The 66,782-nt window shown below is 33.7% G+C and overlaps 1 protein-coding gene across 1 annotated transcript; it reads left to right on the forward strand.

Moving 5' to 3' along the window:
• The first annotated feature begins 23,433 nt into the window (after positions 1 to 23,433).
• LOC105991424 lies at positions 23,434 to 60,318 on the forward strand. Its single transcript, XM_013024076.1, has 4 exons — positions 23,434 to 23,871; positions 23,914 to 24,024; positions 58,423 to 58,497; positions 60,205 to 60,318. The coding sequence occupies exons 1-4, from the start codon at positions 23,434 to 23,436 to the stop codon at positions 60,316 to 60,318; spliced, it is 738 nt and encodes a 245-aa protein (XP_012879530.1).
• Positions 60,319 to 66,782: the final 6,464 nt, after the last annotated feature.

Genomic DNA, 66,782 nt, shown 5'->3' on the forward strand with positions numbered 1-66,782 from the left:
CATCTCTCATTTGTTGTACAAGGAAGTTCAATTTGTCTTTCTTTACTTCCAAACCTACATTCAGTTTGAACTTTTTTGATGTAATACTCTTCATGTTTGGGTGAATGGATACCTCTGTGCTAGTCTCTCTTACTACATTGATAATGCTAGCAAAAGGGCTTTGCTCTGAAGTGATATTTACTTTTGTTTTTCATTGAATTGACATGCATTACTCAGCCTAAGTGTTTCATGACTGTCAAGTTGTTACAAGAAATATTGCTATGTACGTCAATATGTTAAAAAGGCACATTTTTCCTACTGCTACCACTTCCAGTGCTTGTATCAATACTACTGCTCTATCGTGTAGCGCCTAAGGAAGCTAATTATGCATAATGTTTGGGAGATCCCCAAAGAGCTTTCAGCCAAAGTGACTGTATTACTCAGTACACCTTCTAAATATTGTTTATTATTCTTGTAAGACTGGTTTATATATAAATATAAACAGCTGTGTGTATAATTTGATTAGAACCCTGTTCTGCTCATCTTGTTATATGAAAAAATGTTTATGAACAGCTTGGTCATCTCTATTCTGGATATCTGAAAACTAAAATGATCTAAACTCCAAAATATTTTGAAGACTGTAACACTTCACGTGGATAAATCCACATCTGATGTCATGTGAGGCATTACAGTCTAAATGCAGATACACTAAAAATGTTGCATAAAATTATGTGTACATTTTGTGTATAGGTATACAATTTTTTATTGTATTTTTATACTCATGCTCAAGTCTATCCAATAATATAGGAATAATTTCAAAAGGGGAAAATGAAGACAACAGAGGAGAGTATATATAAGAAAAAAATTTAAGGTTTTTAGACAAGTAAATCTAAGACAGATAAATGACTCAAGAACCAAATTAGTATATTGATAATAAGTAAAAGAGAAGAAAATATCCTTATATGTGAACATAACATCAGCCCTCATAACAGCACGGCCACTTTATAGAACTTCAAAAACATTCAAATTTTCTAAGAAAAAAATTGAAATGAGCTTCTTTCTAAATAGTGACTTTATTAATTTATATCAAAACTATTGATTAGAAGAAAGAATATAACAAAGATACAATTTTTTTGAAAAGCTATTTGGAGATATATTGTTATAAGTACAAAATATCCAAGGGGGGAAAACTATTGAGCTATGCACGTATGATTATTTTAGATGATGTTAAGTGAAATGAACCCCAAGATAGAGAAACAAATATCTTTTTTCCTTCTTGCTATTGTTTCTACATATTTGTAATGTACCATGTGATTTTGTTGTTGCTTTCTATGTTTCTTCTCCATGTTATAAGCCCTGTTTTTACTGTATTTGAAGTTGGTGCCCTGCATCTTGTATATACACTTCTCTAATTTGGGGAAGGAAAGGGAAAAAACAACATGCTTAAATAAGGATACAGGTTGACCCAGTGTAACAATGAGATATATAAAACACTATTTTGAAAACGAACTTTACAACTGTGGCAGGGGTCAGGGAGGGTAGTTGTGGTGGTGGGAGGGAAGGGATGGTAGGGGGAAAACAAAACAAGAGGCAACAATGTTCAATAGGAAATGTACTCATCATTACTTTGCTCACGTAACTGTAAACCCTCTGTACAACATTTTTACAATAAAAAACATAAAAAAAGTTAGTATCTAAGTTGAACTCAGTATTTAAATTAAGCCCCGGTATCAGCATGCACACACACACACACACACACACACACACACTGCAACAAAGTATGTCAGACAATAAGTATGTTAATTGTTTAATTGTAATAATCACTCTATCTATCCATCCATCCAGCCATCTCCATCTATCATCTTGTAGATCTTAAGTACTTATAATAAGAGAGTTATACAGGATGAATTGAATAGAAATTTCCCAAATTAAAAAAAAAACTACTTCAGTGTTAAATAAAATGGTCAAGCAAAAAAAAATCTTACCCCAAATACATAATTATGATTTAGGTTTTCATAGGTTTTTTGTAGTATTAATTTAATCAAGTATAATTTTTGATCCTTATATATCACTTAATATTTACTAATAATTAGTGTTCCATCTCAATAATAATTATTATGACTACACAGATAAATGTCTCTACACAGTTGTATATTATCTAGGTACATATATATAGTGACATATATTCAAAATGTTGTGCAAGTGCAAAGACTCACTCTTTCTAGACAAATCCTATACCACAGAGCTGTACCTCTAGCTGTATCTAAAGTTTCATTATTATAACAAAAGCATCTTTTATCACTGTACATATGTACTTAGCCTCATATCTTGGATTAAGGTAAAGTCTTAGAGGCAGAATAATCCTCAGAACAAGTTTTAGACTCAATATATTTACTGGACAGCATTCCAGTTTATATTTAATTATATCACTGTCCGAAATAAAATTTAAGTACTCACAGGTCATTAGGGTAACTATTATTTAAAAAAATGTTAAACTTAAATGACTTTCTTCTATTGTTTAAAATTATGGCCATAATTTAATGTTATTCATTCATCACTCTGGATAGAGCACTATTCTTCTAAAACTATTTCTTTTTGACTACCATTAAGGTCTTTATTCATTTTTATGTTGTTATATATTATGTATTGACTAATTATATGTAATATATATGGTTTTCATTTTGATTTATAAATTTTTGTGTAGATAAAATTATAGACGTTAAATTGCTAGTTTTTATTGTTTTTTTGATTGTCACAAAAATTGTGTTTATACTGTGCTATGTGATTTTTTTATTCTACCATGTATTGTGTTAGGTTTAAATCAGAAAGCCCTCATCTATAGCTTCAAACATTTATCGGTTCTTTATGTTGACCAGATTCAAAATCACAATGAATGGGAATGAAATAGAAAAGGTGAATTTGTTTCAAGTTTACCATGGTCATGTATGAAAATATTACTATGGAACCACTTTAATATTACAAATGAATGCTAATGGGCTGGGTAGGTGGCTCAGTGGTAGAGCGCTTGCCTTTCATGCCTGAGGCCCTGGGTTCGATTCCTCAGCACCATATAAGAAAAAAGAAAAAAGCCGGAAGTGCACTGTGGCTCAAGTGGTAGAGCGCTAGCCTTGAGCTGAAGAACTGAGGGGCAGCGCTCAGGCCCAGAGTTCAGGCCCCAAGACGGGACCCCCAAAAAATATATATATAAGTAAATAAAATTTTAAAAACACACTAAAAATCACTTCTGGTAGATTTCTTTTAATATAGAATACAATGCCTCTTTAGTGTTCAATAGAATACTAGAACTTTCTAGGTTGATCTATTATTTAAAATGTCATTAACCTGTGTTAGTTTTGGTTTTTAGACAGCCACTTTTATTGCTTCCTTATTGTTGCCTTATTTTGCATTATGCACAAGTCCATCTGCCCATATCTGACTGATTCTTTCACATTTTCCAAGTTTAACTTCTAATTTTTCTAATTTTACTCTAGTATTTGGGCTCTTGTGTGCAAACAAGCAGAACACACTGATTTGAACAGGAAAAGAATTTATTGATTGCTGGGAAAACAGCAATTTAAAAACAGTCAGAATTACTAGTAGTCAACATCATAATGAAAATATCGTATAACGGGTCTCTTCAGAACTCTGTGCTTTGCTGTGCTAAAAAAAAGAGTAGCACGGTTTGTACTATTGCTGCTAGTCCTGGACGTGGACAGCTGTCGCCCCCACCCTTGCATCTTATTGCTTTTGTTGTTTTCATCGTCATGGCTTGTTGCTTCTTTCTTGTATAACTGTAATGCCAAATCTTAGCATGTGTTCATGAATGGTCATTTGTTCATGACTAGAACTTAAACCTCCTGCCATGTGAGATAGATAATATATTCTTATTTTTAGCAATTTTGAGCCAAGATTTTCTGTTATTTCAAGCTAAAATGTCTCAGCCAGTACAAAATTTGGATCCCAAATGATATGTTCCTAGTAACAAATCTAAAATGTAAGGCTAATTGTGTGGAGGAGATCGGATGGAGGATAGTATGAAAGTTGATGACTCCTATTTTTGTAGAGTGAAAGTTGATGGCCATTTTCAAGCAACAGGAAAAAATATTAATTGATTGCTTATAGTTGCAAATGCTTACAACTGACTACTTGTTCAATAATATTCTTTTTTTTTTTTTGGTGGTGGTGGTGGGGCTTGAAATCTGGGCACTGTCTCAGCTCTTCAGCTTAAGTCTAGAGCTTTACCATTTGAGCCACAGCACCACTTCAGGTTTTCTGGTGTTTTATTGGAAATAAAAGTCTCAAGGTCTTTCCTGCCCCGCCTGGCTTTGGATCTTGATCCTCAGATGTCAACCTCCTGAGTAGTTAGGATTATAGGTGTAAGCCTGGCAGTAACATTCTTTTAATCATTCTTTTCCTGAAAATACAATAAGATTTCTTTGAAAAGACCAGCCATAAGGAAAAGCAGAATGCAAGGTGGTATCTTCCCCCTAATGGCTACTCTTAAAGAACCTTTAAGAAAGTCATTGAAAGTTTCCATTTGCAAAAGCTTCTGTTTAACAGGGTACAAATTTTTAAAGATTCAGAAGTATCAAATATCAGCTCATGGATTTAGGGAGACCAAAGTTATGCTAATGTGTCTATGGATTTCACTGTTATAATGATCAAATTTAAGTGAACAAGCTACCAAAGCTCAATTCCATAAAAGTTCTATAGCCATCAAAATTCAATTCCTAAGACAGACTTTATGTCACCAAAAAAGAAAAAGACTGTTAATACCCCTTAGTTTTACCTCAGCAGTGGACTTACAAAGTGGATGAAAGCTTTGGGTGAAAACTGGAAAGAGTTTATGTGAGAAAGAATGAGAAATAGGGTCTGCTATGTGCCTGTGGTCTTCCTTTCATCCCACTTCCTAAAGTGCTTTTGAGTATTCCCAAGAATGTTGAAGTATCCATCCCTTTATCTAACATGATACTCATTTTTTTTAATCTCCTCTGAGGAGTAGATGTTGAATATAAAAACTTATTTCAGCAATTTTAGACCTCTTAACAGAAATTGAGTAAGTGACAGAATGGGTAAGTTAACAGAATAGTCAAATGACTGAATTCTAGACAATTAGTTGTAAGAGGAAGTTCAACACTAGGCTTCTGATGATAGTTTCATCATTCTTAAGAGACTCAAGAGGAAACCAGCTATTTCAGTTCCTTTGAATATTTCCTTGGGTTTCCATATGTAATTCTAGACATTGCTACAGTTATCTGCCTACTTAAAATGAAGATAATCCAAATCAGAGAAGAAGAGAGAACCTGTAATACAGAGGATTATAGAAAAGTGGATTCAGAAGTTAATCTTCTCTAAAAAAAAAAAGTCCATGATCCCTCTGGGTGTGGGGTATAGTGCTAAATGAATGATCTCCTCATTTGTTCATCAGACAAGTTGGATTTTTACATTACTTGAAGCTTTAAAAAACTGAATATTCCCATGGCACATTTAGCATGAAAATGAACAGAGCTCAAGTTTAAACTTTAACAGAACAATTTTTATGTGATGAGGATTTGTAGTAATTTAATGTGAGTGTTCTCTTAACCAAATGGCAAAGTCAGATCTGGTTCTTATAAAATACAGTTTCAGTCACTAGAACACTTTAAAACTTATAATTAATGTAAGATTGGCTGAGATAAATTTTAGTGTGTGTGATATATAGAAAAGGAGAGAGAAAACATCAAAGAAACAAGGACAACAAAAAGTAGAAGAAAGGAAAAGATTGGAAGAGGAAGAAGAAATAATCAGATTTAGTGCAAAAGGCTCTCTAAAACCTGAATGATTTATGCAAATTAGAAGGAGGAACATATATTTAAACTTCATAAACAATTTGTACAATATGCATTATAAATGCCAAAAATTATGAATTATAATGATAACATATTAAAAAGAATACAAGGTTAATATGTTATTCTGCACTATCTGAAATTCTGGGAATAAATGAACTTTTAAAATTAAGATCATTAAGGGGACTTTCAAAACAAGTCAAGTGATTTGCTATCCAGATACTTTCAGAAGTCAGAAAGAGTTGGTATGAATTGAAAAGAGATATGTGATTTGTTTTTCTTTAAAGAGATCTTTTCTCTCTAAAATGCACTTTTGGCCACATTTCACAGCCGAACTGATGGTTGACTTATATCATGCTAACAAGATGGCTTTTCTATTACATATAATCTTTTCATGAAATTTAAACAAAATCTAAATCTAATTATAAAATGCAAAAATGTATAAACTTTTAAAAGAAAAGAAATATGACATAAGTTCATAATTAAAATAATTAAAACAATGTTGGCCTGTCTGAGGGACTTAGGCTCTCTCTGTAGTGAAGGAAATGTGAATATTTCGGAAGAAGGGAGAGCCTCATCTGGTCCTGATAAGACATGGAATTTTGCTGGGGCAATCAGTTTGCTGGATTAGGTACCTGTTGCATTGCAACTACAAGAAAGAACCCAAACAAAACTTGAATTATTGTACTCATACCATTGTTTTTAGTGAAAATTGCAAAACTTCATAAAATGGTCAGTATTTAAAAACAGTTGTGCACATATGAACTTCCAGAATTGTCAACAGGAAAGTATGGGGGGGTCCGATTGTGGGGCCTGAACCCTGGGCCTGGGGCACTGTCCCTCAGCTCTTCAGCTCAAGGCTAGCGTTCTACCCCTTGAGCCACAGTGCCACTTCCGGCTTTTTTCTTATGTGGTGATGAGGAATTGAACCCAGGGCCTCATGCATGCAAGGCAAGCGCTCTACCCCTGAGCCACCTTCCCAGCCCCCAATTTTATCATGTTTTAATCAGATTCTTAGTGTTCACAATTACAAAGAAGTTACTCTAGGTCAGAATAAAATCCAATATGCTTGAAATGTATGACTATTTATTTGAAATTTGGTTAATTCAACAACTTTTTTGTTTTACTGAGGTTTAAAGTTAGAATTGCTAGGCAGGCACTTTACCCCCGACCTACTTCCTTATCATTTTATGTTTTATTTTCTATTAAAAATTATGTCTCATATTTATGCTCAGGCAGGCTTGGACCATGATTTTCCTATTTATGCTTTCCTAGTAGCTGGGTTGACAAGTTTGCACTACCAAACTCAGCTTTAATTTGTTGCAATTGGATCTGGCATACATTTTGCCCTGATTGGCCTCTAATTTTGATAACTTCAGAACTCTGCCTACTGTTTACCTAGGATTACATTGAATGAACTATTATAAGTAACAATAAGTGAATTATAATTAGAGCAACAATTAATATCTTTATCGGGTCAGAAAATTTCTGAAAAATTTCAAGTCATAGTTCATTTTCCATTTTTGTCCTGGTGTCCAACTAAACTAACAATAGTGATGTCAGTTGCTGCTATTTGTATGTCTTCTAAAACTTCAAACTACTTCAAAGTACCTAAGAGTTTATTTCATTAGAATCCCATTAGTCCTACCAATTATTGACAGATGTTTCAGAATTCATGACATATTCCCTTGTGTTAAAAATGGAACTTTCCATATTTTCAGTTTGATTTTATTTGAACAGGAACTAGAATATTGGGAAATACGTTCAGGATCCAAACTAGAAGGAACTCATAGTGTTATTATAAAACCATCCTTAAATACCCTTGATCTCATCTTATTTCTTAGGAAAAAAAGTCAATTTAAAAAATCTTTTCCAAGTCAAAATCATTTCCAAATGTCAGAAATACTGGTTCAAAAGGAATTTTGGCATTAAAAAAAGTGAAGTTCGATTGCCATTATAAAAAAAAACCAACTCTGATTATTTGTTGAGCTTAGTCCAGTATTAAAAATAGTATTTCTTTTCGCAATCACAGTTGATATTCTACTTCTCCATGTCTGTCTCACTTTTAGTATCTCTTTTTTAATTCTTACTACCATGCTCATTTTTTATTTCTGTAATTGTATTAACTTTAATAGCATTTAAATTTTAATATTTTTGTTGCTTTGATTTTTATTGTTAATTAATTGAAGGAAGGAGTTGCCATTCAACAGAGCAGTTTATGATGCAGTGACTTGACCAATACCCCTCCTTTTCACCATTCTCCCCCACCTGACACTGTACCCTTTCCCTGACTCTTCTTAATTTTAGGTTATATATTGGCTTTTTGGGGTAATTTAACAAAGCAACTTATGTATATAATGCATCCCTTCAACATCTTCATCCTCCTTTGACCCCTTCCCTTATTTTTCTCAATTCTGTGGAATATACCATACATTCTGGCCTGCATTCTACTCCTTTCTCCATTCTTCTACTCCTCCCCTCTTGGCCCCTTCTCTTGCAAGTATCTATTTCCTGGCATTTACATGTTTACTGAGATAAATGTGTTAAAATTCATCTATCCTTCTAAAAGTACTGAGTTTCCTACTAATTATTCTTAGGTTAAAAAGGAAGAACTTGATAAAGTGAATCTACAAAGACAGAAAAAAAAATGTTCTCTAACAAATGTGAGAGTTTGTGTTTCAACACCAACCCTTACTAATTTCCAAATCTATGCATTTTTAATGATTTTTATGCTTTTTTGTTTGTTTCTGTTTTATTATGCTTTTTTATGACATGTGTTCCAATTGACTTTTTATTTTGTACTCCTCCTGGTGCTTGAACTCAGGGCCTGGACCCTGTCCCGGAGCCTCTTTGTGCTCAAGGCTAGTGCTCTACCACTTGAGCTACATGACCACTTGTCACAAACTTTCTTGCCCAGGCTGGCTTTGAACTGTGATGCTCAGATCTCAGCCCAATAAGAAGCTAGGATTATAGGCATGAGCCACCTGTTGCCCGTCTTCCTGTTGACTTTAAAGCTAGAGGTGTGCATTAAATTCTACTGTAAGTTTATAAATTGCTATTGCATCATTGGAAAAATATTTTGCCAACTTTTCAGATACCTCTGTATGACTTTCCATGGGCCATTGGATTACATGAAATGATCAACTATACATTCCATTTCATGTTATCCTCAAAAGCCTTGATCACTTCCCATGGGCTTTCTAAACTCTTTAACCTCCCTTAAGTGCTTCACAGTTCCTCTCATGGTTATATTTATCTTATGCCCTGGTTCTCTCCTTAGCATTCTGCTTTGGAAACCTGGCTGTCCTTAAATCATCCTGCCAAATATGGCATCTTGCTCATGAAATCTTTATAATCTTAATCTGCCATCCTTCTTTCAAGTCTCCCCCAAGTCTATGACCTTGCAAGCCCTGCTTCTTTTATTTCCCAGCCCTGCATTGTTGACACCAACTCTTGCTTGAATAATGTGGCTGATAACTTGTCAATAAGTTAAATATAGATGTGTCAAAATGATGTCTTATGTGTGTATGTGTCCTGTGATAATTTCATTCTAGTAGAATTTCCTTTGAGATCCCTATTGTGCTGATATTTAAATATTAACATTTTTATGGGTTCTAGTTTAGTTCATTTGCTTGAAAAATTCAAAGAAGTGAAGCCCCAGCTCTGATTGTATAGTGGCTAGGATTCTGCATCCCTTTCTTCTTTCTTTCTTTTAAAATTAAATTGGATTTTTTGAGGAAATGAAAGAAAATGTTCTAAAGTGGCATTTTGATTAGACTGGACAATCACATTAGCTAGTGTAACCTGACTTTATTCTCCAAACTGAATGGATTTGTAAAGAGAACAGAGTTACTATAATTACACAGGTCAGTCTCAGGTAAACCTGATCCCATTAACGGTATGATTTTAGGAAAGTCACTTAATCTTTTTGAAGTTGCAGTTTATTCATCCATTGATGGCAGTTGGAACTAAATATTTGAGACTACTCGCCACTCAAATTTTCATATCTCAAGCTGGGTGCCAGTGGTTCACACCTGTAATCCTAGCTACTCAGAAGGCTAAGATCTAAAGATCTCAGTTCAAAGCCAGCCTGGCAGGAAAGACTACGAGACTCTTATCTCCAATAAACCACTAGAAAACTGAAGTGGCACTGTGGCTCAAGTAGTAGAGTGATAGCCTTGGGCTGAAGAGCCTGAGGGACAGCACCCAGGCCCAGAGTTCAAGTCCCACGACTGACAAAAAAAATCCATATCTTTAAAATATTAAATGTGCCATAAAAGAAGATGGTTTTGTTAATTTCTTCTACTATTTCTTTTACTACATATATCATTTACTTTTACATTTTACATTTTGAGTTTATAAGCAATATGAATATAGAAAATGGTAGGTAAGAAAAACTCCTTCTAGAAAATGATCAAATTTAGAAAAGTAACATCAGCCATTAAAGAGAAACTCTTTTTCAGACTAACTACAAAGTTGCTAAAGAAATAATAAAAATTGAGGGGCTGGGGGCTTAGCCCAGTGGAAGGGCGCCTGCCCGGCGCGCGCAAGGCCCTGGGTTTGGTCCTCAGCCTTGGACAAAATAAAATAAAATAATAAAAATTGAGTAGATAGCAACACAAACAGCCTATGATAGATTAATATAAATACTGAAAGTATCCTTGAGGTTTCAAAGAGGCAGTGTATGTGGGAAAGGATTTAGAGTTGTCTGGAATGACTTCTCCAAAGAATGTGTGTAGAAATTCATGTGAAGATAGAATGTAGGACTGTTTGGATAAAGGTAAACAGCTTAGAAAATTTTTTAAACTTCCTGGGGGAAAAAAATCAACTTTTGATTGTTATTTTCCTTAATGTATTCACCAAACCACATATTAGTGTTGATTGTTATTTTGATTTTTATCAGATACAAACTAGGTTTTGGATATGTGTGTGTGTGTGTGTGTGTGTGTGTGTGTGTGTGTGTGTGTGAGTTTGTCAGTCGTAGGGCTTGAACTCAGAGGCCTGGGCTCTGGTCCCTGAGCTTACTCAAGGCTTGAGCCACAGCTCCACGTTTGGCTTTTTGTGGTTAATTGGAATTGAGAGTCTCATGGACTTTCTTGCCAGGGCTGGCTTTAAACCATGATCCTTTGATCTCAGCCTCCTGAGTAGCTAGGATTATAGGTGTGAGCCACCAATGTCCAGCTGTTTAGTTTTTGTTTTTGTTTGTTTCTGTTGTTTTTTCTGCCTTAAAATAATATTAGAAATGTGTGTTCTGCTTATAAGTTCCAAAGTCTAGAAGTAGCCTGTATTTCTGATGTAATCTAGAAATTGTCTTAGCATCTTTCTGTAATATGTAACACATTTATCCTGTTGCTGTACCCCAAATGCCAGGAAATAGCCTGACCAGCTATAGATTAATATATATATATGTATATATTATGTTTTAATGCCACTATTTGAATTTCAAAAAAGAGTAAATAATCCTTAATTATGCATTCAAGTTTTTAAAACTTTTCTGCAGGTGTACAAGGGGATCTAGGCTACTTAATTTAATAACCCATTCTAAGAGTTCAAAGGCAAATTAAAAGGATAGTACAATTTAATAAATGGCTATTTTATCTATGTGTTGTTGCCTGCAGAAGTTTATGTATCAAGGGAGAAACCATACATTAAGTCAACAAGAGGAGCTTCTATTAGCTGACATCAGGAAGGTGTAACCTTGTTTTTCTTTGTAAAGATGTATAACTGCTTAATTTTTCAGCTCTTGCCAAGAAAATGATTGAAGTTTATTATTCTTCAAGTCCAGGAAAGACAAATGTGTCTGAATCTTGCCTACTAAGCATTTCTATTCAAACCATACAGCTTCTGCAGAACAGTGTATTTTATTACTGTGGGAAGAAAAAGAGAAACACAAGGATTAAAATGTAATATGTATTTTAGTTTCCTATATTAACTGATTTTGAGATCATTTATTCTTTCAGCTGATGTACCAGGCCCCAAAAAATCTTATTTATTTTCATGATTGATTATAATCAGGTTTAAATCCTGAAATGTGGAGTTGTTTTCTTATCAAATTCTTTGGTTTCAATCATCTCATATATTGAACAATATATACATTTTGCAATAAATATGAAGAATCTTTTAGTCAGAAAATACATCTTCTTTAGCTAAATAGACTTGCCATAGAATTACTGTAAAAGTATCATGCCATATCTAGATGAAAGTTTTGATTTCAATGCAATTTTCATTCATGGTTAATTCTCAATGATCAGTACGTAGACTTTTTGTTACAGTCCAATCTGTACATGGATTTTATAGTTTTATCTAATGCATGCTTCAAGAACAGAAATCATAATATGATACTAGTATATGTTCATGTTTATAGAAGTTTCTCCAACTAATTATCCCATCTTTATGAAACATGATAGATATTTTAGTAAGTAAAAAGCAAATGAAGCAAAGTTTAAAGGTTTTTTTAATAATTGAATCTCATGTAGAGCCCAGGTTGGATTTGAACTTATTATGTAGCCCAGGCTGGCCCTGCACCCAGAACAGGAAAGCTGCTTCAGTTTTTTGAGAGCTGGTATTACAGGTATATGTGAACATGCTTGACTAGGAAAATTTCTTTTGGATAAGGAGAGAAGTTAAAATGATGCAGTTCTTGAAAATAAAATTTGAATAGCTTCACATGAAGGTAAAAGCCTGATATGTAAAACTAGCTGCTATTTTCATGTACTATAAAGCAACTTCAACATACAGTCATGCATGTATGCAAATACACATATACATACACCTGATCCAACACAACTATTTGATATAACACAAACATATAAACACAAACACAAATACATATCTCAAATCTTTCTAACTTTTGTTTCTGAAATTCTTAATGAGTATTCATATTTGTTAATATTTAATTTGCCTATGGTTGTACAACTAAATACCAGAACAATACCCAAACAAAATACAAAATATAAAAAGCATAATAAACTTAAAATGTATAGAGGCATACTCATAATTTGAATTTTTTGTAATGATATAATAAGCATAACAATTATTGGTTATATATGTATTAGTAAACACTATACCATGGACTTCAGTTTTTCATATTTCTCACACCAAAGTATAAGATATGTACTACTATTTTTTATTTAACAGATGAGGAAACAAATTGCAGAATTTAAATAATCTGTTCACTGTCAAAAGTTAGAAAATATTGAGCTGGGATATAGTTTTAATCCTCTTGACCTGAATTTTTAAACTACTATCTCTGAAGTATGATTATCATTTAAGCACTGTGCATTGTTTCATCCCTGTATGGATTTTTATAAAGTCTTGTTATGTTAGTACAATCAAACTGTATACAATCAATAATCACAGAGTGTAATTAAATAGCTTTTGTAATGTTAATTCTTGATAGACTTCACATTTTACTCTAACTGCTTTAATAACAGTCCAGTTCAGTGGTTTCAAAATAGAATTAAAAGTGGATTTACTTTTAAGAAAATACTAAAATACAAATCCCAGATTTGATGTACTTTCAGCTAAAAAAGTTGAAAAAACTATAGAACTATGGTTTTAACATGAAATAATTTAGTGCCTTTTCTTATTCACACTCAATGTGCTGGTTAGTTATATGAGTTAAAAACTCTTCTAGGCAGTTGCAGAGGGTTTGTAAACATACTGTTTGTATTAAGTGTCTGGTGTTTGGCACTGCTCTTCAATGTAAACATCTGGATTTTACCTCAACTGCTTAAAATTGTTGATACAGCAATTTTGATAGTACTAGAAGCAAAGAAGTATATGAAAACACAGAGCTGGGCTCCAAATAGAAAGGTTTAGGAGATAGAGTTAAGAAAATGGAGCGCAAATTGAGAAAAGAGGTGCAGAGATCTGGGTCAAAGAGAAAAGTTCAAGAAGATGAAGGGAAAAGTCTTGGAAGGTATGCCTAGATTACTGGAAACAGATGCTGGCAGCAGTCAGGGGAGAGCAGATGATTTTGCTGAAGGTGATTTATTCTTTAAAGACAGAAACAGAAATGGAATGGCCTTTTTATACAGAGGGAAGACTCAAAAATATAGAGAATTCAAACTGTGAATTCCTTTTTTTAAAAAAACAACCAACAATGAAAAAAAAAACACCTAATACACAGTGCAACAAAACAGGCACTTAAAAGGTGGGGGAGGTCACAGGCAGAAGGGAAAAGGAAAGAAGAAAGGAAGGGAGGGCAATGCAGTCATAATATTCAATACTTAACCTCTGAAATTAAGAAGACTGAGGAAGGAGGGACTGGATGAAGAATGATAGAGGGAGAGACATAGATCTAGATGCGTGGCACTAGTTATTGCAAATAAAGGAAACCATGGGACCTATCTAGTCTATGTCTGAGACAAGCAGAAATGGTCAGATAAGTTGATGTTAGGCGAAATGAACCCAAGATAAGGACTCAAATGGTTTCTTTCTTGCTATTGTTTCTAACATGTTTATAAGATGATTTCTTTGTTGCTTTCCCCCATGGTATGACCCCTGTTTTTACTGTATTTGATGTTGATATAATTTGGGGAGGGGAAGGGAAAAAACAAATTGTTTAAATAGGGATACAGGTGGACCCATTGCAACAATGAGATGTACAAGATGCTATGTTGAAAAATGAACTTTACAACTTTGGCAGGGGAGTGGGGGCAGAGGGGAGGGCAGGGGATGGTAAGTGGAAACAAAGGAGGAGGCAACAATGTTCAATAGGAAATGTACTCCTTACCTTGCCCATGTAATTGTAATCCCTCTGTACGGTATTTTCACAATAAAAACACTAATTAATAAAAATAAATAAATGAATTACTACATAAAGCAAAAAAAAGATGTGTGGCTCTTATGAACTGATTTGTCAAAGGGTAATTCTTGTGTACATCTATTTAAAGATAATAAAATTATAACTAAAAATTCTTCCTATCCAATTTTGAGTAGAAAAGTCACAATGTCCAACAGTGGTTAGGAATTGCAGGGCTAGACTTCCAGTCCTCACAAAAGTAGAATTAATGTCAGTCTTTACTGGCATGGGCTGTTGTAGAGAAGCAAAATCAATACAGAAACAGAAGATTGTTGAGGGGTGTTTGTCAGCATTATTTTGATAATGTTTCAATTCTTATTGCCCAGTTTTCTGTGAATAGAAATATCTGGGAAATAGAGTAATGGAAAGAATGAACAGGGTGACTAAATCACCCTGACTTAGAGCATATATACATATATATATAATATATATATATGTAATTTATTTATTTACTTATTTTTGTTGGTCATGAGGCTTGAACTCTGGCCCTGCGTTCTCCAGCTCAAGGCGAGCACTCTACCGCTTGAGGCACAGCGCCACTTACGGTTTTCTAGTGTTTTATTGGAGATAAGAGTCTCAAGGACTTTCTTTGCCTAGGCTGGCTTTGAACTGAGATCCTCAGACCTCAGCCTCCTGAGTAGCTAGGATTACAGGCGTGAGCCACTGGCACCCGTTTATTTATTTTTTGTTTCTTTTGTTTTCCCCCCTTTCTTTTTTTCTTTTTCTTTTGCGAGTTGTGGGGCCTGAACTCTGGGTTTGGGTGCTGTCCCTCAGCTCTTCAGCTCAAGGTTAGTGCTCTACCACTTGAACCACAGCACCACTTCTAGCTTTTTTCTTTTTGCTTATGTGGTGCTGAGGAATCGAACCCAGAGTGTCATGCATGCAAGGCAAGTACTCTACCACTGAGCTACCTTCCCAGCCCTTCTGACTTGGCATATTGATATTAAATTTTCAAACTGAGTTTCCTTTTTAAAAAATTTTATTTGGTCATTCTTGAGGCTTAGACTCAAGGCCTTTTACTCAAGGATAGTGTTCTACCACTTTGGGCCACAGCACCACTTTTCACTTTTTGGTGGTTAAATGGAGATAAGAATCTCCTGGACTTTCCTCCCTGGGCTGGTTTTGAACCAGGATCCTCATATCTCCTCCCCCTGAGTAGCTAGGATTACAGGTGTTAGCCACCAGCCCCAAGCCCTTTTGTGTTTTTGTTTTCATTGTTTTAATAAGACATTGTGAACAATTAAACACATTTTTTGTAGTATCAGAGACAATATTTTAAAAAGAAAATATAACAGGATTATGACATAGTGTTTTCAATGTTTACACCTAGATGTTATCTAGGCATGGTAGCTTCCAGGGATAGACCTAGATGTTATCTAGGCATGGTATCTAGACATGGTATCTAGGCATGGTATCTAGGCATGGTAACTTCCAGGGATAGACCTAGATGTTATCCAGGCATGGTAACTTCCAGGGAAGCTTAGAGAGAAGAAACCAGAGAATTCAAGAATTTGAGCAAGCTTGGGCAATATAGGGAGAGCACATCCCTAATGACGATGTTATTTAGTAAAGAAGACTAAAAGTTGATTAATTCACAGTAATTTGATCTTTCATAATTAATTTGATTTTTTCTGAGATTACTTGAAGAAATATTGGATAAGGAATAATGTGAAAATCTAAAAATGATTTACAATAGACACAGAAGGATTACATTCATCATTAAATGGTACATGTGTGTGTGTGCACGTGTGGTGTGTGTGTGTGTGTGAGTATGCACGCCAGTACTGAAGCTTGAACTCACAGCCTGAGTGTTGTCTCTGAGCTTTTATTGCTCCAGGCTAGTGTTCTACCACTTGAGCCACAGCTTAACTTCTGGGTTTTTTTTTTTGGTGTTTAATTAGGAGTATGAGTCTTATGGACTTTCCTGTCCTGGCTATATTGAACTGCAGTCCTCAGATCTCAGCCTCCTGAGTAGCTAGGATTACAGGCATGTGCTACCTGTGCCTGACAGAATAAATACACACTATAAAAATTAACTTAAATTAGTATACATTTAGGCAAAGACATTAATATCAGTTAATTTCCAAAAGTATTACATATTTTTCCAATAATTTAAAAAGTCTATATTGCTTTTGCTTAGTAATTTCAGAGAACTAAAATGTGTTACTTGTCATTATGACAATATTTTGATTTGCGATGATAACTGGAAAACTAATTTCCTATGTTTGGAAAAGGAAACTTAGATGGCTAGCTGTTTTTCCCAAGTATATTTTAGAATATACTATTTCATTCTTATCTTAAAATGACTAACATTTGGCCATTACCAAATATACTGATACGGAAATGTTTTGTATAAGCATTAAATAGTTTAATAAATTTGTAAGGAAATCTGCATTGCTAAAATCAAATCATTTTCAGTTCACACAGCTGTTAAGTGGAAAACATGAATTAAATAAAATGAAAGCAGTATGCAACTCAGCAAATTTCAGTTTAGAGGCTATGCTCTTGGTTTTGTATAAGCAAAATATCTTGAATTAGACATGCAATGTAATCAACAGGTCTCTTATTGTGTCATGGTTTTCCATGAGGTGTTTTCACAGCTGCTTTCTCAAGATCTCTGTATCCTATGTCACGTAAATTATTGTCACTGCTGTTTTAAACCTAGTGGCCATTTCCAGGTAGGCACTTGCTTTGAAGAATGTTCTGTCTTGTGAAAACTCGATACAGTGTTATCCTTAATAATTTCACTTTTTGGTAAGATGTGAGGATTGTTTGATGTCCTGCTAAACTGTGACTTTGTTAATAAGAAAAGCTCATGAAAATTCTAGCCCAGTGTGCCATATTCTAAAACAAAGTTTGCTTCAGTCACTTATTAGAAGCATACAATTAGGAAACTGATTCACTGATTGGTTTATTGTCTTTAGAGAGATATCTCAAATCTTAATCCCAATGGCTTTATTGATCTTATATGTCTATATATATCTTCCTGTTTCTCAGCTTTCTGTATTATCCCACTGAACATTTTTGCCTAACTTTCTACCAATACCATCCTCTTTTGACTACTACTCCATTTTCTATCAATTATGATTATGTTTATAATAAATGAAACAAAAGTATAAAAACGTATCAAGTTATATGCAAAAGAACACAAAAGTACAAAGTGAAGTATGGGATTTTTAGAGGAGAATCTAAAGTCTAATTTCTTAGAAAAAAATTCACAGCCCAACAGAATGAGTATCAGGAATCTGGTGCGTGAAAGGTGTGCGCAGGAAGTAAATGGGAGTTAGTAAAGGAATGAGGAAAGGTAAGGAGGGGAGAACACAGTCATAATAATCAACACATATGCCCTATGAAACTAACAAAATTGAGGGGAGGAGGATGGGTTAGGAAGGATGGGAGAGAATTATGACAGGGGTGACATTGATCAAGGTGCATTTTACTTATAAAATGATCTGTTGCATGGTAATGCCTTTGTACAACTGCTTAAAAATAAAAAAAAACCTATAATTTAAGTAAAGGAAATAGAATGAAGTAGCAAGTATTTTGTGCTTGTGTGTGTGTGTACGTGTGTGTATGTATTAGGAGGAAAACAAAGTCATAAATGAAATAGAGATGACAAATTTTTAGATTCTTTTCTTGATTACTAAAAATGTTTATATTTTCCCATACATTTCAAGTACATATATATTTGTAATTAAATGCATATACTTGTATTGAAGTACTAATTATATGTACTGTATCTAAAATATCTCGTTACCACAAATCCTATTAAATATTGTTATCGAGGAAAATGGCTGTCCCATATATACTGACTTCATAACCAGTTAAATCACTTAAATTTCTGAATTTAAATATGCACTTATTTCTATTGGATTTTCATGTTCATAAATAATACATATCCTTTAGTTTCTCTCTTTTCAAAAGTTGTAGTTCTTTTTTTCTTATTTCCTTCTGTAGTTTGTTCTGAAACAATGGTAAATTATAGAAACAATGGTGGTTATGCTATTTATTGTCAAGTTATGATAAGGCTGCCTTATATTTTAATGCTATCTGAATAGTTGGTTTTTGCTTATTGATTAGTATTCATTCCTCACTAATAACTAGGCTTTTCTGATTTTATTGAGGTTTATGAGGAATGGAAGATGCACTTTATTTTAAACCATTTATTAAGATCTCTCTATGAACTTATCAGCATAGCAAATTATATATCTTAATAATATATCACTGCTTTGATTGAAAAGGTCAACTTGATTATTCAATTTTCTTTTATTATACTCTTAAATTAAGAGCTTCATTTTAGGGATTCCTGCTCATTTGAAATAAGTAATCTTAATCCATTATTTACCCATTAATTTGGAATTGCCTTTGTCATAATTCAATATCTGAGTTACACACAAAAGTTTCAGAGAACTAGTTGAAAGTTTTCTATATTTATCCTTCTCTGTAAAACCAAATCAACCATAAAACCTGGAGCACAAAGAATGGTTGAGCTAATTATTTTAGAATAATATTCATGTTCTTTTTGTACATTTTTATTGTAAAAATGCTGTACAGAGGGGTTACAGTTACATAAGCAAGGTACTGAGTACATTTACTATTGAGAAAGCTGTAGTGTCATTCAAATTTCTACCATGTTTTGATTATTATCTGTGACACTTTGGTGGTTATAACCAAATGTTTTCTTTTAAGGAGAGTTCATTTGTTGACTAAGTCTGAAAATGGAAAATATTCAGAAAAGTTACTTTTCAGGTTTTGTTTTGTTTTAGATTGGACTCTTTTCCTTCTTTCCTTCCTTCCTTCCTTTGTTTTGCCTTTCTTTTTTATTTTAGACAGTTGTTCTATTTGAGTTCCTTTATTCCTGTCCAGATGATAGCAAGATTTCTACATTATTCTTGTTTTCATTAATTTGTTTAATGTTTTCAGTGTGTGTGCCATATTGTCCCTTAATGTTTACCTTGCCATGCAATTTGGTTTCAGATGTGTCTCTTTTATAATTAACATCATATCATATATTTTTATAGTCTTTTTGAAGTAAAGGAACCTACAAAAATATAGCTAGTGAGAGTGTTAGAACTTAATTATCACAAACTGAATTCATCTCTGCAGTCATCATCCAGGTCTGAAAAAAGAACATTACTACAATCCCAGAAGCACTTCTGTGTTTCCTCTTCTTCCTCAGCAGTAGTCATGCATACTGTCACAATGGCCTACGATTCTAGTTCTGATTTAGAATCCTGAATAGAATTAAGTGTGTAGTATTTCTTATACATGTTTGTTTATGCATGTTGCTATAATTTGTTACACACACACCCAGGGTACTACATGACAGGCCAATTTTCTAGATATCAACATAAAATAGCAATGTTATTATTTTTATATAATAATAGTAATGTTTAACTTTGAAATATGTCTCAGTTGTTTTATGTTTCTATTTTGTTTGAAACATTCACTGTTACTTGAAAAAAAATTCTAAAGAAACTATAAGAATTCGGGCTGGGAAGATGGTTCAGTGGTAGAGCGCTTGCCTTGCATGCCTGAGGCCCTGGGTTTGATTCCTCAGCACCACATAAGCAAAAAGAAAAAAGCCGGAAGTGGCGCTGTGGCTCAAGTGGTAGAGCGCTACCCTTGAGCTGAAGAGCTGAGGGACAGCGCCCAGGACCAGAGTTCAGGCTCCACGACTGGACCCCCCCCCCAAAAAAAGAAACTATAAGAATTGAAAATGAGTGAATTAAGATTCTAATAAGATGATTTTAAGTAAATGCAAACAGAATGAGAAGAAATATGTGAAAAGCCATCTTGGAAAAATGAAAAAAAAAATTCTGGGAAATGAATATATACTAAACTATTTAGAAAAGTTGACCTCTATGTGTTAAATTTGTTTGCTAGAAATTGTGGTAATCGTAGTGGGAAAGGGGAAAGTTTGAATGAATATTTCCAAACACATTCAGATATAAGAAATTATACCTAATGATTGATATTTAAATAGGGTAATTACAATGTACAACATACTCTATATTTCATAATAACTAGAAGAGATGAGTTTGAAGGATCTCAACAAAGAAACAATATTAAAGGAAATAGAGATTTGATTATTAAACATCTGATTTGATTATTAAACATTATATTTATATTCTTAGAATTAACTTATTCTAGTCTGTAATAAATACAAATAGCATTTGCTAAACAAAATAAAATAAACTAACATTAAGAATTAAAGTGAGAAGGGGAAAAACAAATCATTTAAATAGGGATACAGGTGGACCCATTGCAACAATAAGATGTACAAGTCGTTATGTAGAAAAGGAACTTTACAACTTTGGTGGGGGGCGGGGAGAATTGAGTGGGGGGGTGGGGGGGATGGGAAGGGGAAACAAAGGAGGAGGCTACAATGCTTGATAAGAAATGTACTCATTATCTTGCCCATGTAATTGTAACCCCTCTGACAGTATTTTCACAATAAAAAAGAAAAAAAAGAATTAAAGTGATAAAAATTTATAGATCCAGTAATAAAAATGAAAACTGGAAATGGGTTTTTAGAATGGTTATCTGTTTTTGTTTGTTTGTTTTTAGTTTTTGTCGGTTGTGGCGCATGAACTATGTTCCTGGGCACTGTCCTTAAGCTCTTCAGCTCAAGGTGATTACTCTACCATTTGAGCCACAGTGCAACTTCTTGGTTATCATTCTTGAAGCCTAAAGGAAAAGGACTTAATTGACTGATCCGAAAATATATTGCAGTTACTCTAAGGTTTTTTTAATATCTTGGGTTTAAAATCTGAGCATCTGGGTCATGAAAGTGTAATTATGTATCGTATCATGTATATTGCTTTAAGAAATGGCATGCTTGCTTCCTGTAGTTAGACATATCAGGATCAAGATATCAGGATTTTTAAAAAGGTAAATACAAAAGTTAATAAAGACTATTTTATTGAGAACTTCTATATCCTGGAGACTGTTAGATACTTTATATGGATTTTCTTAGTCTGTAGCCCAGTAAATTAAATACTATATTTATCTATTTTACAGATGAGTAATGGGTTGAGAAAATTTGATTCAAAGATATGCTAAGTCATATACACCTGCTGCCTGGGATTTGGCATAAAGCATCTACTCTCATCATTACTTTTAAAGATAAATCATTTTGCCTGAGAGGAACTCTTTCAAACACTCTTTACTATTTTGTTAACAGGAACTATTCTCACAAGAGGAAGAAAAAACCTGGATATTAAAGGGAAGGCAAAAGGCAATCTCAAACAGTCCTTTATTTTTTTTTTTTTTGACAAACTCATCTATGTAAGACTCTTGAGACATTCTATAACTTTGGGAATCAACAAAGAGGTTACCAGAAAGAATCTGGGAACTGCCAGGAAACATTTATTCAAGTGTCTGTTATTCATTGAATTGGGCTTAAAAGGCTCTAACATCCCCATAAAGCAACTGCTTTTGTAAAGTTTTGTGCCACAGTACAACATGGAGTCTTTGGCATATCATTATAAACATTTTGTGCCTTTAGACAGCTCTAAACAAGTGGCCACAAAGAATTCATTAACACATGAATATGCAGGTGGAAACCTAAATCAACACAATAACCAACCTGTGGAGGAAGTGCAATCCCAAAGCAATAACAATATAGCACCTCCAGTAAACTCTAACAAGAAGATCCAAAGCTGCCCAGTATTGCCTTCCCCCAAATCTCGATTATCAGTGTCCCAAGATGTCTATAACAGGATTATTCAACCACAATCATCCCACTCCAAATGTTCAGACAAACCTTCACTGAATCTTCACTGGAAAACTTCATTGTGCCCCTCACGGAAAGCCCTGAACTTACCTTTTTCTTATTTCAAATCTCCGGCAGCATCTTCATCTAACCTTAATAAGACACCATTATCATTGGAACCCAACCAGAGGGTCCTGAGGTCAAGATTACTCCTCCTGAAACCTGATAATTCATCTTCAATTCCAGATGTTTGGGTATCACCTTCATTGAAGTCCAGTGAAAAAGTCTCAAGTTCCTTATCCCCCCTCCAACATGAAGAAACGACTTCCCTAAATATTATCTGGACATCACCCTCTTTGAGAACCAACCAAAAAGCCTGTAGCTCAACAACACTTCAAACTAAATCTCCAAAAACAACGTCATTGGATTGCCTTTGGAAATCTTTACTGGAGCGAAATCAAAAGTCTTTGCAGTCACCATTACTCAAGAAAAAACTACAAGCAAATAAATGCGTTCAGACATCACCTTCTCTGGAGTTTAATTACATGGGAATGAGCTCCCCATTACCTGAACCCAGACTTCAGAGATTACCTACAGTAAACTCTAACACCCATGTTATGACTTTACCACTGTCTCACTTAACATTAAAGAAATCATCTTTATCAGATTCTATTCACCAGTCTTCGAGTTTTCCACTGTTTGAGTCAAAGTCTCAAACCATTAGGTTTGATGGTAATTTTAAGGCCCTGAAATCACCAACTTATCACTCCAAGTTGAATACCACTTCACCAAATGACAAATACAGGCCTACACATTTATGGCCATTCCATCCCACACTAAATACATCTGGCCAATCATTATCAAGCATCAAACACTGCATCAGGAGCACAGCTTCTACCTTGGGTTCCAAACTCCAAAGTAAAAGCAGCTTTGATTTTAGGTCAAAGACAAAATTAAATAAAGAATTTCCCTGGACTTTTAGTTATATATATCCCTGCGTTGTGAAAGGTGGAACTCTGCCCGATGATGTTGTAAACAAAATTATCAATTCTATCTCCAAGACGAGAATCCAGAGAGATATTTGTAGACAGATTCTCTTTCGAAGGATGAGGGGAAGGCCAAATCCCCATCCAGGTCCACGCCTTTCAACAGTGTATACAGTTTGTTTAGCTTGTGCTTCCTGCATAAAATCTCATTGTAACCATCGAATAGGAAGGAAAGATCCTCGGTGTGCAAGGCTGTTTGTTATACCAACACCTGAGACGACTACTGAGGGGAAAGTAGTGGTAAAACTACTTCTTATTCTTTCTCTACCAGAGATTTCATCTTCTCTCCTATTTCCTATGAAGGACAATCAGCTTGACGATGCTCTGGATAACGACCTTGAAGGAATGGAGAAAATGCCGCAGGTGATCCGCACATCACAATCTGGTATCTGCCAGGAAAAGCTTTCTACCAAGAAGAAAGTTAGTGAACGGTCGCAGGCTACTGAATGGCTGCTTTATGTTAAAAGTACAAATGCTTTACATCTGCCATCCCAGTTCCCAACCCCTTCTTCCTCTTTCTCCTCCTTGTCAGTTTCTTCTGCCTCCTCTTCTTCCTCTTCTTCCTCCTCTTGTTCTGCTTTGCCTATCCCGCCCCCTCCTACTGAAAAAGCCTGTCACCAATCTCCCCCCCCAGATAGAGTATTCACAAAAGTACTAAGTTACCAACATCGACTGCCCCAGGGGGTCTCCTGGCTTGAGTTTATATGTAGTAAAGATTACCAACCACTTGAGGGAAAGCTGCAACAAAGCCAAGTACCATCTCTCCAGTCAAAGTCTGTGCAGAGCTACATCAGTATAAAAGGCACAAAGGGACCAAGCTTACTGTTCAAATTTTTCCAAAGAAAGTTCAAAATGAGAAATTCTGATTAAATGAACATCGTGTCTTTAAAAAAAAAAGCAATGACCTCCTAGTTTTTTGGGACTAGTGTTTGATTTCTTCTCATATTTATTAATATTCTGACACTGAATTTTAGTCATCTAAGAACTATCATGTTTAATTTTATGACTTGAGTAAAAGATCATAAATCTCTTAGAAGTTAAAACATGAATCTTACATATTTAAGAGAATGCCTGCATAGAATACCCGCTCTATAATTATTGTCCAGTAGTTGGACAGATACCAGAAGTATCTATCTGGCCCTGAACAATACTAGCTTATTGCCTATAGCCTACCACTGGTGGCTCACTCTTGTAATCCTAACTACTCAGGAGGTTGAGATATGAGGATCATGGTTTGAAGCCGGTCTGGGTAGGAAAGTCTATGGGACTCTCATTTCCAGTTAAACATCAAAGTCAGGAGCAGTGCTGTGATTCAAGTTGGATAGCACACTATCCTTGAACACAAAAGTTCAGGGCAGGGACCCAGCTCTAAGTTCAAGCTATAGGACTACCACAAAAAAATACAATGAAGACCCAAAAACATATTTTCTCAAGCCAATTTATTCCCACCTGTTTCCACATTTTTTAAAGAAAATTGAGGTTATATTCAACCAATATACGAAGGGGACGTTTTCAGTTATATATTTCTAGACAAATGTTACTATTAATATCACATGCTCTGATATCTAATAATCTATTCAATCTGAATTCACAAGTATTAAGAGAAAACTACTTCATGCTTATTGTGCCAACATTTCCTTTATGGGCTCTGAAGTCACCTAATAATTACCTGGATCTATAAAGCCACATTGGTTAATGAATTGTTTTTAAATGGGTTCATTCCACTGAGTCTGGTGGTAAAGGAAAGAAAGCTGCTTCCATGTATATGTCATAAATGATCATTGCTTTTTGCAAGGTCAAGTATAGGCATCTCTTAAACTAATGACTCTCAGTTCTAATTCTGTCTCAAATCATTTCAGTTCCCAGGATGTATATTAAACATTTCAGTTGAAACATTTCTAATTCAACATGACCAAGCCAGAATTAATTACTTTTTACCTGTATAATTTACATCTTGTATATTCTACTTCCCTCTGCCTTTCTGGTTACAGTTGGATATATTGTTATTCACCATAAAACCTTTCTGTGGTATTTTTCATTGCTTATCTGATTCAAAGGCTATAGATTTTTATGGATTTATTATTGCTAGGAGTCAACTTTTTTCTCCACTTGTCACTTCCTAATTGGTATGAGAGCCACTTGTCAGCTGGGTTATGGAATTAACTTGTAAGCATATACTTAACTTTTAACCACATAGCTGAGATACAAAGTTAATAATGTTATTCTACTGCTTACAATCTTTAAATCATTATCCATTGATTCTTGGACAAAATAAAAATGTCTTTTATGATTATATGATTACAGTATGATAATTTCTCAAAATGGACTTTTTATTTATCTCCATTTTCCCATTATATATTTTAACCACAACTGTGTCTTTGCAATGTGCAGATTATGCCAAGAGTCCTTTGAATCTTACATTTCAACTCAGGAATTCTCTTGCCTAGAAAGACATTCCTATTCATGAGATTTTATTCTGTGAGTGTCTACTTTGTCTTTGCCTTCTTTTCTACCTTTTACTATCTTCAAGTAGCTGTATAAAGAAGTTTCAATTCACATATCATTTTGGGAGCGGTGACATATTGAGCAATGTCGCCATTTTCTACTTCATACTGGCGGCATCTGGAAAGCTTTTTTTTCCTGTGATGCCTGCAAAATATGAATGGATATTGCTATCATTATAAATCTGTGTTCACTCACTGTGGTTCTCCCAATCATATTATATTACAACCATTTCTTATCTTTTCAACTTGCTAGACTAAAAATTCATTCAGGTGTTACTGGGTTTTATTTTTTTCTTTACAACTTCATCCTCAGAATAGACTAAATATATGATGTGCCTAAAATGTGTGTTGATATTCAGTTAATTCTATTAAAGCTCTTTATTAAAAAAATATTCTCTGAGGCTGGGCACTGGTGGCTCATGCCTCTAATCCTAGCTACTCAATAGGCTGAGATAGGAGGATCCAGTTTGAAGCCAGCCTGGCCAGAAAAATCTGTGAAACTCTTTGATTCATCTCCAATAAACTATGCAGAAAAGGCTGTGAGTAGTGCTGTGGCTCAAGTGGTAGACACTAGCCTTGAGCAGAAAAGCTCAGGGACAGTACCCGGGCCCTGAGTTCAAGTCCGAGACTGACAAAAGTAAAAATAAAAATAAAACTATTCTGAAACAATGTCCAATGATTTTTATTTTTTTATAGTCTTAAAAACAGGTTTTTATACATTTTATGTTTGTGGGAACTATAATAACCTTACCATTGACAGGTTGTCTTATTTCTTAGTTATATCAGCATGAACAGCTGATATATAGCTTTTCAAGGATGAAGAAGAAATGATACATGCAACGATGTGTTCAAAGCCTTCTGTCAGGCTTCAAAGGCACTTAACATGTGTTTTATTCTTCTCAAACTTCTGATGATATGTATAATTTCTGTTGTTATTGGTCTAACATTTCTTTACAAGATTAAATTTCATGAATGGGAGCCATATGTTGGTCTTGCTACTAACTCCTTTGAACTCCTTTCAACCTAGAATTTAAGCACTGAGTAAATGTTTATAAAATGAAATTGAGTTCAATTAATTTTTTTACAGCACTGGTATTTGAACTCAGAACCTTTCATTTTCTTAGACCAGGAATCTTCCACTTACACTATTAACCTAGCATTCTTTTGCCTTGATTTTTGGGTCTTGGTATATTTTCCCTAGGCTAAGCTAGATTCACATTTGTATTTTCTGTGTAACTGTGATGACAACCATACTATACCACCCAGTTTTTTATTCGTTGAGATCAGTCTCAAGAACTTTATGCCTATATTGACATTGAACAACTATCCTCCTAATCTCAGCCTATTTGAGTATCTAGGATTACAGGTGTAAGTTTTCATAGACCATTTTGACATTTATCAATAACGTACATTTAACATTCTAATTTGGCTTATTTTAAAAACTATGCTTTATTATAGTATGTTCTTTTTTTTAAAGTTCGAATTAGATACTTCTAACTTCTCTATTTTATTGGGAATGTTTTTTTTGTTGTTAATTATAACTGTTTCATAGATTTCTTTTTTTTGGGGGGGAGGTCTGGTTGTGGGGCCTGAACTCTGGGCCTGGGCGCTGTCCCTCAGCTCTTCAGCTCAAGGCTAGCGCTCTACCACTTGAGCCACAGCACCCCTTCTGGCTTTTTTATTTTTGCTTATGTGTTGCTGAGGAATCGAACCCAGAGCCTCATGCATGCAAGGCAAGCGCTCTACCACTGAGCCACCTTCCCAGCCCCTCATAGCTTTCTTTTCAAAACAATTTTAAACTATTGTTATTGTTGTTGTTCCAGCCAATGCTGAGGCTGGAACTCAGGACCTGGATTCTGCTTGTGATTTTTGTGCTAAAGGCCAGTGCTCTACCACTTGAACCACAACTGCACGCCTGGTTAATTGGACATAACCATGTCATGGGCTGTCCTACCTGGTCTGGCTTTGAACCATGATCCTCAGATCTCAGCCTCCTGAGTAGCTCGGATTACAGGCGTGAGCACTGACGCTCATACAGGAAGAAAGGTTATTAGTGACAGGAAGACTTTTTGCAAGATTTTATACAGATAAGATAGTATTTAAAGTAGAAGCATTCACAATTTACTATATCTGAAGTTATTTGAAAGGTAACATAAACTGATCAATAATCTCATTATCTGTGTCTAGTGGCAAAGTATGAAATGAATTCTAATGTAATGTTACTTTTAAGCAATCATACCAGTAAATATGATAGAATAAGACACTGACAATCATAACTATTTCAAGGCAGGCACCTAGGGATTATACCTATAATCTTAGTCTCTGGAGAGGCTGAGATTCAGAGTATTGAAGTTCAATACCAACAGGGAAAGAAAAGTTTTCTGGACTCTAATTCCATACTGGTCAGGATAAAATAAAACCAGAGTCTGCTTCAAGGAGATAGACTGCAAGTCCTGAAAACACAAGGCCCCATACTCAAACCCTAGTACTGCCAAAGACAAAAAATAATATTGTGAATATATAGTATCATTTTTAAAAATTGCTTACATTTGCCTAAAATAGTGAGCAATTGATAAATAATATTGATTTTCATTTGTAGATACATATCCTAATATGCCACAAATGTGATGTTTTCCCAAATGAAAAGAGCACATACATTTTAGAAATGATGTAATCAACTGCAGGAAAATACCTTCAGAAATGTCTTAGTTATGAACAGAGACTCAGCACGAGTTGGAAGATGAGATTAAAACAGAAAGAAGATGGCTAAACACTATATGTAACTTCAACAAGAAACTTTTTGATAAAAAAGAAAAAGTATATCAGCATGTCATCTGTGATCTAAGTGAAAAATATCAGACAATTCTATGCTGCAAAACACATATTATTTGTGTATGTTTGTGTAAAACCTGTTTCCTACACATGAGAATGGTTGAACAATTGGAAGTAAACCCTGGAGTTATATAAAAGAGAGTATATAGAAGAATAGTAATGATAAGGTATTTTTTAAGTATATAATTTTAGAGGACATGAACTAGATTTAAATTCTTTAAATGTATTAAATGGTATTACAGATATACACCATACCTAGTCTTTTTAATATGTTTTTATTATAAAAATAATGTACATGGGGATTATAGTTACATGAGTAAGGTAATGACTACATTTCCTACATGCCTAGTCTTATCTTCAATTTATTTTTAATTATAAAATAAGCCAACTCTAAGAAGAAAGATAATAAGGTGGTGAATATATTTACACCATCAGTCAGTTATAAACTACATTCCATTACTTACATTTTCTTCACATTTTATAATTGCTAATACCACTGTACAAAAAGATCCAGTATTGCAGTCCCATTATTTATGACTTACGTGTGAATTCATTTGTCCATTTTAAGAAATGTACTAAATATTTATAAATCCATAACAAGTTTTGTTTTGTATGTTTTAAAATTTGTACATATATTATCATAATATATTTTTCATCTTGAAATGTGAGGCATCTGATCTAGTGTATACTTTTGAGACCCATCGTTTCAAGATATAGATAGCTCATTTTAATTATATATAATCACACACATACATATGTATTATATAACTGCAGAGTATGAATTTAAAATTTTATGTACTTATTTTAGGTTGAACAGTACTCATACACATTTTTGTGATGATAAATAGCATTGCAATGACTTTTTAAAGCAAATTTTTTATTGTGATTAAGTGATTACATAATTTTCACAAATTTCACAGCATTGTGAGATAGTGATACTTAGTTAAAGTCACACACATTCTATCTTTCATGGAACAAATTGTCTTTATCATGGTTTATAAAGTTTATGAGTTCTATGAGCTTTGACAATACAGTTATTTCTTCCACATCTGGTGATATGTTCATTTCTTTCCTTTTGCTTTATGTCAGCTGTTCCCTCTTTCCTGCTCATTCCCTCCCTTCCTCCCTTGCTGCCATTGAATTTGGTTTTTTTTTGTTGTTGTTGTTTTTGTTTTTTTCAGTTCTGGGGATTGAAATCAGGGCCAGGACACTATTACTGAGGTTTTAGCTCAAGACTAGCACTCTCTCACTTCGAATCACAGTTCTACTTCTAGTTTTTAGATGGGTAACTGAAGGTAAGAGTCTTGGTAACATTCTTTCCCCATCTGGCTTTGAACTGTGATCCTCAGATCTCAGACTCCTGAGTAGCTAGGATTAGAGGCATTAGCCACCAGTGCCCAGCCATGGCATTTGTTTTATATCTTGTTTTTCACATGTATAGAAAGTTCTCATGAGTTTTTCTGTGCAGCACCATTGTCAATTGCACAGCATCTTATTGGAAATCTAGTCACAGAATCTCGCTCATCACAAATTTACTAAATAATAACCTGGATTTTTATTATTTCCTCAAGTAAGTTTATACATATTAGTAGTTCGAGAAATACTGCCTTAAATATAGAGTGTAATGATGATGTGTAATAGAGCTGTTCAATACTTATATAATGCAAGTCTAATTTGATTAATAAATGACTTAATTCTCAAGTATTCCCCCAAAACCCTTGTGGTAAAGGCTTGGTCTCTAACTGAAGTGTAATTGGGAGGTGGTGCTTCTTAAGGAGATCAGATTAAAAGGAAGTTAGGTCATTAGGGTTGTGTCCATGAAGGACATGTTGAATACCAGATCATTCATCTCTCTGTTTCCTGACTACCATGAGGTAGGCAATTTTGTTTTACTTCTTGTCCTACGTAGCCATAGGATCACAGCAAACAAGGCCAAGTTATCATGTATTGAAAACCCTGAAACCATGAACCATAATAATTCTTTTTAAAATTAGCATGAAATTTTCTTTCGGTGCTATTGTTAATGAACTCAGTCTCATTAAAAAAAATATAGAACGGCAACTTGGATTAAATGGCAAGACCTGATAATCTGTTTTTCACAAAAAAACATTTCTGAAAAAAATTTATGGGCCTAAATTGAAAGGCTTATCGAGCAAATGTATAGTAAATACAAGCATAAATAGACAAATAGCTTTGTCCCTCCTATCAGCTACAGAAGATTTTAAACAAAAATTAGAGGCAATTAAAAAGATCATTCTAATACAGGGGAATTTCCATCAAGAAAACCTAACAATGCCTAAGTATGCACCAAATATTGGTCACCGATCATCATCAAAATGGTTGGACATTTCTATAACTAGATGGACGGGGTGACATTAATCAAAAAGTACTGTACTTATAACCTAATAGTTGAATTAAAATCCCTTAGAATAAATACTCACAGATAATTTTTTAAAAAGCCCAAAGGGGGAAAAATATACCTAATCTCTAATACAATGATAATAAAAGATATCAATATCCCACTCTCACCAATCAACAGGATATCCAAGCTTGAATAATGGTAAAGTAAATGTTTTTAATGTCACAAACTATAGGTTCTGTTAGCCACAAATGGGAATTAACCACTAGAAGTGTGGCTATCGCCATTTTTAAAAGTTTAAACACTGATGAAGTTCAACATGTTTTCCCAAAAGACACAGTTGTTGCTTTGATAAGAATAGTTTTCATTGAAGCTTTATTTACTTTACTGGTTTTTATTGATTTTAAATGGTTATGTTAGGGCATGAGCATTCCCTGCAGTATGGTGAATCAGCACACCAGAGATCTAATAGAAATTAATGAATCAATTCTGTTCAAATTATTTCTATGCACTCATCTAATATTCTAATGTGCTTATTTTTATGTGGACAGAACAAGTTAGAATAACACCTGTATACTTGTAGTGAATCATTTATCACTATATTTTTTATCATAGTCTTTATCATAGTCTTAATTATATTAGTTTATAAATACCTATGCAGATTTGTTTATTTATTCCCAAAGAGAATGCCACACACACATTTCACTTTTTTTTCAAACATGAGGTCTTTCCTTTTTTCTTTAAAAATATATTTACTGTTTTGTTCAAACTATTGTGCCAGGAGTTTTAATTTAACATGTCAATTTATGTGTATCATTCATCTTTTTAAAAATATTGTAAAGGTGCTGTAATGAGAACACTCCCTTTCGAACAATGCAACCCCCTCCCTCATTCTCTTACAACTTTCCCCTCCCCACATTCCTTCCACCAAAGTTATATAGTTTATTTCCAACATAGAGTCTAGTGGTTTTCATTGCTGAGTTGATTCACATTTCTTCCACCGTTTCTGTGCTTCCCTTTCCCTTTCCCAAATCAGATAAACATATACAAGACAAAAGTACAGATATCAAAAACAAGGACAGAAAGAACTAAACCAAAGGGATGGTGGGGAGAACCAAAAACAATATAATGAAAAACCTCATATTTCCATTTCTTGGAAATAAGCATCATTTAAATAAGCATCATTTTATATGACCTTATGCACATAGCTACTGGGTCCTTGCAATCCTCTCCTAAGAATATCCTCCTCTGTTCTCACGTGTAAATGTTTAGATTGCTGTTTATTAAGAGTCCTTTCTTTCATCATTCTCTAACACCCCCACCAGTTATCCTATCCCAGTTCCCACTCAAGTTTCTTAGTTCAATTTTTACACATGCATATTGTTTACTATGTTATGAAGTCACCATTCTCTTCAGGCAAGACATGTTTCAACATCCTGGTACTCATTTTGTTGCATTGTTTATTAATTCTTCAAAATAATAATACTATAGAATCTTATTCCTTCATAAACTATTCTTTAGTCAGTTTGATTATGTATGCTTTTGGCCCTGTATGAGTTTTAAAATATATTTATATTTTAGTTCTTCCATATATGAGTCAGAAAATATGTACTCTTAGTTGCTCTAAGCCTCACATCACTCTATATGAATTTTTTCAGGTCCATCTATTTTGATTCAAATAATATAATGTATCATATATATATCACACATCACATGTCACACATACCACAGAGAATATATGTAATTTATGTTTCATATACATGAACGTAGGTTATATATATCATGTGTTATGTGTAACCTATGTGATATATGTTTCATATGTAATATATATGTATATGTGTGTATATTTGTATTTGTATAGATAGGTAGGTAGGCAGGTATACAGACACAGAGAGAGAGAGAGAGAGAGAGAGAGAGAGAGAGAGAGAATCTCCAAGAGTAGTTTGGCTGGATCATAGATGAGTTCTAAATTTTAGGATATTTCAGGAATATTTATACTGCTCTCCATAGTAGTTGCATTAATTTATATTCCCACTGACAGTGTATTGGGGTTCTTCTGTATTTTTGCCAGTGTTTATTTTTGTTCCAATTCTTCATGATGGTCTGTTTGGCTGGAGTAGGATGGAATCTAAATTTTGTTTGTTTTACATTTCCTCTGTGGACTGGGATATTAGGCATTTTTATGAATTTATTTGACATTATTTGTACTTCTGAAAAAGATTTATTTAGTTCCTTTGCCCATTTTTTAATTGGGATATTGTTTCTTTGAGGATTTAGGCTTTGAGCTTTTTATATATTGTGGTTATTAGACTCTTTCAGATTTGTAGCTGGCAAAGTCTCCAATTCTAGAGGATGACATTTAAGCCTTAATAACTATACATTTCAATATGCAGAGGCCTTTAAAGAAAATATTTGTAATATCTTTAAGTAGATGTACACAGAAAATATTTGTAATATCTTTAAGTAGATGTACAAAGGAGTTGTCATTCACTGAAGCAGTTTATGAATACAGTGCATGTTGATCAATGTCACCCCTTTTAACATATCACCCATCCCTCCAACCCTACCCTATCTTCCACTGTTCTTATTTTAGGTTATGGATGGACTTTTCTGCCATTTAACAAAACAGTTTATGTGCACAATGCATCTTGATCACTACTTCAACATCTTTACTCCCCCTTCCACACACCCCTTGCCTTATTTTTTCTCAATTCTGTGGTATGTATGATGAATCTTTGCCTGAATTCTCCCTGCTTTCCCTTCTTCTTCATTCTTATACCCCTCTCCACTTTCTTAATTCAATCCCATTTGTCATTTTCTATTTGCTAAACTCTTCAAGTTATCTTCTACCTAGGTCTATAAATCATAGTATTTTCTCTTTTCTATAGTAGTTTCTTAGCTTTAGGTCACATACTGAGGTATTTTTGACTCACTTTGAAATGATATTGTTACAAGGTTAGAGATAAGGATCTAGTTTCAGGTTAAAATTTGAGCTTTGTTATAATTAAATCACATGTTTCCATTTCTTCGTTACAATGCATAATACATGTTAAAAATGTTCAGTTTTTCTGAGGCTATTTTTTTGTTTAATATAATGCATTTGATTGTTAAAATCATTCAATGTTTGCAAGCAAATGCCATGAATCATGGCTGGTTTATAGAACCTGCTGAAAGACATAGAAGACAGAGAATTTAATGATTTTATGTACTATGTCAATTCTTGTTGGTTGAGTCATAATGAATGCCATAAAGAAGTTTCGCAGTAATTCCAATTTGAATTTTTCTTGAAACAAAGGGAATGCATTCCAAGTATTCAATATACAAAAAAATGGTAGTGCATGCAATTTACATTTTTCTCAAAATATGTCAACATCTAAGACCAAATGAAATTCATACCACCAAATAAATGCCTATTTGTAATTTGGCAAAACAGGATGGTTTTCCACTGTAAGTCAGTATACAGACTTAAATTATAATTGACAGAATTATGCAAATGAATCTTAAAAAACTACAAGAAATTTTGGAACAACACTAATACTGAGTTGACACAATAGTTACTAAATACATTTATAGGGATCATTTTGATGATGATACTTTTACTTCAAAATAAAACACATTCTTCTATAATAAATATTTTCTTAATTTTATTACAAATACTAAAGTAAAATGATTTCTGGTATTTGAATCTGATTTCTGGTATTTAGAAATCTTTTAAATGTAATTGGGACAACTCACACATATGTATATACTTCTTAGCTGTGTATAAGTAGAGATCATGTATATATGATGAAAATTTTGTGAACAAATTGAGATGTGTTGTAAATGTAGCATATGCAAGATTTGAAAATATTTTATTAAGAATATTTTTATTAGTTAGAAAATAAAAGATATAATCTAGAATTTAAGCTATAATGAGTCAGGACTGTTGAGGGTTTCCCAAACTATCATTTTTCCCAGGCTTGAGACATGTATATTTGGCAAATATTTGTTATGTAAGAGTATACTTAGGGGACTGGGAAGGTGGCTCAGTGGTAGAGCGCTTACCTTGCATGCATGAGGCCCTGGGTTCGATTCCCCAGCACCACATAAGACAAAAAAAGAGTATACTTAGATCTTTAGACTGCTTATGTGTCCTTAATTCTTGAATGTTAGAAATAAATGAGGCCGGGCACCGGTGGCCCACTCCTGTAATCCTAGCTACTCAGGAGGCTGAGATCTGAGGATTGTGGTTCAAAGCCAGCCCTCGAAGGAAAGTCCATGAGACTCATCTCCAATTAACCATGAGAAAACCGGAAGTGGTGCTATGGCTCAAGTGGTAGAGTGCTGGCTATGAGCTGAAGAGCGCAGGGACAGCGCCCAAGCCCAGAGTTCAAGCCCCACGACTGACCCCCCCACACGCCAAAAAAAGAAAGAAATGAAAATATTGTTATGGTAGTTATCATGTTAACATGGATAAAAAGTCAACTTTCATGAAATATTTTAGGATATAAATATTTCTCTTGGAAAACATATCAACATATGTTTATCAGTAAATATAATGAAACTGTTTTCAGGGGAGTATTTTTTCTAGTTGAAAACTTAAAATGCTATCTAACTTTGGAAATTAGTGTATACATTATCTTTTTCCACTTTTATAGTAGTGGTTTCTGTGTCACAGACAAATGAACAAAAATAAGGATAAAACAGTATGCCTTGTATGTATACCTTCCTGTGAAATGGAACTACTTCAATGTTCAAGGAGCCAAACTGAAATTTTAATGAAGGATCAATTAGTAGAAAGGTCATAAAAATAAGTATATTTTATACTCTAATCCACTTTAATAATAATTTTCATACAGAGAAATAATCAGCTGTTCTTAATTATAACCTGCTGATAAATCCAGTAAGAATTCAATATATGCATAATTTAAATATACATATAATTCAACAGAAAGCTTAATGTGTAGATTGCTTGCCTTTTCTCAAAAGTTTTCTTAAGTTTAAGGCATTTTTTCAGTTTAAGGCATTTTTTAAGTTTAAGGATTTTTGAAGAAGCATATCATAAAGTTTCAAGCCTTTACAAAATATATTTCTTGAAGAAGAAAATGAGATAAATTTATTAGTTATACTGTCTTGCTCAGATGAAACTTTAGCAGACTGATGAAATGTCGATTAGAGAATTTACTGGCATATAAACAATTTGCCATAGAAATATTCTTGAACTATTCTTTCTCAAATGAACCATGAAGTTCTCAGTTTCAGTTTTAGATATTTCATTCCTAACATATTCTCTCACGATTATTCTTATTTTTGAATTTCGAAGTCAAGTGAAAATTTCACAAAGTCTGATCAAAAGCCTAAATATATTTCAGCACTAAAAATGTTGTAATTTAACACTCACCAGCAAGCATTTATAAATTAACTTTATGCAGGTGCAAAGTTGTTTTATATATTGTTCTATATGGTGGGACACCTATATGTCTGGACTTCTATGTTTATTTATTTCATTTGAAAGACTTAAATTGATTCTATTCTAGTTGAAAATTTTACTTACAGAATCACACTTAAATAGAAATTCACACCATTTGAAAATCTCTTCATTTTTGTCTGCCTCTGTGTTCCTCTCTAATTGTTTATCTCTGTCATCTACATGTATATGTGTGTGCAGACATATACTTATATATATATGCATATATGTTTTAATTTCCTCCATGTTGAAAAGAAAATACATCTCTCTATATAGGTGTATACCTTTCTCTCTCACACATATGTACCTTTCTCTCTTTCAGTAAGACTAAGGTTTGAAATCAGAGCCTTATATTTTCTAAGCAAGAACTGTACCATTTGAGCCATGATACCAGACTCTCTTCCTTTAGTTAATTTTCAAATAAGGTCATATATTTTTCTTATAGCTGGCTTAACTAAAATTCTCCTACTTTCATCTCTTGAATAACAGAGATTACAGCCATATGCCATCACCAAGTTCACCTTTCTCGGTGTCTGTCAGTGTCTCTTTCTATGTGTGTCTCTCTCTTTCTAGAGTGTTTTACTATTGACCTGCCTGAACTTGAATTTGGTAACATCTTCCTTTCATAGTCCTCCTAAATGCTGGAAGTAAAGATATGTTATGCTACCCTCACCTTCCATCTGATAATACAAATCTGAACCATAAATTCAAAAACATAGACCTCTTAAGATGCTACTGAAATGCTATTTACCATCGTATCTCTATATTTCTTACCAAGATATTTGATATAATCTTATATATGCATTCAAACTATCTCCATGTATTCTTCTGTTTATACTATTTGTTCATCTCATTACATAATTCACTACTATATTTGCTTTAAAAACCATTACTACTGAAACATTCTTTGCTGAAGTTTTCTATCAATAGCATCCTTCTGTATATTCCAAATACAATGAATCATTGACTGATTCTTACCTAGTAAAGCACCTACCATTTCTTTTGTTTGATAAAATTGCATCTTCCAATAACTTCTGGATGATTTTTAGGTAGTGATTGTATTTATCAGGGAAAAAAAGCAAAGCAACAACAATACAACTCTGCACTAAAACAATGGCTATGTGGGTTTCCAATAAGCTATTTTACTAGAAAATAAGATTCTGTGTTTTCTTGAAATTAACTGCAATTAAGAAGTCCAAGGCTTCTGGCAGTACCAGTGCATCACTAGAGAACTCATTTTTCCTCAGGGCCATTTGTGGCACAAGGCAACATCAGTAGCTCAAGTTAGTATGTCTATTCTGAATCCCTGAAGAAGCAGAAAGATGGGAAGAAAAATAGGGCTATCTTTCTAAACTGGATAATTCTTTTAATTTATTTATTATTCCTTTATCCACCTTTGGCAAAGACACAACCATATCATTATGTCAGATGAAGTACACAAAGGCCATGGAGTAATGTTTTAATTATTGCATCATCATCTTTAACAAAATGTGAATTATTTTTAAAAGTAAAGAATAGAGTTATATTTGTTCATAACTCCTTGCTTCAGTATGTATTTCTTCTCACTGAGCTAATTGCAGCCTGATATTTGATAAATTATTACTAACATTTAAATAGACTTAGTTTTTATTATGTTAAGATGGAATATGAACTATCACCAAAATGTTAGCTTTCAAATTCTACCTCTAAGACTAATTTAAAGATCTGAGTAGATACATATCTGTTTAATCCCAATTTCCTCAATACCTAAAAGAGTAATTACAGTAAAAACTCCATCCTAAAGTCATTGAAAGTGTTAAACAAGTTTATGTTTTTAAAATAAGATTAGAGGTTGCTCTCCTTCACGACATATGTTACATCATTGATACTAATACTGTTGAATGAAGTTGATGCACCATTGACATTTTGACCAACTAAGAGTATGTATTCTGGAACTTCTGAAGTGAACATGGTGTCTTCACCTTCACTTCCGCTAACAGAGACAGTTATCTAGGATAATTAAGAACTTATACTGGTGGAATGACAAAATATTGCATGATAACTATGGAATATGGTGAGCATGTTTATGAAAATATGCTATTTGTTTTATTTTTGCAATTCTGGATCTAATTAGTACTTAGTAACATCTTCGTGTTAGGTCAGGGAATATTTATTTAGAAACACACTATGTATCAAACATCTAAAACAAATCTGAATGACATCATCTCAAAGTACATGTAGGAGACTAGCAACTTGGCTTTAAATTGTCCCAGTTAATGAAAAGCTAGAAAGCAAATAGACTATTATTATTGTTGTTTTCTAATTAAAGAAGTTCTAGGAGTGTCATCCTTACTGCTAAACTTAAATAGAGTACAGATTAAAACTTGATTTCACTATTTATGACTTTGTGTATTCTCAACATAGGAATTTATGTATTGAAATGGCATTGCCTAAATTAAAAGCAACTGAGTTAACTTTTGTTCTCCTATACAAAGACGGTCTAGAAATCATATGTAAGAGAGTAGTCATTTTGTGGGAAAATGTGTATGTTTTTCTTTAATATTGAAAGCGTGGAGAGTGAAGGATGGAGGTTCAAGAGTTTGGATATTATTTGGGGAAACAGGGATGTTTAGCATTTCAGATATATGTAGTTTCCCTAACTCAACTTTAGTGAAATCTAGTGTTTTATCTAATGTTACTGTTAACCTTATTATGCAAGATATATATGTATTAATGTATACAAGTAATAAGAAAAATATACAAGAAAAAGAGTTTTCTACCAGCTAAAATCACAACTAGTCATAATTCATAAGAAGCATAAGCATAGGCAAGAAGCATAGGCAAACTCAACATACAATTATACATTAAACTTGGAATAATAGACAATGTAGCTGCTATGCAAAGATAATACTCATAAAGTAGTTCTTTTCAGTCTTCATCCTTAGCTCTGGTTTGTAGGCCTTTTCTGTGTGATTGTAGGGAAACGTGGGGATGGCACTCTCTCTAATGTAGCATTTGTCAAACTGTATTAAAATTTTCAGTTCATTTTAAAATCATTTTTACTATAATTTAAGTTCATACAAGGATAGATGGTAGTTATTTTGCTCAATATTGTACTTCCAGAAAATGAGCACAGATTTTTGGCAAACCTCAGTTCTTATTTACACATAGATGACTGAAGAAATGAAAAGAAGTACTTGAGAGATAATGGAAAATGTGAAGGCAAAAATGAGTATACCTTTTAGGGAATATTTTTAAAAAATCAACCAAAACATGCTCCTTCCCTAGTTATCAAATCTTCTCATTAAAAATATGAGTAAATATAGAACTTAATTGGGAAACTAAGGTGAATACATATGACAGAAGGAAGAATCTGTAGTACTGTGATTTAAATAAAACCAGCAATAGATTTTGACACAGATTTAAAAACAGATGTCTTTGAACTTTGAATTTGTCATATTTTTCTTATTTAATTAGAGAAATTAAGTCATCATACTTGTTCTAGTAAATTTTAACTACAATTCTTTAAATATTATACATATATATGTATATATTTATATTCACTTTTAGCTTTTTGTTAATTAATTGGAGCTAAGAACCTCATGGACTTTGAAGCATGATCCTCAGAGTGGCTAAGATTACAGGATTACAGGATGAGCCACCAGCACCTGGCTTAAATATTACTAATATATTTTTAACAAACATTTGAAAAGGAAATTCCCTTTATTAGTTTAGGATAAATTTTTATACAAAAATTTAAGTGTATGATAACATTTTTGTAAGTTTAACTTTAAACACCCAGTGTAAAAACATTGTAATTTTGTCAACATGTTATAATTTAAAACAGTTATTGATAGGCAATACCTTTTGTATTGACAGTACTGGGGTTTAACTAAGCATATGCTCTACTACTTGAGCCACACTTCTGGCCCTTTTTGCTTTCTCTTCTTTCCTTTTCTTATTTTTCTGAGACCAAGATGCAAACTCAGTATTCCGCAATTACCCTTATTGACCGCTGCTCTACCTACTGAGCATGCTTGCAACACTAGGTCTTTCTTTCTTTCTTTCCTCCCTTCCTCTCTCCCTCCCTCCATTTCTCTCTCCTTCCTTCCATTTCTCTCTCTCTTTTTCCTTCCTTCCTTCCTTTCTCTCTTTCTTTCTCTCTCTCTCTTTCTCTCTTTCTTTCTTTCTTTTCTTCTTTCTTTCTTTCTTTCTTTTTTCTTTCTTTCTCTCTTTCTTTCTTTCTCTCTTTCTTTCTTCCTTTGAGTAAACTTTATTGCCATTATATAGTGCTTTATAAATGAGCCCTAATCTCTGTTAATAACGTATGCTCTTCATTTACAACATTTATGTTTTCTTCATCAAGGTATTACCACTTGTACATACCAGAATTTTTGTCCTAAACCATATAGTGATATGATATTTTAACTTTCGTTTAATCTTGATTTTTCTTTGTAGTATTTATCATCTTTTCTTTTTTATTTTTGCATTTGGTACAAAAGAGAAAGTCATAAATTTAAACTTTGCCCTTCAGTGAAGAGTAAGATAAGTTTAATCAAATGCATAATTTTAATTATCAAGTGAGCCTGTAAATATTTTTACCTTTCATTATAAATTTTAATTTTGGTTAAAAGTATACTATGTATACTATCTTCTAACAAAATATATTCAGTTTGAAATGCTTTAAGATGATATGGATATAAACTCTCCTAATATTTCTTATGTCTCAAGGAGCATTTTCAGAGGAAATTTTAGGATGCATTCCAGTGAGTATTGTTCCTTCATCCATATGCATAGTTATTTCCACACTTGTGCAAGAGAAATTAGATAAATTGTTAATTCAAATGACCTTGAAGATTCAATTAAAATATGCATATGTCATAATAAACCACAGTGTTAATTTCCATGTCATTATTTAGCTCATATTAACTTCATCGGACACAAACTGAATGGGTCACATAGGGAAATCTTCAATTAGAAAGATCTCAGACACTTAATGCAAAGAGTTCACCAGTAGGAACACTAAAGAAATATTTGATATACTGTGTGATGCAAGGTTCTAATCAGTAATTGCAGCATTTCAACAACATTATTGTATACATACTTTTTAATATAATAGAACATAGGTAGTATTAAATCTGAAAAATAATCCTGAATTTCTCAGTTAATAGAAAATATATTATCCATCATTTTAAATAATTGTCTTACATAATTAAGTACAAAAATATAATAAATAATAGGTTTAAATATTACTCTGAATGGAGTCAATCATATTAGAAGACAGCATACTGACTTAAAATACCTCATGGATTGTACAATAAAATATGAAGTCACTTTTGTTTCATTGAGACTTTCTTTAGGAAAAATTTTTACTATTCCATTCAAAGAGAGCTATGGAGTGCCTTTGGCTTTAAAAAGATAAGACATTTTCGCTTGTCCATGCCTTTTCTAATTTTCAGATGTTCTTCCATTGAGCATTGATATTTGCATTATGATTGATTAATTGATGGATAAAAAGAATGAAACATTAGTCATATATATATATACTAAAAGAAGAAAGAATATTTTTAACTATCATACATTTTTCACTTGTCTTGAACATAACTGAACTAGTTAATAAGATAGATACATCCAATTCTTTTATATCTACTCTGACAAAAATGTTTATATAATTTCTGTCTGGATTGATAATATGATCTGTATCATGAGAAGAAAAATGTATAAAGTAATATGTAATAATAGACAAAGGAGATTCAATTTTAACAATTGAAAATAAATCTAGAAAGGAAATCTTGGTCTTCCACTAAAAAAAGAGTAACTCTTCAAAAAGATAATTCTTTGGGAACTAAAACCTTAAGGTTTTAAGGATTTTTATGTCATACTCATGACTCTATAATGTGCTGTAAAATTACTCACTGTTAGGAAATTTTAAAGGAAGGCAGACACATGGAGAAATATATTAGAAAAATAGTTGAATGACTGACTTTCTTAAAATCCTCTTAGCTGAATATATCCATTCAAAAGTAGCGAATGGTAATAGCAGCAGTTTAAAAAATTTTGTGGAGAATACTACTACTAATTATACATTGTATCCTGGTGGGAAAGTTAAATACTCTTTTAAACTCCTGTTGGAGATCTCCTTTGCACTAGCTGGCTATAAAATTTACTCATTTAATGACCTTTATTTGCTGAATGGCTTAAAAATATCCAGGTGGTTTTTCTATTTGCAAAGCTAACAGAACCTGCCATAGACTTTATGTATAAAAATCTTTCAGAAATCCCAGTCATCCTTAAAATAAAAAGAATGGCAATATCACTTTTCAGTAATACTACAATTCTAATTTATATAGACACTATTAAACAGAATTTAAATAGACATTTTTTGGGAATGCTTTAAAATTCTGAAAATTAGAAGCAAACACAGTACTAGTCTTTACATAGAAATGTAATAATTTTATTCAAATAACACTGTCTAAAGTTAGAAATAGCTGACGGTGAATCACACAGTAGATTTTATAGAGATATTTGTAAGTATGATTAGGTACATTACAACAGCCACTGGTAAAAATGCTGCATTTTCAAAAAGACATATGAAAATTTATTTAATTTGTACAAATGCTCATTTCACAACACTTGGAACTTTTTTCAGTTGTAAGGTGGCCAGAAAACATGCTCTAAGTATTGATAAAAATTAGATGTGTATGGGCTGAGAAGATGGCTCAGTGGGAGAGCGCTTGCCTTGCATGCCTGAGGCCCTGGGTTCAATTCCTCAGCACCACATAAGCAAAAAGAAAAAAGCTGGAAGTGGCGCTGTGGCTCAAGTGGTAGAGCGCTAGCCTTGAGCTGAAGAGCTAAGGGACAGCGCCTAGGCCCAGAGTTCAGGGCCCACAACCGACCCCCCCAAAAAAAATTAGATGTGTAGCTACAACTCAGAAATAATTCCTTTGGTATTTTCATGAAGGTAAATAATAATGACAGTAAGAACTTATAGATTGATGTCACTTGATTCTTTTATGGACCACTAAGCAATTAGTTTTCTAAATAACAACTATCCAAGCAAATGGACAAATGCTTACTTTTCTTCAAGCTTTTCAAAGGATGTTCAGATTATTTCTGCATACTTGGCAATTTTGAATGCTGGATGAGTTTCTTTACCTTAACCTGTAGAAAACAAATTAATTTCATGTAGAGGGTATGAATTTTTATTTTGTATTAGTGTAGGCTGATATAAAGTTTGCTGAGATGACTTGTGCCAATTTTATATGTTAAATGTGGCCAGACATAATTCTGAATGTTTTGTGAGGGTATTTGTACATAAGATAAACATTTAAATCCAAGCACATTTGTAGACTTTGATACCTGTGCACAATGTAGATGAGCCTCTTCTGATGATTAAAGGCAAAGACAAAATGAAGACCAATATCTTTTGGGCAAGGATTTCTGTCCCAAACCAACAGTGACTTTACTCTTTCCAAAGTTTTGCCTACTGGCTTCTCTGGAAAATTTACAACTTGCTGTTGTTCAAAATCACATGACCCCAAATTGTTAATACTTTTTTATTGTAAAAATACTATACAGAGGAGTTACAGTTACATGGTAATGAGTACATTTCCTATTAGGCATTTTTGCCTCCTCCTTTGTTTTTTCCCCTACCATCCCTTCCCTCCCACCTCCACTACCCCCCACTCCCATCTCCCTCACCCCTCTCCCCCTAAATTGTAAACTTCCTTTTCAACATAGTGTCTTGTGCATCTCATTGTTACAATGGGTCAACCTGTATCCCCATTTAAACATTTTGTTTTTTCCCTTCCCCTCCCAAATTAGAGAAGTGTATATACAAGATGCAGGGCACTGACATCAAATACAGTGAAAATAGGGTTTATACCCTGTGGGGGAGGAACATACAAAGAAACAAAAGAATCGCATGGTACATTATAGATACGTTAGAAACAATAGCAAGAAAGAAAATAAAACACTTGTGTCCCTATCTTGGGATTCATTTCGCTTAACATCATCTTATCTGGTCATATGTCTATAGCTTTTGACATTTTCTGCTTGTCCCAGACATATACTAGTTACTGCAAATAAGGGAGACCAGGGGACTTACATTTCTTTGGGCCTGGCTTACTTCACTTAATATATTTTTTTCCAAGTCTTTCCATTTCCTAACAAATGAGGCAATGCCATTCTATCTGATGGAGGCATAGAATTCCATTATATATATATATAATATTTTCTTGATCCATTCAGGTAAATGCCCAAAAGTGGGATTGCTGGGTCATAGGGGAACCCTATGAGTAGTCTTTTGAGGAACCTTCATACTACTTTCTAGAGTGATTGAACAAGTTTACACTCCCACCAACAATTCAGTAGGGTTCCTTTCTGTCCACATCCCCTCCGGCATCTGTTGTTGTTAGTTCTTGATTATAGCCATTCTAACTGTGGTGAGGTGGAATCTCATTGTTTCGATTTGCATTTTTTCTTGTATTAATTTTTTTATTGTGAAAATACAGTACAGAGGAGTTACAATTACATGGGCAAGGTAATGATTACATTTCTTATCAAGCATTGTTGCCTCCTCCTTTCTTTCCCCTTCCTATCCCTTCCCATCCCCTCTCCTCCAAAGCTGTAAAGTTCGTTTTTCGACATAACAACTTGTACACTCATTGTTTCAATAGGTCTACCTGTATCCCTATTTAAATGATTTGTTTGTTCCCTTCCCCTCCACAATTATACCAACATCAAATACAGTGAAAGCAGGGGTTATACCGTGGGGGAGGGATATACAAAGCAACAAAGAAATCATCTTATAAATATGTTAGAAACAATAGGAAGAATGAAAAATAAAACATTTAAATACTTATCTTGGGTTCATTTCATCTAACATCAACTTATCTGACCTTTTCTGCTTGTCTCAGACATACTAGTTACTATGACCCAGCAATCCCACTTTTGGGCATTTACTCAAATGATCACAAACAAGTCCATACTAAAGCTACCAGCACAACTATGTTTATTGCAGCATTATTTACCATAGCTTAGATATGGAACCAACCCAGATGCCCCTCAGTAGATGAATGGATCAAGAAAATGTGGTATATATACACAATGAAATTTTATGCCTCCATCAGAAAGAATGACATTTCCCCATTTGTTAGGAAATAGAAAGATTTGCATTTCTTTTATGGCTAGAGAGGTTGAGCATTTCTTCATGTGTCTATTGGCCATCCTTCTTTCCTCTTCAGAGAAGTTTCTCTTTAAGTCTTTAGCCCACTTATTTATTGGGCAGTTGTTTCTTTGAGGATTTGTTGTTGAGACATTTAATTTTTTGATTTCCAAGTAGATTTTAGACATTAGGCCCTTGTCTGTTGTATAGCTAGTGAAGATCTTCTCCCAATCCATGGGCTTTCTATTGATCTTGCTAGCTATGTCCTTTGCCATGCAGAAACTCTGCAGCTTCATGCAATCCCATTTGTCCACTTTTCTGTGATTTGTTGTGTTTCTTGGTCTCTATTAAGAAAATTTTGGCCTGTGCCAAGGAAACCTAGAGTTTCTCCTATTCTGTAATGTTTTCAGGCTGTTTTGAATTCGAAGTCTGATCCATTTGGAGTTGATTCTGGTGCAGGGTGATATATATGGCTCTAGCTTTAATGTTTTACAGGTAATTAACCAATTTTGCCAGCACCATTTACTGAAAAGGCTGTCTTTTTTCCATTCTACTTTTTAAGCTCCCTTATGGAAGATTAGTTGGCTATATGTCTGTGGGTTCATTTCTGGGTTTTCAGTTCTGTTCCATTGGTACTCAGGTCTGTTCTTTTGTCAGTACCAAGCTGTTTTGATTAATAAGGCTTTGTAGTAGAGTTTGAAATTTGATAGTGATATTCCTCCAGCACTACTCTTTCTGTTAAGGATTGTTTTTTGCTACTCAGGGTCTTTTATTGTTCCATATGAATTTTTGGATTGCTTCTTCTACTTCATTGAAGAATGAGGTTGAGATATTGATAGGTATCCCATTACATTTGTAGATGGTCTTGGGAAGTATTGCCATTTTCACAATGTTGATCCTTCTAATCCAGGAGCATGGGAGGTTTATCCACTATCTATGTTCCGCTTTGATTTCCTTTTTCAAGTTTTTACGGTTTTCATAGTAGAATGACCCAGATTTTTAAACTGAATCTTTTTCAGTGTAAACAAACAACCTGGTTGGATGGATTTGGTGAGACAATCATGAGGAATGTGAGCTACTTCCTGCTCATTTGAAATCTTCCTGAGTCTTGGAGGCACTTTTGATTTTGGTTGTTCCAAAGAACTAGGCTCTTTAAAAAGGACATACAAGATCATCTTTCTTTCTATAAACTTCCTTGAAGGGCCAATGTAACCATGGGACACAGCTGATTTGTTGTTCATGGTTTGGTTATGATAGTGGCGTCAGCTACAATTTATTGCTACTAAATGCACAGAGCTGGAGGACTTTATTTCCTTTTGTCTTTTTGCATCTCTTTTCCTCATCTATTCATTTAGTAACACATGACATTCTTGAAGTTGCTCCTGACCTTTTGCCTGATTGGCTTTGTAAATAAATGAAAATGCCTGTGGGACTCAGACTGGCAGTGTGGTGAGTGAGTATATATACAAGTCTTGCATATTGTGCCAAAAGAAAACATGCTTACTGCCTTTTCTAGAATCATTATGGCCTTGTACTTCTTTTGTGTTGTCATCTCTTTTGATAGAGACATAGGTTAAATGACATTTCTTTTCCTTTTGTAAAACAAAGCATAATGTAAACATGATGACCAATGACAACTATCTTTGGCCTCAAATGACACAGTAAGACCTGATGTGAACGCTCGGGAACTGAAAACCGCCATTTGGAAGCTCGAGCCTGTTCATATTCCTGAAGCAATAGTTTTGTATTTGTATGAAATAAATCACATAGCAATTTACCTTTTCGTAAACACCTCACAAGATTTTATATGAATTAAACAGAACACACCATAAAAGGAATAGTGATGACTAATATTGTCCCAGAACTTGTTTGCTAGAGCTGTATTAGGTGAAATGTGGGATTCTGAATTACTCACTGGGTTTTCAGCCAACTGAAATGCTATCAAATTACTTTCCGCAGCCATCTGTTGTAGAGGTGAGATTTTTTTTTTCACTGATCATATCTGACTTTCAAAACTTTAAATCTTCTCTTAATATATCAACGTAAAACATTTAAACATCTTTAAAAGCTGAAATATTGGTATAACAGAACTTTATGTGATCCTAGTAAGTTGTTTCTATTCACAAATTTCTGGAAGACTTTTTCAAACTAATATGCTGTTTAAATATTTTAAATAATTTCATTTAAGGGATTTTATATTAGTGTCTCTACTTTCAAAAACATTGTAAAACTTAACTAATATAAATGTTGTATTAAATTAATATTAAATTCATTTTGAGGCTATTTGTAAAGGCTTAATGGAGTCTCATGTAAGTATTACATAGCTTAGCGTAGATTCCATTTTCAGACTAAACCGACATGAACACCTGTGAAGATTTACTTTAGATTGGCTGGGCTCCATGAATACCATACCAACCCAAGTGTCATTTATCTGTGCCAGTAAGTGAAAGAAGAAGCAGGGATGGAGAGAACACCAAAGCATGTGGATTGATGGGGAAAGATCCTCATTTTAATCCAGGTTGTGTTGACAAGACAACTCTACATAGGTCCAGCCTGATATTTACATTATCTGAATATAGATAAGGAAAAAAAATAAAATATATCCTTAATCAATTCTGTTCCAGTAGCAACAATAAAAAGATTTAGGTTGTGGATGACAGAAAAGACTTAGATTGCCTGTTGAAAGAATTGATAGAGCAATTAAAAAATTAGTATTTGTGCATTAAGTTCTAAGGGTGAAGATGCATAATATAATTTTTGCAATTGTTATATAAAGTAAGCAGCTACATTAAATCTATTTTGTAAATAAAGTGATTCAATTCATATATGCTAAAATGATGTATCAGCAGAATTTCCTTCCTATGTCAGGAAAGTTTGCAAACATTCAAAGTTCCATGAATTATAGTTAAGCTGTTACAGTTGCTACATTGTTTTTTCCCTATGACACATTATATTTTATGAGATTTTGATTGAATGTAGACCTGGTTTGAAAACGTAAAATGTTCCATATTACATTTCTTATATCTGTAGAGGAGCAGACTTTATCAAACTAAATCGATCATTATTTACATTACAGGTAAAATAAGTTATGTGCTTTAAATTTCCTGTTTCATAAAAACAAACAAACAAAAAAAGATCTGGCAAGATGATGTAAATTTGTGATTCTATTGTGAATGTGGGTGTGTTCACTGGGAGATTATTATATTTCCATCTGATCCTTTGTCTAAAACTATCTTACTTAAATTGTACATATAATCTTATATCTTATATTGTACATAACTATCTTACTTATATTGTACATATGTTAGAGCTGTACATTAGTCTGGGAAGATTCCTAAAATTTGAAATTTCATATATGGCGGCCACTGACTTAATATGTAATGGACTTATGTTTTAATGCTCTTAATTTTTTTCTCTGTGAGAGGTATAGTACTTAATCCAAGAGAAATGGCAAGAATCCAACATTTCTGCTATATTTTTATTGACAGATTTAGATCTATTTTTTTGAAAAAGATTTTTATTATGAGTGGTAAAACAGACAGTAGAAAATACACATATTTTATTTTCATAAATTTTACTCTCTTTTATTACATTAAAAACTTAATATAAAATGATAATTTTGAAGTAGTTTTTGACATCTAACTTAAAAATAATAGAAAATCAAAGCAATGCTGAACACAATTAGCACAAGAAAAAAATACATCAGCTTGGTTTAAAATATGAATATGCTTTACTTTTTTCTGTTTATTGTTTTCTGCTTATACTTTATACATTTTTAGCACATGTTAGTTGTACAAAAGGAGTTTTATACATGAATACAATGTTCTCTGGTGATATTTTCCCTGTCTATTACTCTCAGTACTCCCTCTTCCTATTTAAATAATTTCAGTGGGCTTCATCATTCTATTTTCAAATAGACATATAAACTAATTTGACCATATTTTCTTTCCTTTACCCTTCCATTTGCCCTTAACTTCCCACTGATACTCACCCCTATTTTACCTGTGTGTCATTCACTGTTTAGTGTGTATTAAGTACAGAGAAGTGTCACTGTTCTAGTACCAACATGTATACAGTATACTTTAATAAGATTTAACCTCCTCTATTGCTCTTTCCATATCCCACTTGTCTTTCTATTACTGAATAGATTTAAGTTTCCTTAAACTATCTTCAAGCATGTATAGAGTACATTCTCTTACTATGTACCCTCCACCATTGAATATGCTTTTCAATCACTGAAGATTTTTCTTACCAGTTGGATTTGGAGGTGTGTGATACAACCTATTAAATAGGAGGATGTGTCCTATTTATATGATACTATACGAGTGATTAAAGTGACTTGAGGGAAAGTGTGCCTTCTGGAAAAAAATCATACTTCATTACTATTCTAGTAAGATCAGTCAATTTTTAATAACCTTGAGGTAAAAGAGATAGGAAGAATTTTCATATATACAGTTTAAGAAAATGTATGTGAAAATCTTGTGAAGTCTACATGAAAGACCAAAGGAACAAGTGTCTAATCTAAAATATGGAGGGCGGCTTTCCCATAGGAAGCTCTTTTTTCTTGTTCTCTATAGCTTGTGCTACAACTGAAGTTCCATCTTAATTTTATGTTATCTGTAATAAATAATAAGAAGCCATTAGTATTTTGGTAAGTTCATGAGGGTTCTGAATATCTATAACAATAGAACATTCACTTTTAATTCTTTTAATATTTAGATTATTTTTTATTTATTGCCATTGACCATTTTCTTCCATGGGAATATATGTCTTAGATTAAATATATCACTCTTTTAAAAATATTAAATAAAAATATTAAATAATGTAAGCTGGATGCTGGTGGCTCAGGCCTGTAATCCTAGCTATTGAGGAGGTTGAGATCTGAGGATCTTGATTTGAAGCCAGCCACAGCGGAAGTCTGTGAGACTCTTATCTCCAATTAACCAGCAGAAAACCAGAAGTGGCACTGTGGTTCAAGTGATAGAGAGCTGGCCCTGATCTGAAGAGCTCAGGGATAAAGCCCAGGCCCAGAGTTCAAGCCCCATGACCAAAAAACAACAAAAAAAACTTTATTTATCATGTGATTAATAAGTAAACTAAAGCACAATCTTAAACCTCTTTGTTTATCATTCAGGGTACAGTTAGGATACATCAACTATGGCAAAAAGTTGAGCAGGGAAAATTTAGATGAAAGAATTATCTGATGACAAATGATTAGTGCTAAAAGGAGATAAGAAAGTACTTTAAAGACATTTCTAGTGCTAAATGAGTCTACTCAAAGAATTACCATACTTTGACAAGGCAAAGATTCTGAACTCACTGCCGAGGGTCTTTGGATGGCAAAGACATTTAATTGGTGGCTTCACCCACTCTCATCAGTAGTATCTGTTTCAGAGCTGCTACATAGCCTGCAACTATCAAACAACGAAACAATACCTTGACCAGGAACACTGGAGAGGGAGAAATGGAAGAAAAGGGGCAGGAAAAGAGGAAGAAGCATGGGCTAGGAAGGCAGAGGAAGAAAATAAAGGAAATGAATGATGAAGGCCAAAGGCCAAAGTTCATCTGAAAAAAGGTACAAGATGATGTCCAAGGGTAATTTTTCTTTGTCTTTTACTATCCATTGTATTTACTTGTATATATAGGCACATTCTCATTATTACAAATGAGGGAGACCATGCAGCCTATGTTTCTTTGGGTCTGCCTTACTTAGCTTGGTATGTTGTCATTTTTTTTCAACTCTTTCTATTTCCTTACCAGTGGGGTGATACTATTCTTTCTGATGGAAGCATAGAGCTCCATTTTGTATGTATAACACATTTTCTTGATCCATTCATCTACTGAGGGACATCTAAGGTTTATTATATATTTTAGCTATGGTAAATAATGCTGCAATAAGCATGGCTGTGCTAGTGGCTTTAGTGCGGTCTGGTTTGTGGTTATTTGGGTAAATTACTGGGAGTGGAATTGTTGGGTCATAGGGAAGCTCTATGTTTACTCTTTTGAGGAAGATCCACACTGCTTTCAAGAGTAGTTGAACAAGTTTATATTCTCACCAACAGTGTAGCAGCATTTCTTTTTGGACACATACCCTATAGCATGTGTTTCTATTTGTTTTCTTGTTAAAGGCCATTCTAACTGGGGTAAGGTGGAATCTGCACTCTAAACATTGACATAGTGAGGATAATCTTAAGAGAGAATCAAAATGACTCAATAGATATGTGCATATGATCATACAAAATACTGCTTATCGAAATGAATGCCAAGAAATGGAAATAGGAGAAATTTCATTGTGGTGTTTGCAGTCATTTTTTCCTTTGGTTTATTCCACTGTATTTGATTTCTGTACCCTTTGTCTTGTATATAAGTGTATGTGATTTGGGAAGGAGAAGAAGCACAGAAACAGTGCGACAACGGGTGAACTAATTCAGCAGTGATAATTCACTAGACACTCTGTTGGAAATGAACTTGTAGAGACAGGAGGGGGAAATTGGGAACAGAAAAGAGAAGAGGGCTACACTGTTCAAAAGGAAAAGTACTCATTAGCTACCTTAGTGTAACTGGAACTCCTCTATACATCACTTATACAATATATTTTAAAGTACAAAATGAAAAAAAAGTGAGAGCTAAATTTATGTTTATACTGGCTATATAAGACATGTGTACAGCAGTGTGGGTTTGCCTTTAAGACAGGTGTCACTCTCGATATATATCCATGACATATGTTCCCATTATTTGAGAGGATATAGTCCTGATAATTTGCAAAGGTGACTGTGAAGGTTATGTTTTTGATTGGCAGTTGCAGATTGGTTTGTCTACTGTAATACCATCTCTGAATAGAAGACAGGCAGCAGCTGTCCCTCCTCCCTGGGACAGTGGCCTCCCTAGGGTTTCATCTCCTTTTGCCTTCTGTGTTTATAGATAACATTTTCTTCCTACTCTATTACCTTTATGGACCAAAATGGTTAACATTTTCTTTACTTGCTGCTTCACAATGTCTTGTGCCCTGAACTTTCTAAAGAATATTTGATAATTAAAACATAGTAGGGAACAGAGCCACGTAATACTGATCTGATTGGTTAAATATCAAGCATAAATTGGTTAAATATCAAGTGCCTTAAGAAAGAAAAGTTCAGCTTAAGACTGCATACTTTAATTTTAACTAAATTTGAAACCAGTTTGAGTATTTATAAGCCATTTTATTCTTATTGGAAGTAATATTTTTATCTTCTAATTAATTATTTTGGTCTTTTGCAATTAGTAGCAGATAATTGTTACATTTGAGAGAAAGCAGAGGTGAAACTATTGAGTATTGAATTATACAGTCTTTAGCTATCATAAATAATCAGTGTCAGCCAAATATATGATGTAAGACACAAAATATTAAAGTTTCCATTTTTAGGTTTAACTGAATATTTTATATATTATTATGTATTCTATAATTCTCAGATAATTTTTATTTTTTATTTTTTGTATTTTTATTGTAAAATGCTGTACAAAGGGGTTACAGTTACATGAGAAAGTGATGAGTACATTTCCTATCGAGCATTGTGAGGCAACAGTGTAACACACATGAGAAAGTTCATTGAATTTTGTCAACATGGGTTGTTGGCACTGTTCATCATTTATAACATAAGGCACTTCTTTCCCACTTTATCTACAAATACATCTTTTTTGTTTGGGGTTTTTTTTTAACTGTATTTCTTTGTCTTTTCTTTTTTGGTACTGGGGATCGAACCTGGGACGTTGCGCTTGCTGGGCAAGCGCTTTGCCACTGAGCTACATCCCAGCCCTATCTACAAATACATCTTAACAGCATATATCTTTCACTGGGTTCCTAAGAAAATTAAGTGAGAAAAACAAAATTAAAAAATCCTTCCACTAATCTAGACACCTATCAGATGCTAAATGTAATTGGCAAATGGTATGAGAAAACCCTTAACATTGTGTCATTTGTGACCCTCTAAATATAGTCTAGAGATATTTTAGCTACTGTGATATGAGAGTTAGTAGACCACGTGGCATTCAAAAAGTTATCTTACTATGTCTGCAAGTAAAAATAGTCCTCATTTTGTAGAACTATGTTCACAAAGAAGGCATAAAGGAGGATGAGAGAAGGAATGATGGAGGGAGTATTTCTGGCCACAGTACGTTGTATGCACAAATGAATATGTCAAAATAAATCTGTTGTATTATTGATACTAATAAAAAGTAACTGGTTTATAATCTTAATCCTCATAGTGAATTAGGCTTTTTTTGAGGTGATTATAACAAAGCTACTTGAGTTAATTAAGATGATAAAATTGGGTCTGGGAATATAACTTAGTGGTAGAGTGTTTGTCTAGCATGCATGAAGCCCTGGCTTCTATTCCTCAGCACCACATAAACAGAAAAAGCCAAAAGTGGCACCGTGTTTCAAGTGATAAAGTAGAAGCCTTGAGCAAAAGAAGCTCAGGAACAGTATGAAGGCCCTGAGTTTAAGCTCCAGGACTGGCAAAAAAAAAATTGAGTAAGTCATGTTACGATGATATTTGTGTGCTTGCTAAGGTGATTACTCTCCCTTGATATACCAATTCTCTTTAGCACAGACTAGGAACTGGTTTTTGTTTTTTCTTTTGTATAATTTACATAGTAGCTCAGAATATCTTTATTCATTTCAGGGGGAATAAGCCTGGGTTCACTCGTAGAGTCGACTAAAACACATGTACAGATTGTTGAAGAAATCCTAGATAAAGCTTTCACAGTCCCAAGAAATACCTATCTCATAAGCTAATTCTAGAAGAGCAGTTGTTTGGGAGGACAGGAAGGCTTTTGCTGCTGTTCAGAGTCTGTCACTTTATTTGATTTTGCCTATCTTGGTCTTGATGTCTCTGCATCTCGTGAATTTAATAGAAAATTTCTTATACAAAGAATGTTGCTCAACAAAATTTTTTGTGTTCTTATGGTTCATCTTTATTAGTAAGTAGGAAGGTTAATCACAAGCATTCTACTCCTTTGATACTGAGAAATAGGTAGGTTGAATTATGGTCAGCAAAACCTTAGTTCAGAAGAAATGGTAACTTTTTTCCCCAAATTAAGATAAAAGATAATTTAGAAACATAGTGAATGCATTGCTTGAAATTTTGCAAAATATTTATTAGGAACTGAGTAGAAAGAAAGCTATGTAGTTATGGCTATGAGAAAGTCATAGCATTCAGTTTGTTACAATGGTGTTAATTATATTGATACCAGTGAAGAAACTTAAGACAGATGTCTGTGCTGGGAAACAAATAAAATGTCTGGTATTTTAATTATTTTGTAAACTGTTCACCTATCCCCATTTTGAATATTTATATTTCTAATGTAATTAACAATACAAATCTTCAAATATAAACAATAATATTAGTAGTACTTGATAGAGTATGGTTAGAAATGTTGACAATATTGCATATTCTTATGGAATACTCAGATTGTTATAAAAAGCTCAACTATCTTCTTTGTAATTGATAAAATATTTTTCTATTTTATATTTCATCAGTTGTTCCAATAGCATTATACCATGTAGCTCAAGCCAGCCTCAAATTTTATAATCTTTCTTCAGTTTCTCAATTACTGCATTGTAAATGTATACCAGATATTTAATGCTGTAACAAACTTAATTTCTTCTGCTAACTTTATGAATGAGATTCAACTCTATCAATAGGTAAAAAGAACCTGAAAATGCTGTTTACATATATATATATATATATATATATTATCACAGAGCAGGAATGTATATGTATCCTTATATTTTTATAATCAGAGGATAAAAGCAGTACAACTAAATGTAAATCCATATGCCTTTTCTATTGACAATTTTCAGACCTAAAATATCACTATTGGACAATTTAACACTTTTTACTTGTATTTGAGATTAATTGCACAGGGAGATTGTATTTGAAATTAATTACACAATGAAATGTCCAAGATAAAACAAACTTTACAACTTTGGGGGGGGAGGGAGGAGTTGGGTTGATGGGGAGGGAAGGGATAGTGGGGAAAAACAAAGGAGGGGTAACAATGCTCAATAGGAAATGTGTTCATTACTCACGTAATTGTAACCCCTCTGTACAGTATCTTTACAATAAAAATACACATTAATAAAAGAATTGACAGGATATTTGATTTCTTCTGAAATCATTAAGTTGACCATCCACTAAAGAAGAAAATGTCTATTTTTGAAAACAATTGCAGTAACAAGAAAGAATAACCTTAAGAAAAATAAGCTAAATGTCAGATTTTAATTGTCATTGAATTTGAGTTTTGATATTTGCCATATTTAACTATATTTTAAAAATACATAATTAAACTGTTTCATATGATATTCCCACAGTATCTATTAATAGCCAGTAAGTTTAGATTTCTTACACTAAGGTATGATTTGCTATCCAGCTACCTACTGACTTTTCTTAATGAAAACTTATTCACTTAGCTTTCCACACTTATTGTAATTGATGGCAGTCCATAGGGAAATGGCTTTCAAGAATTTACATATGTTTTGTCACACATACATTAGTTTTTCTATATAAGACTACATGGTAAATAGTTTATATTTGTAGGTCATGGTGTCTTTTTATTTTTTAAACTATTCAATTCCACCATCATAGTGCAAATTGTCCATATGTAAGTGACTGCATACTCTGTTCCAATAAGCTTTTGTTTATGGTTGAATTTGACTTGCAGTCTATAAATGCTCATCCCTGACCTAGACCATCATCAGTTCCTAAGTAACACTGGTCATATATTAAACACGCACACAACAACAACAACAACAAATGGCATTGGACAGTAGATAGATCTTCAAATTCATAACAACAACAAAAAATCACCAGAATTGTTTTTTTAGAATTGTGTACTTCTTTACGAGAAAGACCAAGGAAAACATGAAATGAGCAAAGTGTATACATTTTTAATTGTTACTCTCATTATACCTTTGTTAGACGCCTGTATTGAAAGTAGCTGTAGAAGCCGGGAACCTGTGGCTCCCACCTGTATTCTTAGCTACTCAAAAGGCTGAGATCTGAGGATTGTGGATCAAAGCTAGCCAGGGCTGGAAAGTCGCTGAGACTCTTACCTCCAATAAACTACCAGAAAACCAGAAGTGGGCTGTGGCTCAAGTGGTAGAGTGCTCGCCTTGAGTGCATTGAGCAGAAGAGCTCAGGGACAATGCCCAGGCCCAGAGTTCAAGCCCCATGACTGACCCCCCCCAAAAAAATGTAGCTATGAAATATTTTTCTGTGGACAAAATTCATTTTAGTTTCATTTGAAGTCAGAGTTTCAAAACTGGGTGAAAGAGGAAATGACTGATAAAATACTATGCTCTCTCGTCTCATGAAATTATTTTATTTATGTGCTAAAGTCTCTGTACTATTTTTGCCTCATTTGTCATACTTCTAAAGTTTATACAGCCATTATAGAGATAAAATGTTAGACATTGGGATATTAGCTATTGAGCTAATTTCTTTGATCATGATTGGTCAAAATTATGTGTAACAAATCTGCAGGTGAGATGGATTTATGCTATAATAGCTATATAAAACTACATGAAAGTGGGCATGGGCAAAATAGTTCTGTACATATTAAAAAAAACCTCTGCATATGAGGGTTGGTTGTTAGAAAAATGCAAATCCAAACCCAAATGATATACTTTTGACACTCACTAGGATGACTATAACCAAAAATATAGATAATAGCTGGTGCTGATGTGAAGAAATATGATGCCACATATTCTGCTGATGGGAATGTGAAATAGAGACATTGTTTTGGAAAAACAGTGTGACAGTTACTCACAAGGTTAAATGCCTAGTTTCTATGTCAACTAACACTTCAAATCTACAGTAATATAAATGTCTACACAAAATTCATAATAGCAAAGCATTGAGTACCAACACTCACTGGTAGTGAGTGGAAAATAAAATATAGTATGTCTGTCCATCTCGTGTAGTAAAAATAATGAATTACAACCAGGTTGAACCTTATAATCATTGTTGAGTGAAAGGCCAGACACCAAACAGTGTATCACATGATTATATTTATATGAGAAAGTTTATTGAGTCAAAAGTAGATGAGCAATTGTCTAGAGCTGGAGGTGCACAAAGCAGGATTGATTCATAGCAGATGCACAATTTCTTTCACATTAAAATTAACATACAATGAAACAATTTGGCTTCAGAGAAAGACAGGTAGATTTCAGGGTACAGTGGATTATAATAACTTCATTTAGGAGATAATCACATTGCAGCAGCTATTCTAGATGCAGTATATTTAGCAAGGAAAATAAATGTAGTCAGTCAATGTCTAACAATTTCTAGCAAGAATTATACAATGTTGTTTATCATAAAAATTATTCACTTTAAATGGGTAGACTGGACAGCATGTGAATTATTTTCTAATTTTTTAAAGAATAACATAAAATGATAGTGAGCAATGTTCACTATTATAAATGTGGCTCTTTATGTACTGCAAGTATTATAAGATGAATGTTCTCAGAAGATCTTTGAGTCATCTAGCTTGGGTTTCAAGTAAATAGCATGTCTTCAATACTGCTAGTGCAATCAGATAAAGAATTTGACATTTTCTCAATAATTAGATACTTTTGTAAAAAAAAAAAAACAACATCATTTGTATGCCTGGGCATAGGTAGTTTTCGTGTGGGAAATATTCACAAGATTTAATTCAAATTAATCAACAACATTTTGGATAGTGATTACACATAATTAAAAAGTGACATTAATTTTTCTTTTAGGATGGGAAGTATGCAGGACCCTTTGCATGTAGAGCACAGTCTTCCAGCGGTGTGAAAAGTGTTAAGGATGTCTGTGTAGGAGGCTACCTGCTTTTTTTATCTACCAGGCTAGAGACAGTCCTGGCATGCCACTTACCAATCAATTGTGAAGATCATTACATCTTCTCTAAAGCAAATGATTCTAAAGAAATGTAGTGGTCAAATCTACTAGAGTAATAGCCTAATGATTTTTCAAATTTCCCCTACATACACAGACACTATAGGTACCATCAGCATTTGCACGTTTTTAATGCTAGCATGTGGGAAGGCTGAGGCAAGAAGAGTAGCAAGACCAAGCTGAGCTACATATCAAGTTACGGCTGCCAAGATTGACATTGTGAGAACCTGTTCTTAAAAGGAAAAAAAAAACTAACTAAAAAAATCAACATCATATGAAAGAAAACCAGGTAATATGTAGACTACATATATAAAAAAACATTAGAAAACCAATTACTTCACAGTTATGCTATGTTCAATTTGTTGTGTGTGATATCATTGTTTGCATATGCTATGTTCAATTTGTTGTGTGTGATATCATTGTTTGCATTGTAATTATAAATTTATGTGTGAACTTAGGTAAAAATGAAAGTTTGGTTTTGAATCTAACCTTGATTTTGCTTGTTGAATGTGATTCCTTATCTTTTAAATACTTGTTTAAAAAATACTGTACAGAGGAATTACAGTTACATGAACAAGGTAATGAGTACATTTCCTATCAAGCATTGTTACCTCCTCCTTTGTTTTTCCCCTACCATCCCTTCCCTCCCACCTCCACAACTACACTCCCCCTCCCCACCTGCCTAAATTGTAAAGTTCATTTTCCCTGCAGAGTATTTAACAAAAACGTTTTTCTTTTATTCCTTGTTTCTGGTTGTAATAGTAACAGCTTTGACTTCAAATTCATTTATTACTTGAACAAATGAACTGATCAACTATTTTATTATTAATCTGTAATAGTCATGTGCATTTTTCAAGTATGTCTATGGTTTATAATTATTTATGCCGTAGTAACATTTGGCATTCTGTCAACTCTAGTATTTTTCATGTGCTTGTGTGACCTCTATGATTATAGGCATATATCTAAGCATATATCTTTGTTACTTAGTTAAATACAAAGCAAAATTAGATCATCAACATAGATTCAACTCGAGACATTTGACATTTGGTACCGTATAACGTCACATTTTCTTCTAGATAAAATAAAACAAATATTATGACAGAGTTACTTACGTTCACTCAACAGACTTTACCACTGTTAACAAAGAAAGGAAAGGAAACATCGTGTAATAATGTTTCTTATAGAACAGAAATGTTAAAAGGGATAGAGTTTAATAACACAACATAAAAATAAAACACTGGCGTGGTAATGCATTTAGGGGAGTTGTTTTTAAAACATACGTGTGGATTTTCCCTGTCCAATTATGCCTTGAATATTGAGCCAAAAGAAGACAAGATAAGAAAAGTCAAGTTTCTAGGTTTCCCTTTTTCATAATCTTTAACAGGCCAGTAGCTAGGTTAATAGGAGGGAAAATTATCTTGTTCAGGTAAACTGAACTCTCACTACAAGTAGTCCCACCATCATAAGTAGTTGTTAAAAAAGGGAAAAAAAGATAAGGAAGAAAAGAGAAAAAGAAATCTCTCTCCATTTTTCATTTATGTAGAGCACCTGCTGCATGAAATGGTGCCAAACTGACTGACAGCAGGTAGTTTTTAAGAAAAAAAACACTACTTTTTCTTTCTCAGGCTGCTGCTGCCTTTGCTGAGCCAGTGGCATGGATTGTTCATCAGGAAGAGTCAATAGAGCCTGCTGTCAACACCATGTGTCTCTACGCATTTTTAAAGGTTTTGCCTTCTTGAAGTTCAGTTGTCAGGAGCCTCGCTTTTAAATAGATTTTCAGTGTCAATATGTGCTGCTCCCCACTAATGTTAAGAAATGGCAACAAAGAGAAGGATCAGAAGCTTTGTCGGGCTGTTGGCGCTGCTGGTACTTATTGGCTGACCACCCATCAAGAAACATCTTTAGAAATGAAGGCTTGGATAAAAAGGACACTCTCAGAGCTTCTTTCTTAAGGTGTTCTCACTATCAATAGGTGACAGATAAATATAAGGTACACTTGAATGGTGTTCTTTTCTTCCCTCTAGATATTGTCTATATTATTGAACAAATAAAATGACAAAGCTATGGGCTGTGTATAAGAGCCTCAACATTTTCTAACATACTTGAATTACTATGCAGACAGAAATACCAGGTTGTCAATTCCTTTAGTTTATATTGCTTTTCTTGTTCACAGTTATTACCATTCAGTTTACAAATATATTTCTCCCAAGTTCATGAATGGGTGGAATATTTTGAAGGGAAGACTCAATTCTGCAGGTTTATTTTTTTATTCTTCATAAGCTGGTAACCTTAAGCTGACCTTATGTTTTCAAAATGTATATGAAAGTAATTAAATAGAATTTGCCAGGCTTTTAGTATCAACCTCTCTGAGCCCCAGTATTATTATGAGAGCAATGGATTAGATTAATTTATTCTTTTCTTTCTACTACAAAAGTATTTTGTGTCCTTTAATCCTGCAATGTTTTGTGCTGTATAGCCCAGAGTATTGAGAGATAAATTAATTTCTTTTCTAATCAATATAACTGGGAACAAAGAATACAATACTTGCAAGTAAATAACAAAAATTCAACAGTAGAATTCTGTGAAAACAACTGAATCATTATGACTGGTAAAATAAAGAACTTTTGAAGGAAGCATCTTTTAATGTGACTTTTGAAAAATGATTAGAAAGTTTATAGATGGAATCAGAAAGGAATGTAGAGAAAAGTATTTCATAATGAAAAATCAGTGGAAACATTGACTTTATAAATATCATGTAAGAGAAAATTAGAAATATTTCAAGTTTTTTCACATAAATGAGGTAGTGAGGGAAGTAAGCCATATGTAGTTTTAGTAGGTAAAATACAGTCAATAACTTATTATTTCAAATTGTGCATATAGAAGTAACATTGCTTCAATTCATTCATATATTCAATCATTTTTTAAAGGCAAATGTCTATTGATGTCATATTATTAGCTGTCTGTGTTTTAGATACTCATGAGGAATCACTGACAATAATTTTGGTTTTTTATTGAATGAAGATTTTACTAGAGAGATAAAAAAGAATGAGAGAATGCAAGTAGAATTAATTGCAAAGGAAGTCAAAAGTTAAGGTGAAAGTGTAGAGAGATTGATGGGAGAGTACTGTTTTATGCCATGGTCATGACAGTCCTCTCATTGAGATGACATTTGAGCCACAGTCTAAAGGAAGTAACTACATTAAGTGCAATAATGTTCCAGGCAGAGAGAACAATATGTAACAAGGTACTGAAGCAAGTGAGACCAATTATCATTCTCAGTTTTCCAATTGAATGGAGGTATCATTACGTAGTCCATAACATTTTAGTAGTTTTTATTATATATGATTTTCCATAGGAAGCAACCTGATGCAGTAAGAACTGAGATATTTGTGCTTTAGGAAAAAGGGAAACTTTTATTTTTCCACAGAGTAATATTTTTTTCTAATGATTCTGAAAATAAAGAGAACTTTGTTGAGCAGAAGTACACATTTTTAAAATTTATTTGCTGTACTTGAGCAGAAATTATTTAGGAACAAATCCTTGATGGTTGATTTTTGTGTTTGGTTCCAGTTAACCAATTACCCTGGGGATAACGTTTCCCTTTTGGACTCATATTAAAGTTGGGTCTTGGGCACCACCTGATATTAAAGCAGTTTATTCTGGAAAGTGTTTTATACAATGGATAGCAAGAGTTGGCCAAAGTCTAGACCACATACTCAAAGATCAGATAACAGCTTGACCAGAAGGGTTTCCCTTCAGAGACCATTCTCAGACTCTGAGGGAATTTAATTCATTTCTTTAACCTGTGTTCACTCAGCTGAGCTACCAAGTATTCTGTAAAGGGATTCTGAGCTGTTCTTAAAAGGGTGAATGTTTTTTTTCCAAGTTCAAAACAGTTGCATCTGTGCTGAAACATTATCAGCCAGAGGCTTTTAGATTTCAATGCCATAAAAATCAGTTAATACCCGTCAGCTCTGGATATTCTTAAGGAAGGCTCCGTCATACCTGCAACTAATACACAGCAAAGTTCCTAGGAGATGTCTGAGTGGGCTTATAGTTATTGTTAATCTTATAGCCATAATATATCTCTCATAGTTCTGTCCATTCATTTAAGTAGAAATGATAGGCTTTGTTAAGCCACACTAAGGTTTCAATATTGAGTTCTCAGTATATTTTAGATATGAGGCCCTTGTCTGTTGTATAGCTAGTGAAGATCTTCTCCCAATCTGTGGGCTTTCTATTGACCTTACTAGCTATGTCCTTTGCCATGCAGAAGCTCTACAACTTCTGCAACTTCTTTGATTTGTTGTGTTTCTCGGTCTCTATTGAGAAAATTTCAGCCTGTGCCAAGAAGCCCTAGACTTTCTCCTATTCCTTCCTGTAATGTTTTCACAGTGTCTGCTTTGACTTTGAGGTCTTTGATCCACTTGGAGCTGATTCTGGTGCAGGGTGATATATGGGGATCTAACTTTAGTTTTCTACAGGTGTTTAACCAGTTTTGCCAGCACCATTTACTGAAGAGGCTATTTTTCTTCCATTCTGTTTTTTTTTTTGGCTCCCTTATCAAAGACTAGGCGGCTATAGGTCTGTGGCTTAATTTCTGGGTCTTCATTCTATTCCATTGGTCTTCAGGTCTGTTTTTGTGCCAGTACCAACTGTTTTGGTTACTATGGCTTTGTAGTAGAGTTTGAAATCTGTATTGTATTCCTCCAGCACTGTACCTTCTGTTAAGGATTATTTTTACTATTCAAGGTCTTTTATTGTTCCATACAAAGTTTTGGATTGCTTCTTGATTTCATTGAAGAATGAGGTTACGATAATACTGTATACTGCATTGATTCTGTAGATAGCCTTTGGCATTATTGTCATTTTCATGATGTTAATTCTCCCTATTCAGGAACATGGAGGTTTTTCCACTTCTTTAGTTTTGCTTTATTTTCCTTTTTCAGGTTTTTAAAGTTTTATTATAGAGGTCCTTCACTTCTTCAGTTAACTCCTAGGTATTTTATTTTTTTTGAGCCTGTTACAAAAGGAGTAGCTTTCCTGAATTCAACTGTGCTCTGCTCATTTGTCTGCTACTTTGTCAAAGTTTTGAATCAGCTTGAGCAACTTGGGAGTGGAGTCCATGGGGTACTTTAAATACAAGATCATGTTATCTGCAAAGAGGGAGAGTTTTACTTCATCTTTCTCTATTTGGATCTCCTTTATGTTTTCATCTTGTCTTAGAACCCAAAAACTTAAATCCTCCAAAAACAAATCTTCAAAGAAACAACCACTCCATCAAAAAGTGGGCTAAAGACTTAAAGAGAGATTTCTCTGAAGAGGAAATAAGAATGGCCAGTAGACACATGAAGAAATGCTCAACTTCTCTGGCCATAAGAGAAATGCAAATCAAAACAACATTGAGATTCTCCCTCAGCCTAGGTTAGAATGGCTATACTCAAGAAATTTAATAATAACAGATACTGTAGGGGATGCGGACAAAAGGGAACCTTACTGCATTGTTGGTGGTAGTGTAAACTTGTTCAACCACTCTGAAAAGCAGTATGGAGGTTCCTCAAAAGAGTACTCATAGAGCTCCCCTATGACCCAACAATCTCACTTTTGGGCATTTCTCCAAATGATCAATAACAAACAAGGCCATCAATAACAAACAAGGTACCAGCACAACTATGTTTATCGCAACATTATTCACAATAGCTGAGATATGAAACCAATCCAGATGCCCCTCAGTAGATGAATGGATCAAGACAATATGATATATATATATCTATATTTTTTGAAATCTATACTTCCATCAGAAAGAACAATATTTGTAGGAAATGGAACAACTTGGGAAAAATCATATTAAGTGAAGTAAGCCAGCCCCAAAGAATCTAGGTACCAAGATTTCCCTTATTTGTAATAATTAGGATACATATAGGATAATCTTATCAGATGAGCTGAACAGCTCAAAAGCTATGTACATGTGTCCATATAAGAAATTAACCCCAATGAAAAACCAGTTGTTTAAGGATACAGGTGGATCTGATGCAACAATGAGAAGTACAAGTTGTCATGTCCAAAACGAGCTTTACAACGTCGGTGGGGTGGGGGGGAGGGGGGAAGGAGAAGGATTGGGATGGGGGGAGGGGGGAGGCTGGGAAGGGATGGGAAGGGTAAACAAAGGAGGAGGCTGCTATGCTTGGAAAGAAATGTACGCATTATCCTGCCCATGCAATTGTAACCCCTCTGTACAGTTTGTTCACAAATAAAATAAAATTAAATTAAAAAAAAAGAAATTAACCCCAAGATATGAACACAAGAGGTCTGTCTTTGTTGTTATGGTTTTAAATTTACTATGTGATTCTTTCTGATTCCTTTTGTATGTTATGACATAACCCCCGTTGTCACTGTACTTGATTTTGGTAGCCTGCATCTTTTATATACATTTGTATAATCTGGGGCGGGGAAGGGGGATAACAAAATGCTGAAACATGGACATGTATGACCCATTGCAACAATGATACCCACAGGACAGTATATTGGAAATTAACTTTACAACCTCACAGGGGGTGGGGGTGGAGTGTGGGAGGTGGAAAGGGAAGCGATAGTGGGACAACAAGGGAAGGGATAACAATGATTAACAAGTAATGTACTCATTGTCTTTCTTTATTTTTTAATTGTGAAAATACCATACAGAGGGGCTAAAATTACATGAGCAAGGTAACGAGTACATTGCTTATCAAGCTTTGTGGCCTCCTCCTTTGTTTCCTCTTACCATTACCATCCTTTTCCATATTTTTATGTAACTGTAACTCCTCTCTACAGCATCTTCAAATAAAAAACAAACAAAACAAATTTAACTATTGAAAGGAGAACGTGTATTTAGAAATCTTCTTCTTAAGCCAGAGAAATTATTGGAGAACCAGAGAGCCTAAATACTCAGCTATAACAACAGCTCAAGTAATACTTTGAACCAGGCTGCATGAAGGAAAAAAACATTGATTTTAGAAGAAAATAAACAATGACAAATTCAATAGTATATACAAAGTAGGTTTCTTGTGGTAAGTTTCTGATTTTTCCCAAAATATAATAACTACACTTAGTTTGTTAAGATCTGACATTCCTTTATTTTGGACAGATTGTCTTTTAGGTGCTAAGCTGTTGTTTGTTTATTTATTTACTTTTTCTTAAATTGATCACATTCTCAATCAGAGAATATGACTTTTAGTCTTTGTAGAGCAGGTTTAGGTTTGTCTAATTTAATTCTCCAATAATGTTTTTGTTTGAGATTTGTTTTTGTTGATTTTTTTGTTTTTGTTTATTGTTTTTGATTAACTGGAAATGTTTTACTGCCATTAACTTCAAGGAGTTCTTGTCTCCAAACTGAGTACTGTTGGAGGAACCACTGTGCTTTCCCTCCCTTTTGTATCTGCTGTCTCTTACATTGTGGACATACAATACTTCCTTAGGTAGAAATGTCCCTTTTGAATCAAGATCAAGAGAATTGATTTTTATTCATTAAGTAGAAACATTAGTCTCCATCAGCACATTCCCTCCATTCTAATAGAAGATGTGAAATGCATTTGTGTTTTGTATTTAGTTCCTAAGCATGTTGGCCATCCTTGGAACATAGAAAGCTTCCTATATCACTTGAAGCCCAAGACCATCTTAGACCTTATGAGGTCAAGTAGCTGCTCCTTTCTTCAGCTTTGTTTATAATAACATTCTCCTAAGAGCATCTGTCTCCTACTAGAAAACTTCTTGTACTATCTTCAAAAGATGGTGACCTTTATGAAAACTATTGCATCATATCCGATTTGAAATAGTACAATAAAAACTTCCAATTATATATATGAACATTATGTTTTAGAAGTATAAGTATTCAATGAATGACATTGCAAACTAATGTTTTTGAATTTTTGCTTTTAGCTTATAAGGAACACACAAGAATATTATTTTGTAAAAACAAAATATCTATTTTACTGAATCTGAATTTCTCTTAGCTAAAGCATGAACTTTCTTAGCTGTGTTGTTAGGAATTTTTATTTGAAGAGCCATTTCTTTCCTCATTTTTCACACAAAGGGAATCTATCAAGAATTTTTCCTCAAACAAGACCACACTAAAGCTACCACCACAGCTATGTTTATTGCAGCATTATTTACCATAGCTAAGATATGGAACCAACCCAGATGCCCCTCAGTAGATGAATGGATCAAG

This window comes from Dipodomys ordii, unplaced genomic scaffold, assembly GCF_000151885.1.
Source record: "Dipodomys ordii isolate 6190 unplaced genomic scaffold, Dord_2.0 Scaffold73, whole genome shotgun sequence".
In the NCBI taxonomy this organism is placed as follows: domain Eukaryota; kingdom Metazoa; phylum Chordata; class Mammalia; order Rodentia; family Heteromyidae; genus Dipodomys; species Dipodomys ordii.

Excerpts from the sequence above, each read along its gene's own strand:
- LOC105991424 (XM_013024076.1), top strand. The coding sequence starts at position 23,434 with ATGAGGGGAAGGCCAAATCCCCATCCAGGTCCACGCCTTTCAACAGTG. Across the intron at positions 23,872-23,913 it reads TACATCTGCCATCCCAGTTC|GCCTCCTCTTCTTCCTCTTC; the intron begins CCAACCCCTTCT and ends TCAGTTTCTTCT. Across the intron at positions 58,498-60,204 it reads AAAGTGTTAAGGATGTCTGT|GCTGCTGCTGCCTTTGCTGA; the intron begins GTAGGAGGCTAC and ends TTTCTTTCTCAG.